The 71,821-nt window shown below is 47.8% G+C and overlaps 2 protein-coding genes and 1 long non-coding RNA gene across 5 annotated transcripts; 1 reads left to right on the top strand and 2 right to left on the bottom strand.

Annotated features, from left to right (window-relative positions):
- Window positions 1–2,706: 2,706 nt before the first annotated feature.
- Window positions 2,707–4,630, bottom strand: LOC136545754 (uncharacterized). 3 transcript variants are annotated; one of them, XR_010781144.1, is made up of 5 exons: window positions 4,572–4,630; window positions 4,144–4,240; window positions 3,515–4,057; window positions 3,129–3,245; window positions 2,707–2,989 (listed from the first exon to the last, which is right to left on the bottom strand). It is a non-coding gene; the product is annotated as an uncharacterized lncRNA (long non-coding RNA). The 3 variants fall into 3 exon arrangements; XR_010781145.1 differs by having other exon boundaries at window positions 3,482–4,057; XR_010781146.1 differs by lacking the exons at window positions 4,144–4,240; window positions 4,572–4,630 and having other exon boundaries at window positions 3,515–3,669; window positions 3,868–4,058.
- A 23,369-nt stretch (window positions 4,631–27,999) lies between these two features.
- Window positions 28,000–28,849, top strand: LOC136545755 (putative lipid-transfer protein DIR1). The gene has a single exon (XM_066537734.1). The coding sequence runs from the start codon at window positions 28,121–28,123 to the stop codon at window positions 28,457–28,459; it is 339 nt and encodes a 112-aa protein (XP_066393831.1). The 5' UTR covers window positions 28,000–28,120; the 3' UTR covers window positions 28,460–28,849.
- A 26,860-nt stretch (window positions 28,850–55,709) lies between these two features.
- LOC136543757 (uncharacterized) lies at window positions 55,710–56,018 on the bottom strand. Its single transcript, XM_066536123.1, has one exon. It carries the CDS (start codon window positions 56,016–56,018, stop codon window positions 55,710–55,712), a length of 309 nt encoding a protein of 102 aa, XP_066392220.1.
- Between the last annotated feature and the right edge of the window lie 15,803 nt (window positions 56,019–71,821).

The following is a 71,821-nucleotide window of genomic DNA, read 5'->3' on the forward strand; positions in this document are numbered from 1 at the left end:
TTGCTTTGCTTTTTTTTTTTTGGTAAACAAGTAGTTTACGAGTTCAACTGTGTGCAAGTTGAAGGGAGCGACGACAAGCAATTAATCATCATATATATCTAGCTACCCCACTATTCCACCAAATAGTCTGGAAAAAAGTTAAAAAGTAGTCTGAAAACAAATAGTACCAGTGCTTTGGCTTGCGTTTTGATTATTGTTATTATTTATTATTATGAGATTGGCAATCCAAGCAGGCGGGGCGCCATATTTCACGGTCGTTCAAGAGACGCCACTCCATATATTTGGAGTCATGGTCATGGCCCACCCTAAGTTAGGCACTTCTTAAAATTGGGGTAAAGGACACAGCCCTCGTCGTCTCCGTTTGCACGCTTAATTTCTTTGTTGAATTATTAATGCTAGGAATTCTCGGGTGCTTGTTAGGATAACATTTATATTATGGACTTTACTACAGCATGCACGTGCAGAATTTGGACTTCCAGCGCGCACACCTCCTCACAATAGTTTTTAGTCGCAAAAAAAAAAACACAGCAGCTATTCTGCACCGACTCCGGTGCCCTCGCCCCCGTCGCCGCCACTGCCCCACCACGGCGAGCTAGGGTTTTGCTGGCCGCGACCACGGAGCTCAGGCGAAACCGCCCCTGCTGCCGCCAGCTCCCCTAAACCGCCCAATGATCATCCCCACCGCTTGGCCTACCTGCCTCCCCATCGGAGTTGGAAGAGATGATAGGGAGAGCTCGCTGGAACCCTAGCTCAGTGATCCAGGAGGAGGAGGACGAGGGGGACGAGGAGAGAGGAGAGATGAGGAGGAGGAGGCCTACCTGGCGCGGATCCGCTGCCGCCGCCGCCGCCAGATCCGCCATGGCCGGCGTGGGCGCGGGAAGGAAGCCGCCGGTGAGGTGCTTGCCGGAGAGAGAGAGAGAGAGAGAGAGAGAGGTGCGGGCGCGGGGCGGGTGGGGTGTGCGGGCGTCTCCCTCCGATACTGCATGTTTTCTTTTAAGCATTTTCGTTATATTATAGGTATTAGAAAGTAGTTCCTCCGTTTTAAAATAGTTTTCACTTTAGCTATGAATCTGAACATTATCAAGATTTATAGCTCTCTAACTATTTTGGTATCATGGTATGAATGGAGTAGTAGAATGCAGGGCGTGCTGTGCTCAACTGACGTGACGTAGACCTTCTGTCAACCGCTGTTGGCAAGTAACCAGTGAAACAACGACTTAAGAAAGTCGAGTCCTCACTGACACAAGTGTGTTACTAATTAATTAACAAGTAGTCACACAGTTGGTAATGCCGCATGGTCCTCATCTGTGACTGTTCTATGTAGTCATTTCCAGGCTTCTGTTCTTCGAAATCAAATATTTTATTTAGAATCAGGACAATGCAAACGACTAGGCGCACTCTGTTCGATTGATCGTATCAGTCATGATATAGTATTTTTCTCTCACAACAAAACAGCATCAGCCAACTTATAAGCCACGGAAACGATCAAGCGAATAAGATGTTGTATGTTAAATCCGCAATCCACGGCTGGGGAAACTCCAATCATGTACTAACAATAATATTGAGATTGGCTTGGCCTCAGAACTCGATTGCATGCAGGTCCCATGCCTCATCGGCAGATCCTGAGAACTCTCTCGGCCACAAGCTCCCCGTGGGGCCACCGCACTCACAGGCTCTTCTTCCTCTCGTGAACCTGACCGGGAGTGGTGTGCTGACGTGCTGCCTATGCGGCCATTTAAGCTCCTGTGCTAACGTCACGGTTTTATTTCAATGATGTACATAAAAGCAACTAAATGACAATATTTTTTACATAGTTTAAGTTGTACGCAATTGTATATGACCATATAATTCGGAAAACACTCATGCATAACAAGCACTTGCGTTGCAATGGGAGACGATTTTCAAAACCGACACAAAGATCACTTATTCAGCACGGCAAGCAACATGCAAGCTTCACAGTGCATTCGAGACAAGATATCCATGACCTGAGAAATACAGGCTAGTCTTTTTTTAAGAGAACCCCTGAGAAACCAACTTTGGATCATTACACCTATCATATCTGATAGCTGAGCTGACAACTGAAATATTGGTGTTCACTTTTACAAGAATAAGTTAAACGGAAACAAAGCCATGACAATTTTTCCTTTTTGAAATAACAGTCTCGCTAGGAAGTAGTTAAACAAATATTACAATCTACAGAGTCTTAGCATCATCTGTTTCAAGCCATACTAACAACCATGACAATAATATGATTGATAACCATCGGTGATAAAGCAAGCACTGGGTAGTGTTCTCGTGAATGAAACATATGGCATGTGAAAAGTTACTTTGCATCTGGCAGTGTTCTCCTAGGATTTAGTTTTCTAGAACGCCATATCAATAAGTCAATTGCCCACCAAGAAATAGGAAGGCCACACCTTACAGAATCTCTGTACGATGGCTCCTTTCTGGCTTTGATTTCCGTGCAAGCAATCATGCATTGAGAACTCTGAATTGAAAATAGAATAGAACTAGACATAAATAGAATCCGACTACAAGCTATTTTGAAGCAAAACCAATCTCTCCAGCAAATAAATGGATCCTAACTTCCCAAAAATTACCAAAAAAAACTCAAAATTGGATTCTATGAAATATACACAGATACGAGAAAAGAAATTTTAGGAACATAAATAAAAATAATTGTTAAAACATTCTCAAGCACCACATCCTAACATATGAAATTCTAGGCACATAAATAGAAATATTAATGTTTGTTGTAGAGGGATATTGTGAGTGCACATCAATGGATAATGTGTGTGACTTATCAGGTGGCTCAGAGACAAGCAACAGAATAACTACACATGGCCAGTACATGCAGTATTTTCATGTTCCATCTCCAACTGCAGATTAAGCTTCCTACTACTGCCAGTATCTTGGAGAATAAAACAGAGACTGAAACGGCAAGCATAAACTTGAATACCAAGAGCTACCTTAGTTGGTGAGCTGCACCCTGAAACATGAGGTCAATAGTGTTTAACAATCAATATCCATCACGAACTGAATGTGGGAAAGGTATATGATAATGATTTCATGGAGTGTCCAGGCAAACAAATTATCCCATTATGGCTAAAACAATATATGTATCATACTTTTGTTGGAAGCAAAATAAGATCATTGTTGTTAGCAGTCCCAACATCAACCACGATGGCTGTAAACTCAGTTCCACCTTTAAGAGAAACCACTGTGATAACTTTATCATCAATTCCCTGTCAACCAGCAGAGGATTTCATGTCTCAAAATTACTACTATGTTTAGCCTGAATGATTCTAGAAATACACTAGAAAGAATTTTGCACCTCAAAAATAATTTGGATTTAAAATAAGGGCAGCAGAAGAAAAATAAATTGTGCACAAAGTTTATTATAGTTTCACTTAGTAATATCCATTGCCTCTATCATAAATATTAGTTCCCAAGTCCTAGTATCAAACAAGTCAATGCATACCAGGAATTAGGAGGGTTGAGCTCAAATGCAGACCTGCAGTAGAAGTTTGCAAGAAGGGAGATCTAGGAAGTTTCTTTCAGGTGAGATCCCATCATTTTGAAAGCCAGTAAATAATCAAAAAGACGGTGCAGGCCGCGATCACTGCTGAAAGAATTATAGTGTCTTTGATTTCTTCCGCTCAATGGCGCCTGCAAGGATGGATAGGCATAATTATATGGATGTTCTAACACAGTGGCTGCAGGGAGTCCATGGGAAAAGTTGTATTACATAGCAGCGAGTAATACAATTACATCATAGCATAATAAAAAATCAGTGCTGCAGCGTGCAAAGAAGGGATCAAAATATTAGCAAGAAGACGTCTGATTATCGGAAACTTTTCACCCAACTGCTTGACTTTTCCTTGAATATCTCCAAACAGGTGTGGCGCCACGTGGGAGACGAACACAGATGGGGACGGGACGGCGCTGCCCGAGACAGCAGCTGCTGCAGCGAGGCGAGGCGGCAACGGTAGCACCGTGTCCAAGACCATGAGGTTGAACTAATCGTAGTTAATTGCCTCAAACATTCCTTGACTATCTGAAAATTCAAGAAAACAACAATTAACTAAAGACATGTTATTTCATTTCATTCAAATCATTAAAGTTAGTGCAGCTTTGCTTTACCTCCAAAACTATAGCTCCACCTGTGAAGTACCCAAATAAGAAGCACATGGCAAACCACAGTTTCCCTCCAGCTAAAATTGATATCCATGCATATATACTGTATGTATGAAACAGTAACAAGTCACCAACAGTAACATATTCATCAACCCCATCACTTCCACAATGTCCTTAGGAGACAAAACCACATGCATCAATTACGAAGTGCAGCCAAGAATCTCACTGTAATGTTGCAGAATAAACTGCACTTAACATGTACAACATGATTTTAAGTGTCCTTGTTCAGAGAACATTCTAAGATGTTTTCACAAATAAGCTACTCAAACCAGTGATTAATCAAAACAAAGTATTAGAAATGAGTGACACAGGCTACCAACCATTACAAATTTCAGATCTACTCAAATTTCAGATCTACTCAAATCAGTACGTACCAAAACTGTACGCAACCATGATGTGTGCATGCACATACATTCAGAGCTTCTTCAGATCTAATCATGGAGCAAGTGGGGGACACAGTTAATACGGGAGAGAAGAGACAACAACAGTAGATGACAGAACACTGATGAGAGTAGTCTACATGCCTCGTGGTCGCAGGCGAGGATGTTGTGGAGGTGGTCCAGGTGGTCGCGCTCGCGCCGGCTGTTCTCGCCCTCGTGATGGTTGCGAGATGTGGCGAGCACACGGTGGTGAAACATGGCGGACACCTCCGCGTCGGGGGCTCGCGCCGTCGAAGCCGCCTCCGTGTCTGGGGCTCGTGCCGCCGCCGACGCCGCCTCGGCGTCCGGGGCTTGCGCCGCCGCCGCCTTCTCCGCGTCTGGGGCCCAAGCCGTCACTGCCGCCTTTGCGTCTAGGATTCGTCCGTAGGGGAGAGGAGAGGAGGAGTCGCGAGTCGCGCGTGGGGGAGAGGAGAGGAGTCGCGGAGTCCGCTCGTGTGGGAGATGGGGCATCGGGGGAGAGGAAGGGTCGCGCATGGGGTGATCGCGGGATGGGAGGTCTGCGGCAGGGCGATGGAGGGCAGACACGCTAAACATGAGCCGTCAGATTTGGATGAGTAATGAGAGAGAATGGCTAAGAGATAATCTGGTGCATCCATTTTGATGGTGTTATATTTTCTAGATGCATTCATGGGTGTGGATGTAGCATAGGTCATGACTGTGGAGCAGACATTTGTTGTGTGGCTGTAGATTTATTTTAACTGATGTATTATAGGGTAGGGTAGATATGAGTAAAGCTTATGACCACGTTGCGTGGATGTTTTTGGAGGATATGATGACTAAGACGGGGTACCATAGGAGGTGGGTTGATTTGATTATGAACTGTGTAACTACGGTCTCTTATAGGATCAAGATAAATGGTGCTCTCTCAGGAAATTTCAAACCAGAGAGGGGATTAAGGCAAAGGGGTCAACTGCCGCCGCCACCAGATCCGCCATGGCCAGCGCGGGCGCGGGAAGGAAGCCGCCGGTGAGGTGCTTGCCGGAGAGAGAGAGAGAGAGAGAGAGAGAGAGAGAGAGAGAGAGGGGGGGGGGGGGGGGGGGGGGGGGGGGGGGGGGGGGGGGGAGGGAGAGGTGTGCGGGCACCGGACGGGTGGGGTGTGCGGGCGTCTCCATGCATGTTTTCTTTTAAGCATTTTCGTTATATTCTAGGTATTAGAAAATACTTCCTCCGTTTTAAAATAATTTTCACTTTAGCTATGAATCTGAACATTATCAAGATTTATAGCTCTCTAACTATGTTCTATGTAGTCATTTCCAGGCTTCTGTTCTTCGAAAACAAATATTTTATTTAAAATCAGGACAACGCAAACGACTAGTATGTTAAATCCGCAATCCACGGCTGGGGAAACTCCAATCACGCACTAACAATATTGAGATTGGCTTGGCCTCAGAACTCGATTGCATGCAGGTCCCATGCCACATCGGCAGATCCTGGGAACTCTCTCGGCCACAAGCTCCCCGTGGGGCCACCGCACTCACAGGCTCTTCTTCCTCCCGTGAACCTGACCGGGAGTGGTGTGCTGACATGACCAGGTACTGCCTATGCGGCCATTTAAGCTTGATATGAGTAAAGCTTATGACCACGTTGCGTGGATGTTTTTGGAGGATATGATGACTAAGACGGGGTACCATAGGAGGTGGGTTGATTTGATTATGAACTGTGTAACTACGGTCTCTTATAGGATCAAGATAAATGGTGCTCTCTCAGAAAATTTCAAACCAGAGAGGGGATTAAGGCAAAGGGATCCCCTCTCAACCTACTTGTTCCTGATATGTGCCGAAGATTTTTCTGCTCTACTTAATCATGCTAAGGAAGAGGGCTGATTGCATGTGTTAAGATCTGCCGGGATGCTCCTAATGTCTCTCATTTACTCTTTGCCAATGATTCCCTAACTCTCATTCGTGCAAAGAAGGAGGATGCTGCACACTTACAAGAAATTCTGGATTTATATGAGCAATGTTCTAGACAGGTAATTAACAAGACAAATCGACTATATTGTTTAGTGCAAATGCAAGCTCAACCAACAGAGAAGAGGTGAAGCAGAAGTTACAGATTGAGAAGGAAACCCTGAATGAAAGATACCTTGGCCTGCCAGCTCATGTTAGTCGGTCAAAGGGAAGCACTTCTGCATATCTTAAGGATCATGCATGGCAACACATCCAGGGTTGGAAAGACAAGATGTTGTCGTGGGCAAGGAAGGGGGTTCTCATCAAAGCTGTGGCGCAAGCGATACACCCACGTTTGCAATGGGTTGCTCTGAAAATACAAAAGGCCTTTGCGATCAAATTAGTAGCATGATCTGCAGATACTGGTGAAACCAGCAAGAGGGTAAGCATAAAATTCATTGGCTCAGTTGGTAAAAGCAAGCCGAAGAGCGAAGGGGGGCTGGGTTTTAGAGACATATATGCTTTTAATCTGGCGATGCTAGCAAAACAGGATTGGCGCCTAGTGCAACAACCGGATAGCCTCTGCGCACGCATCCTAAGGGCTTAATATTTCCCGAACTCAACATGTATGACTGCAACACCAAGAGATAGAATATCCTACACTTGGAGAAGCATCCTAAAAGGCATTGCAGTTTTGAAGAAGGGAATGGTATGGAGAGTTGGCGATGGGAATGGGATTTATATATGGCGTGACCCCTGGCTACCGAAAGAGCACACTCGGAAGCCGATCACCCCAAAGGGGAACAATCTACTGCAGTATGTCTCTAATCTCATAAACCCCATCACTGGAGATTAGGACACCCAGCTGATCCAAGACATGTTTTGGGATGAGGATGCATGAGTGATTTTGTCTCTGCCGGTAAATACTGAGTGGGAGAGCGTCTTGGCCTGGCACTATCACAGCAAAGGGATATTTCCAGTCAAGAGTGCATACAAGGTCTGTAGGAGGAGCATTTTGTTCAAGCAACAGTGAAACGGAGGCGTGTCCAATGCTAGAGATGACCTGTGGAATTGAATATGGAAGATGGAGTGCCCGAAAAAGATCCAACATTTCTTATGGAGAGCCGCTCACAATAGCCACCCACTCAGGGCTAACCTGGAATTCAGAAGCATGGACATTGATAACCGATGTGTGGTTTGAAACCAGAAAGGGGAGGACAGCGGTCACCTCTTCGTCAAATGCAGTAGGATGAGAGATATTTGGGCGTCGTTGGGCATGTCTGCACATCGAGAACAACTAGATGGTTTTGAATCAGCACGGCAAGCAGTGCGCTACATCCTGGGGCTGCCTAGAATCCCACAACTAACTTTGGTTGTGGGGATGTGGATGTGGTGGTGGGAGCGAAATAAAATCCAAGAAAAAAATGGAGTGTTATGTGGGAGAGATAGTTCAAATGTCAGCAAAGGAACCTAGGACTGTGAATAGGACAATTTAGAAATGGCAAAAACCAGCGCCAAGCTTCCTGAAGATTAATAGCGACGCATCTTTTCTGTAGAGAAGGTGGAGATGGGGGATGGGGCTATATAATTCGCGATGCAAAAGGTGACATGATTTTGGTTGGGAGAGGTTGGCTATCCCATATTCTGGACCCTTTCCAAGTGGAAGCCGTCGCGTTCTTACAAGGGTTACAGGCGGCGATTCATTTTGGCATAACTAACACTACTGGAGGCGCATGCTTTGTAGCTCTCGGCAAAGGCCCAGAAACCCTCGGCAAAGGCTTTGCCGAGGGCTGCCCTCGGCAAAGACCCCTTGGGGAATTTTTAGACGGCGAAGGGGTCTTTGCCGAGGGCCCTTTATCGGGCACTCGGCAAAGAAAAGAAGCCGTCAGGCGCCGACGCCGTTGGCGGTTTCTTTGCCGAGGGCCGACCCTTGGCAAAGAAATGGTTTTTTTTTTTGAATTTGTTTGCCGAGGGCCGACCCTCGGCAAATAATTTTTTTTATTTTTTTAAAAAACCTTTGCCGAGGGCCGGCCCTCGGCAAAGTCGGCAAATTTTTTTTTATTTTTTTTAAAAACCTTTGCCGAGGGCCTCCTCCCTGGCCCTCGGCAAAGAAATTTTCAGGATTTTTTAAAAATTCTTTGCCGAGGGCCGGCCCTCGGCAAAGAAATGGTTTTTTTGAATTTTTTTAACCCTTTGCCGAGGGCCTCCTCCCTGGCCCTCAGTAAAGAAATTTTCAGGATTTTTTAAAAATTCTTTGCCGAGGGCTGGCCCTCGGCAAAGAAATGGTTTTTTTGAATTTTTTTAACCCTTTGCCGAGGGCCTGCTCCCTGGCCCTCGGCAAAGAAATTGTCAGGATTTTTTTCCAAATAATCTTTGCCGAGGGTGTCGACGAAATATGGTCGACAGTCTACCTAGGGGTATGCCCAAGGTAGTAGATTATCGGCAGACAGATGCGCAAGCCCCAAACAAGACGGTGACGCAATACAGACACGAGGTTTTATCCAGGTTCGGCCGCCAAGAAGGCGTAATACCTACGTCCTGCGTCTGATTTGTATTGCTGTATGTCAATAAGAGATGTTTTTTAGAGGGGTCCCCTGCCCGCCTTATATAGTCCGGGGGGCAGGGTTACAGATCTGGGAACTAATCCTAGTCAGTTACAATTGCCATATGTGGCCGAATAAGGATTCCTATTCTAACCGACCAGGATCCTGCTTGGTCGCCAAATTCGTCTTGATTCCTTATGCGGGACTCCGATCAGGTTAACTGGGCCGCACGTCGTCTTTCGGGTGGACTGAACCCATCGATCCGGGCCAGCCCAAGCTTAGCCGTAAGGGTATAGGGGTTAATACCCCCACAGCTAGTCCCCGAGCACCATGTATTATGCTGCGACACGCCATTTTAACCTTCTCCGACAAGCGAGGCTTGAATCCTTGACGCCTCCGACCACCGTCATCACCGGAGAAGTAGGTTGTCCGAAGAATGTATGGTGCTCTTAAGAAAAAAGAAAAAGATTTCTGTCCTGAGAAGTGTGCCCACTTGTATTTCTGATAAGAAATGTAAGTGGTCTTGAAGCATAACGTCCTTGAACATCAGAAGCGTAGGGGTCGAAAAACAAACACATTCACCGCAAGGTGAAGTGTGCCCACTCAGTCCCCGAGCCTGGTAGTAGGTGACGTAGGCACGTGGTGCCAGGGTCTAAAAAAGAATTCATAGTTTAGTTAAAAACCGAATTGTCGTACAGGCAAAACATGATGCACCGGCAGTTGCATCGTACCGAAGTAGTCCCCGAGCTTGCTGGAAGGCAAAGTATGAGCCTTGTAGCAAGGTCTAAAGAAATTTCTCTTAACTGTATGTGAGTATAAATCACATGTAGCCAAGGAGAACCATTATTCAAGCAGTGGTCGGGGCAGTCCCCGAGCATATTAATAATCCTTATAATAATTCAAAGCACAGGGGTCGATTTAAACAAACACATTCACCGCAAGGTGAAGTGTGCCCACTTAGTCCCCGAGCTTGCTGGAAGGCGAAGTATAAGCCTTGTAGCAAGGTCTAAATAAATGTCTCTCAACTGTATATGAGTACAAATCACATGTAGCCGAGGTGAGCTAAACTATAAGAAGTGGTCGGGAGAGTCCCCGAGCACGGCGGTGGTCATAGTAGTTCCTGAATATGGTAATGGTCGAAGCAGTCCCCGGGCACGGTCGTGGTCGGAGCAGTCCCCGAGCACAAAAGTGGTCTGGGAAGTATCCAAGCACAGTAGTGGTCTGGGCAAATCCACGATCACTTGCGCTGCTTGTATTATTATTTGGTGTACTTATTTTTCTCTATTCTTTGCCAAGTCCAGTCTGACATATCTGGTCAAAAAAGTAAATAGGTATAGTACGTCATTCTGTCTTCTTCTTCTCCCTTCTTTATTTTTTATTTTTATTTTTTATAAACAATCGGTTGACACCTGTATTGAGGTGTGTCAGTGTGGGCCCTCTTACACCATCAACGAAGAGGCGCGTACACTGTTAACGAAGGAGCACGTTTATTGGCGCAGATTTCGAGGTTGTGTGAACAACCGTCTGCGGCGCGTGCGCACGACTCCCAATATTCTCGGGCGAACGAAACGACGGTGCTCTTTGTTTTATATAATGTAGATCTGGTAAGTTACTCACACCGTTCCCCATTGCCATCCGCCGCCACAACCTTCTTCTTCTTCCTGCCGAAACCCTATTCCCCCCAAATATCATCGCCAATCCCCTCGGTCTCCCGCATCCACCCACTTAGTAAGGATGAACTAATGGCGAAGAGAGACGCCCAGAAGAAAGGCGGGGTCATGGCGAAGGAATGGTGGAAGTCGCGGAGCAACGAGCAGACCATCGAGGACCTCGTCGCCATGGGAGTGCTCCACAACAAGGCACTTGCGGGATGGCGTGCGCCGGAAGGAGAAAGCTTCCCCGATCCACAACCAGGTGAGATTGTGGTCTTTGAAGACTTCTTTAAACGGGGTTTTGGGATTCCAGTGCACCCTTTCCTTCAGGGTCTCTGCTTGTACTACGAGATTGGGATTTGCAATCTGCATCCCAACTTGATTCTTCTTGTCTCCACCTTCATCCATCTCTGCGAGGCTTATGGTGGCTTCCAGCCCCATTTCGACCTCTTTCGCCACCTATTCTGTCTTCGGAAGAAAGGGAGCGGTGGCTCGAAGATCGCCGGAGGCGTCTACCTGAACCTGCGTGACGGCATGAAGGCTCAATACCTGCACTGCCCCTGGAACACCTCATTGGACGAGTGGTACAAGAAGTGGTTCTACATCCGTGAAGAGCCGAACACCATCACTCTGTGCGATGTGGGACTGATTCCAGAGAAGAAGAGCAGCTGGTCGGAGAGGCCTGAGAACTTAGAGCAGATCACCGAACTGCTCGAGATGATCCTATGGGGAAGGCTTGATGGCCCGAGCGTTGTCGGCAACTTCATCAGCCGAAGAATTCAGCCCTGCCAGAAAAGGATTCACCCTGGCTTCGAGTACCAAGGAGGCGCTGATCCGACGAGGACCAGGAAGGAGCCGCTCGACAAGATGGAAATCAAGGCCAGGATTGGAGAGCTGTTCAACCTGGCCGATCCCAATTATGTTGCACTGAGCGCCATCGAACACGCCTTCAAGCTGGCTCGACCTCCGCCAAAGGTAAATGACGCCTCCTTTTAACTGTAGAGTCATGTTGTATTAAGAAAATAACTGTCTTTTCCTTCATTTTGTGTCTCAGTGTAATGGCCATGACCGGACAGGAGTGTTCGTGTCGCCTCCCCCCGGTGTAGAATGGCCGCAAGCTACCGGGCCAGCCGCCCAGACCAGCGCCATGACCGACGACGTTCACTGGGCGGTACTCGAGACCGTAGAGGACGCCTCGACCAGAGCCGCTGGCAAGCGTCCGGCTGCCAGCAAACGTCGTCAAGCCATCTTCCCCCTGTCGGACGACGAAGCAGAGGATGTGGACATCTTCCGGCTCATCCCCCGAAAGAGGAGAAGGCAGGTGGGACCGACGGAGCAGGGTGGCTCCTCTGGGCCAGCAGTGGTCACAGCACCGACCACTACAGCACAGAGGACAGACGAAGGGAACATGCCGCATCATACTCCGACGCCCGTACCGGAGGAAGAACAAGCCCCGGTGGAAACTACCGAGCAAGCGGAGCAGGGGCGGTCGAGGAGACGTTCCTTCGCCACATCCTTCCGCAAGTCAAAACTGTAAGTATCTATATTTTTGATGCAAGCTTTGCATTTTGCATTGGATGATATTATCTTCTGAATTTGTCTCTGAATGCATTAGATCGGCATCCACTAAAAGCCCCGACCAGCTAGCTGGGTGCAGAACGTCCTCACCAACAACGGCGGGACAAACTGCTCAGCAACCAGCCGTGGAGGAGCCCATGGCAGGGACTCCGCCTGGGCCTCAGCAGGCGGACGACCAGGCGCCAGTCCCTGAGCAGCTGGTCGAGAAGACAACCGAGCAGAATACAAGTGCTCCAAGTACGAACCCTGATGAGGCGGATACCACGGCGCCAAGGGAGCTGGATCCGCCCGAGGGGCAGCAGCCAGAAGTTGCCCGGAACATGGCTGGCGACGTGATGGCTCGTGGGAAAGCCCTGGTGGTCGTGGAGTCTGCAAACTCCAGACCAGTGCCGCCTCCCGAATAGGAGGCTGAAGAGGATGAAGTGGAAGAAATCCTGGGCCATCCCCAAGATAGGCGACAACATGTATATGTGTCGCGCTATCGAAACGACGAATGGGTCATGCATGAGGAAATCCCAGAGGTCGAAGAGACCTTAAGAGTCGAACGGGCGGCCAAGCGCCTGGTGACAGAAGTCCAGGTATATTTGGCTTTAGTCCTTGACCCTGTTGTGTAGTCGAACTATCTGACGTAGCTTGTCTGTATGCAGGACTTGATGAAAACTGCAAGATACCGAAAAAGGTGCTTCGACCAGATAGAAGGAATAACGACGACCAATAAGGAGCTGACGGCTAAAGTGGAACGCCTACGGCGCCAACTTGAAGCCACCGACCAGGAGAGGACAGACCAAGAAGCACAGAACCAAAACCTGGTCGGCCAGCTCATAAACAAAGAGTGGGAGAAAACAGGTAAGTTTTCACCGTAACATAGCAAGTGCGGGACTTTGTGTTATTTTGTTCTTGGCAGTAATAGTTGTAATGCAGGTTTAGAAGCTGAAGTGACCCGCCTCCAGGGGGAGAATAGCCGTACGCTTGCAGAATGTGGTCGCCTGAAGGAGGACAACGAGAAACTGGCATGCCGCCAGTCGAAACTCCAAGACCATACTAACAGAATGAAGGACGACCTGAAAAGTAAGCACTCCAGACCACCGTTCTCATTCGATTGCCCACATTGCCTTGTCGTGTCATCACGTTTTATGTCCTATACTGTTTGCAGTTTTGAAAGTCAATGCCAAGAGGCACCTGGAGGCCGTGATCAAGGAGCGTGACGACTGGAAAGCACAATGCCTTAAGGCCACCGAGGAACGGGACATGTGGAACAAGCGGTGCCAAGAAATGGCAACTGGCATTGTGCCCATCCTCGACCTTATCGATCCAGCGCTCACAGAGGAAGAGCTAAGGACGCCTCAGCTCGGACTGGTCGAGAGATGCAAGCAAGCATGGGGATGGTTCCAAGACTTCGTGAAGGAGGCGGGTGAGTACACGGGTGCCCATGTGCTAAGCATGGTGCGTGCTCACTACCCCCTGATCGATCTCAAATGCTTGGAAGCTGGGTACCCGAAGGAGATAGACCCAGACAAGGCCGAAGAGCTTCGGACGGCCCAGCTGGACTTGTCATCAAAGATAATTGGCGATATTAACCTGTGCGGAGGTGGGACAGCACCTGTGCAGGGTATGCCATCGACAAGCCAGCTGGAAATGCCATCAGCTGCAAGCCAACCAACGAAGCCTGCGGTCTCGACCAGCCAGGCACCGGCGGGGCCATCCCCTTCAGCTTGACTAGCTCAAAAGTCCCCGAGACTCGAGTAGGGTATCAGAGGCGGCGAGCAGTAAATGCCATGCGCCCCGACCAGCCAATGTAATAGGCTTAGAGCTGTAGAAGGAGAATGTAGTTGTGTTATTGTAAACTTGAGCCTTTTTAGGCAAGCTTGTAATAACGTAACTGTATATCATTATAAGCTTGTTTGTTTTATACAAAACGCACTTTAAGCTTGAATTTTTTTGTTGGTGTAACTAAGTGGGAACGTGTTAACGTTCTGTTTAGTTGTACCATTTTGCTCGACACGTCATCCTGAAAAGTTTGTGCGGCCCTAGTCTGGCATGTGGTCAGAGTATGAGGTACTATGACCTGTGCACATGTGGACGCAGACAAGTCAGACTAGGGGGGACCTGCCAATCACCCGCAACGTAGAGAGCGGATCCCGTGCACGTGTTGGGAGGAACCGGAGACAGGGCCTGCTCCGAAAATCGTAGAAGGAGTGGTGGTCGGCTTGTACTGGCTTAAGTTAGAATAACCATAAAATTCGGAGTGGCACATTAGAGTGGTCGGAAAAATCATAGTTGCTTTAGTAAAGTAAATCGAAAATACAAGTAGAGTACATATCTCAGTAGTTAAGCATAGAAGCGTCTAAGCTTGTCGATGTGCCATGAGTTCGGTACGTCCGTGCCGTCTAGATGAGCTAACCTGTAAGACGTTGGACGTGTGACTTCCTTGATCATGAAGGGTCCCTCCCATGGGGTTGCGAGTTTGTGGACACCAGCCTAGTTCGTCTTCCACTTCAGGACTAAGTCCCCGACCACGAAAAAACGCTCTTTAACATTCTTGTTGTAGTACCTGCGCAAAATAGCAAGGTATTTGGCCGTGCGTACGCAAGAATCAAGCCTTTTCTCTTCTGGGCTGTTGACTTCTGGCTCCCATACTTCGTTGACCTTGCCTTCGTCGAAGTTCTCTACCCGTGCTGATCTGAAAGCTATATCTGGTGGGAGGACTGCCTCAGCGCCGTAAACCATAAAGTATGGTGAGACGCCGGTATTACGACTGGGCTGAGTTCGGAGGCCCCAGACAACGGCTGGTAACTCCTTGAGCCATCTTCCAGGAGCTTTACCGTTTTCTCTATACATCCTCTTCTTCAATGCGTCCAAGATCATGCCATTTGCCCGCTCGACTTGTCCATTAGCTCTAGGATGCGCCACCGAGACGTATTTTACAACTATGCTCCTTTCATCGCAGAAGTCCCAAAAAGCATTCCCGGTGAACTGAGTTCCCAGATCAGTAATGATGCTGTTGGGCACGCCGAAACGGTGGATGACCTGGTCGAGGAATGTGACAGCTTTCTCTGAGGATGCCTGTACCAGAGGCATGTATTCTATCCACTTAGAAAACTTATCAATTAGCACGAAGACGCATGTAAATTTCCCAGGAGCTGGTTTGAAAGGCCCGATCATGTCCAGTCCCCAGCATGCGAAGGGCCAAGAGGCTGGAATCGTCTGGATCTCATGTGCTGGTACATGGATTCTCTTGGAGAAGAACTGACAACCCTCACAGCGGTGGACTAGCTTCTCTGCGTCGGCCACTGCTGACGGCCAATAGAAACCTGCTCGAAAAGCCTTACCGACCAGTGTTCTTGAGGCCGCGTGGTTGCCGCAGGAGCCAGAGTGGATTTGGTCTAGGAGATGCTCGCCTTCCTCCTGGGTTATACACTTCATCAAGATTTCCTCAGCGTTTTTGCGCCATAACTTGCCATCGACGAGCAGATACTGCTTACTACGACGCATCAGGTGCTCATTTTCTATTCGATCGACATAACCGCTACGACGCATCAGGTGCTCATTTTCTATTCGATCGACATAACCGCTACCATCTGTCAAGTACTTGATGAAAGGCATTCTCTAGTTCGGCTCATGAGTGGTCGGAAGCGGCTCGGTTGTGGTCGGTGCCGGAACCGTAGCCACTAATTGCTGGTCTGAAACTTTGTCGGTCGTTGAATCTTTGTCTTCAATGGAAGGCGTGAGCAGGTCTTGGACGAATACGCCATGTGGGATTTTGGCTCGGGATGATCCTAACTTTGACAATGCATCCGCTGCCTGGTTCTTGTCCTGGACCACGTGTATGTACTCGATGCCATAGAACCTGCCTTCCAGCTTTCTTATCGATTTTCAATATGCGTCCATCTTTTCACTGGTCGTGTCCCAGTCCTTGTTGAGTTGGTTGATGACCAGAGCCGAATCTCCGTAGACATAGAGACGTTTAACTCCAAGCTCAACCGCAATGCGTAGACCATGCAGGCATGCTTCATACTCGGCGGCATTATTAGATGCTGGGAAATAAATTCTGAGGACGTACCGGAGCTGCTCCTTGGATGGTGATACGAAAAGAACTCCTGCTCCCGCACCGTCAATGTCGAGAGAACCATCGAAGTACATCGTCCAATATTCGTCGGATCCCAGAGAGGCAGGCGTGCTTAAGTCTGTCCACTCGACGATGAAATCGACGAGTGCCTGAGACTTGATTGTAGTACGGCTTGCAAATTCCAAGGAAAGGGAGCATAGCTCTATTGCCCATTTGACGATGCGCCCGTTCGCATCCTTATTGCGAATGATGTCCCCCAAAGGATACTCGGTCATGACCACCATACGATATCTGTCGAAGTAATGTCTTAACTTTCGGGATGTTATCAGTATGGCGTAGAGCAGTTTCTGAATCTATGGGTACCTGGTCTTGGATTCGTTGAGTACCTCACTAATGAAATAAATTGGCCGCTGTACCTTGTAGGTGTGGCCCGGCTCATCGCGCTCGACCACCAGTGTAGTGGAAACCACCCGATCGGTTGCCGCAATGTAAAGTAGGAGAGTTTCGTCTTCTCTGGGAGCGGTAAGTACCGGAGGTGACGTGAGGTATTGTTTCAGGTACGTGAAGGTAGCGTCTACTTCCTTCGACCACTCAAACTTCTCGGACGCTTTGAGCAGTTTGAAGAACGGTAGTCCTTTTTCTCCTAATCTTGATATGAAACGGCTTAGAGCAGCCATGCAGCCAGTGAGCTTCTGGACATCCTTCACCTTTTTTGGGGGCTTCATGTCTAAGACAGCTTTGACTTTCTCCGGGTTAGGGCGTATGCCGTCGTAACTGACGATGTTGCCGAGCAATATGCCAGAAGGGACACCAAAGATACACTTCTCTGGGTTTAATTTCCATTGGAACGTATTAAGGGCTGCGAAGGTGCATTCCAGATTGTCAACAAGGGTATGTGCTTGCTTGGTTTTGACAACTACATCATCGACGTAAGCCTCGACGAGGCCGTCTTTTATCTCGTCGTTGAGGCAGGCCTGTATAGCGCGTTGGTAGGTAGCACCGGCGTTTTTGAGCCCGAACGACATAGTCGTGTAGCAGTAGGCGTCGAAAGGCGTGATGAAAGATGTCTTGATCTGGTCGTCCTTTTTGAGAGCGATCTGGTGATAACCAGAGTAGCAATCGAGAAAGGAAAGCAGCTCGCAACCGGCGGTTGAATCTACGACCTTGTCTATGCGAGGTAAACCAAAGGGGTCCTTAGGGCAGTGTTTGTTGAGATTAGTGTAATCAACGCACATTCTCCATTCATTATTCTTTTTGCGTACAAGAACCGGGTTGGCTAACCATTCCGGATGATACACTTCTTTGATAAATCCGGCTGCCAAAAGCCGTGTAACTTCTACCCTAATCGCCTCCTTTTTGTCGCGAGCGAACCATCGTAGCTTCTGCTTGATTGGTTTGGCTTTGCTGTTGACATTTAAGGAGTGCTCAATCAAGTCCCGAGGTACACTGGGCATGTCGGAAGGTTTCCATGCAAACACATCCACGTTGCCCCTCAAGAACCTGACGAGCGCGTCTTCCTATTTAGGATCCAGGTCGGCCCCGATGAGGGCCGTTTTGCTGGGATCGCCCTCGACCAGCTGGATCGTCTTGTGCTCCTTGGATCTAATGTTCTTGCGCGGAGCCTCGAGCTCTGGGATCTCCAGGTGGTCGGCCGGGGTCTTCTTAGCATCGAGCATGGTCTCGGCCATGCGAATAGAGAGGTCGTGGGCCTCTGCTATTTTGAAGCTGTCGTCCTCGCAGGTATAAGCTGCGTATACGTTGCCCCTGAGGGTTAAAACTCCTTTCTCAGTAGGCATCTTGAGCACCAGATACCTGTAATGAGGTATGGCCATGAACTTGGTGAGCGACGGTCGACCAAGAATAGCATGGTAGGTGCCGTCGAAATCAGCGACCACGAAGTTGACGTAGTCGGTGCGGAAGTGGTCCAGAGTCCCAAACTGCACAGGTAGCATGATCTGCCCGAGAGGTGTGGAGCTCTGTCCGGGGAGAACGCCCCAGAACTGTGCCTCGTACGGCTTCAGGTCCGCCTGGGCTATTTTCAGAGCGGGCAGGCTGTTCTTGAATAGTATATCGATGGAGCTGCCGCCATCGATCAGTACCCTATCGAATTGAACCTTGTTGATACAAGGATCGAGGACCAAGGGAAAACACCCTGGCTCGGGTATGGTGGCCCATTGGTCCTTCCTGCTAAAGCAGATTTCACGGTGAGACCACGGAGGAAGCCACGGATCGGTGAGAAGGTTGTCGGTCTTTGCCACATTCAAGCAAGCGCGGGCGAGCAGCTTGCGTTCTCGTTTGGTCTCAATGGACACCTTGCCGCCGATGATGGTGTGCACGCGATCAGTTGGCTTGACGTATTTATGACGAGGATCTGCATCGTCGTCGTCGTTGTCCTCGTTGCGCTGTTCCCCCGCGTCGTTAGGCTTGTCGGACGTATCCGGAGCCTGTTGACGCGTGTAGATAGTCTTGAGGACACGGCAATTCTCCATGGTGTGGTTCGACTTGGGATGGAGCTGGCAGGGTCCCTTCAATGCTTTGGCGTAGTCATCCTCGTAGTTTCGACGTCCGCTGCCCTTTTTCACAGTATTGACCTCGCCGTCGTCTTCCCGAGCGCGCTTGCTCCTGTAATCGTCACGGCGGTTGCGCCGCTGATTACGTTGATCACGGTGGTCGCGGGAGTCGTTGCGCTGGTTGCGGTGGTCAAAATTGTCGTTCCGACCATGATTGCCACGGTAATCGTCGCGGTGTGGGGGGTGGTCGGAGCGTGGAACCCTTGCTGCTTCTTCAACGATTATCTTTTTAGCATCGTCAGCGTCTGCATATTTCTTAGCGGTGGCCAAAAGCGCTGTGACTGATTCGGGTCTCTTCTGGACGAGCTTGTCTCTTAGGGCGTCGTGGAAGCGGAGGCCGGTGACGAAAGCCTCGATTGCTTCGTTGTCGGATATTGATGGGACCTTGATGCGCATCTCCGAGAAACGCCGAACGTACTCGCGCAGTGGTTCATCCTTTCGATCTCGGATCCGTTGCAGATCGTACTTGTTGCCGAGCTGTTCACAAGTAGCGATGAAGTTGTCGATGAAGGCCTGCCTGAGCTCCTGCCAAGAGTCAAAATAGTTCGCTGGCAAGCTAACCAGCCATTGGTGACCTGCATGACCAACAGCGACTGGGAAGTAGTTAGACATGACGTGCTCGTCAGCCATGGCTGAGCGGCATGCGGTTTCGTAGAGCATGACCCATAATTTGGGGTTTTCCTTGCCGTCGTACTTCTGAAGCTTCTCGAGCTTGAAATTCTTGGGCCATATGACTTGGCGCAGGTGTGGAGTGAACTGCTTCAGACCCGGCGGACCGTGGGCGGTGTCATACTCCATACGGCGATAGCTTTCATGGGATGCACGATCATCGGCTCTCTGGTTGATGCGAGCACGCAGATCGCGTCCACCGAGGTAATGGCGGAGATCGTTATTGCCATCGCGGCGATCTCGATTGCCATCTGGATTAGCCCTATGACCGTGGTTATCACGGCGATTGTCGTGGTTATCTCGGCGGTTGTCGCCTCGAACGTCATGGTGGTTATCCTCCCGGCGGCAGTTGTCGTCCCGACCACCATCATGACCACCGTTTCCGCCTTGACGGTTGTCTAATGGGTCGTTATTGCGCGAGCCACGTTGGTTGAGTGGCTGTGAGCGACTTGAGTATTGGCGGCTGTGGCTTGATTCGATAGAAACGGATGGAGCCCGGGCTTGGTTCATCTCTGCGGTCTGAGCCATAGCAGCCGTCAGATAAGCTTGTATGTCATCACGGATTACTTGAGTCTCTGGAGTGTTGGGCAGCCGCTGCATTGTCGCCATGGCTACAGCTACGTTGGCGCTTGGGGTCTTGAAGACTTGTTTGTCCCCCACCCTGTCGAAAGCATTGTTGAGGTCACGTGGTCGGAGCCTTATGCGTCGTGCCTCCTGGTCTGCTTCAGCTTCGATTTGCCGGCGATTAAACCGGTCAATATTGCGTGCTTCGCGTGCAGTCTTTTCTTGTTCTGTTTCACCAACTGCTGGCGGCTCGTCGTTGCTGACAACATGGATCAAATCCCCTCGTCTTGGCGGGAAAGACGGAAATTGGGGGAAACCCGGGGCGTGGTCTGGTAGATCCAGATCGTATTTGACGCCTTCATCTTCGTGACGCTGAAGCTCAGTGTGGACAGATGCGTTGGATGCGATGCCGGATGAGGAGCTGGAGTCACCCTCTCGGACTGTGTGGACGGATCCTTCTTGATAATCTTCAATCCGGACCATGTTGACGATGTTGCATGGCTTCGGCCGAGATCGGTGTATAGGACATAGATCCGAGCGGCATCGTAGGTTGTTCGCGTAGCTGGAGGCAGCGTTTTGCAGGCCATAGGGCTGGACCTGGTGGTTCTCCGTCAGGACTTCGTACTCGCAGAGTCGGAGACCCATCGCGAAGGCTGGCTGGCGACGAGCGGAGCGCCCCTCAGGAGTAGATACGACCACAAGATCTGTTCCAAGCCGTGCAGGACGACTGGCCCGAGCTGGTCGGATAGATCTATTGTGGGGAGCTGTTACCTACTCATTAGGTTGGCTTTGAATCGTACTTACCAGAGCTAGGGTTTTAGCGAGTTTGATGTCGACCCGATCGATGGAGTCGAGCAGGTCGGTGTCGTCGATCTGCTTTCCTCTGTAGCGGGGAAGCGGATGACGGGTTGTCGGTGTGGCTGTAGGCGTGGTCGGAGCTAGATGTACCGTGGTCGGAGCCAGATCCATCATGGTCGGAGCCGTGTTCGTCGTGGTTGGAGCCGTGTTCACCGTGGTCAGAGCCGTGTTCACCGTGGTCGGAGCCGTAGCCGATGTAGGTGAAGTAGTCGTCGGCGCGGGTTGAATCCACGCCTCCTCCGCGGTCATGGCGATGGAGACGTCAGGGCCGGTGGTCCAAGTGATCTGGCCGACGGTGAATGTGAGGCCGTTGGGCGTAGCCATGGAGCCAGAGATGATGACCGTCTTGTTTGCTTGGAGAGCAGTACGCACACCCCCTACCTGGCGCGCCACTATCGACGAAATATGGTCGGCAGTCTACCTAGGGGTATGCCCAAGGTAGTAGATTATCGGCAGACAGATGCGCAAGCCCCAAACAAGACGGTGACGCAATACAGACACGAGGTTTTATCCAGGTTCGGCCGCCAAGAAGGCGTAATACCTACGTCCTGCGTCTGATTTGTATTGCTGTATGTTAATGAGAGATGTTTTTTAGAGGGGTCCCCTGCCCGCCTTATATAGTCCGGGGGCAGGGTTACAGATCTGGGAACTAATCCTAGTCAGTTACAATTGCCATATGTGGCCGAATAAGGATTCCTATTCTAACCGACCAGGATCCTGCTTGGTCGCCAAATCCGTCTTGATTCCTTGTGCGGGACTCCGATCAGGTTAACTGGGCCGCACGTCGTCTTTCGGGTGGACTGAACCCATCGATCCGGGCCAGCCCAAGCTTAGCCGTAAGGGTATAGGGGTTAATACCCCCACAGAGGGCTATTGCTTGGGCCCTCGGCAAAGGACCCTTCTTTGCCGAGGGCCTTGGTCATTGCCCTCGGCAAAGAGGCAGAAATTTAATTTTTTGTTTGTTTTTTGCATTCCATCGACACAAGCATTTCATATATATACATATATATATCACATAGAACCCATTTTCTCACAATATATCACAACCATAATTGTGAACCACAAATCACAATATATTACAACGACAAGTTACATGTTCATCATCATTCACATGTTTATTACGACAAGTTAATGAAATCCAAGCACAAGTCACAACCATAAATCACAAATCACGCTAAAGTCCAACCACATCACCTAGCACAAGTCCTCATCAAGCTAGCCTATGAGATGATGGTGAAGGAAAAGCAGGATCACCCGGTGACGCACTAGCGGGTTGATTGGAACCCGCGGACGGAAGCTGCACAAAGGAGCAGAGATTGCATGTGTGAGTAATTCGGGAAAACAGTTTTGGAGCTTAGAGATTGCATCTAGTATTGTAGGAATACAAAAAGATTAGACTCAATTGAAAATTTCGGCAGCACCTCCCCTGCACGGGGAGGTTTCCAAAACCTACAAGAAACGACGGCACGAACGCCGACATCCACAACGGCACGAAGGCCGACATACATGCAAAGCACAAGCGAAAAATGAACTTTCATACTTACAGGAGTAGCTGTAGGAGTAGGAGGTGGAGAAGCTGAAAACTGCACAGGTACACCCGATGCTTGCCCAAGACTTTGCATGATCACCATCATCTCCGCCATCTGCTTCTGCGCGGCCTCGAACGCGACCTTCTGGGCCTGCAGCTGTGCGGTCAGCTCCGCGTTCTGCTCTTGAGTTTGCCTTTTTGTTTCTTGCAGCTCGGCCTGCAATATTTCACTCCAATGTATCAGTAATGCAAATCTAATTTAGGTGTGTAAATATCTACGTACGATGAGTAAAATAGGAATTACCTGGAGTGCTTGGACCTGCTGCAGTGCTGGAGAAGGCCATGGACGTATGGACTGGATGGAGCTCGTGCTCCGTGCTCGGATAGCGTCGAGGGAGGGAATAGTGGTGGAGTCGATGGCGCCATCTGCAATCCATAGCCGCCCATGCTTCTTGCCTCCTCCGAGCCTCATGATCGCCTCTACATCAATGGGCTCAGTGCGTACATTGTAATCTTCCCCATAGATCTGCCTTACCGTTGACGTGTACTCTTGGACTTTAGTATACACGTTCGGGTCGAAGTACACCTGGGGCAGGGCAGCTAGGTCGAAGGAGATAGAGGACGATGCCCTGCCCATGTGGGACATAGCCCACGCAGAGAACTCCGAGACCTCCTCGCCCGGGTGTGCAGCCTCCTGCAAGAAAGACGGAAAGATGGTGAGAAATCAAGCAGAATTGAGCGTCAAAATAAATGAAAGAAATCACTTACGTATGCTTGTTTGTATCCGGGGAGACTATGGCTGCCTTGATGGTGAGTTGGACCTTGCCTCATCAGACGCTGTTCCCGCTGCCTCTCGTGCGTGTCAACAAAGTCCTGTGATAACCACTTGTCCACGATCATGGCCCAGCACTCGGGATACGATCGGCACCACCAGGGAATCACCTACAAGTCATCGAGTATTTGACATATAAGAAGATGAAATTGAACCTACTTAATATCAAAACGAATCATTATGAATGTTATTCGCCTACCTCAAGGTACTGGTCCCGGGTCAGCGTAATCCGTCTTGCTTGAAGCTTGGGGAGGGACTGCCTAAGTACTGACCTGTAGTAGTCTATGTGGGCCTGGACGCGCCCATGGTGGTGCATCTCGGTGACGTACTTCCTACAAGCTGCGACAGCCGCCCGATTCACCTGGGCCTCAAGTCCTTCTTCGGCCTTGAAATATTTCTACATACAAAACCGATGTATCCATTCATTATTTCGATAAAAGATTTAACCAATGAATGCGATGTATTAAGCAATGTTGTGCGAGAGAGACTTACCCAAAACTCCGCCAATACTCGCTCCTGCTTGTTGTGGTAAGTGTCATCCGTGACCAGCGCGTACCTGTCCCAGTTGGAGGCCGGCTCCCGCACCACCGGCTCTTCGGACAGTTGAACAATGCTGGGGTATCATTTCCTGCACAAAACACCAAGGATGCTCGCAGGGGTGCGTGCTGGAGTACCCGACAAAACCAACCAGGCCCTGCACAAGTGATTAAGAAAATTTATCAGTTTCTCTTAAGATTTCCAACATATCTTATGAAGTAGTTGCGATAACATCCATAGTTACTTACCTCTTTGCCATAGGCCGAATCACTGAGCGGTTGTGAGGAAGCGAAACCGGAGGGAGGCTTGCGGGACCTCGCTCGTAGAGAGTCCGGGTAGCGGTACCCTCTCCCTCGCCCTCGAGCGCCTCGCCTCCCTCGCCCTCAAGCGCCTCGCCTCCCTCGCCCGTCTGCTGACCCCTCTCGTCCTCCGACGAGGACGAGGCCATGGCCGTCACGTGCTCCTCCTCCAGCACCTCGTCACGTCTCAAGGGAGGAGACCGCTGCCTCCTGCGGTGGTTGCCCCTAGTCCTCCTCTCGTCACCTCCTGCGGACGCTACCCCGGACGACCCCTCACCTCGAAGGAGAGGGCGGTCTCTCCCGTAAACCAAGGGCGTGTCACGGCGTGGACGTCTGCTCGCCATCTTTGTCCAATCACCTGCAATCACAAAGAATGAACAAGACTAATTAGTACATATATTAGAAATAGATTCAAAATATATAAGCAAAACACAAATTAAAAAACCATAGTATTACATGTATTAGGAATAATCTTCATGATTGGGATCATAGGTCTCATCATCACTGTCAAAATTGTCCAAATGGGCAACACTATCCGAAGGTTCTATGTTGTCATCGTCGTCATTGCCTAGAAGTAATCGCTCAAGCATTGCTATGTCCTTGGCATTTACCACCACATCTCCATCGACCTCGTCATCAACCGTTTCGTTGTCTACTTCCATTTCGATTGCTTCGGGTAAGACTATCTCAAACGTGCCTGGTAACCCATCTTCTTGATAGAACTAACCATCATATGTGTTTGCGTTGAAGTTGTAATCATCATCGTTTGGGGCAGGTAGTTTACCATGTGGAGATACCTGGTGCACAATAGCCCAACCCTTAAGATCCTCTTTGTCTTGGTTGGCGTATCGAGTATAATACACCTGCACGGTCTGTTGAGCCATAATGTAGACATCTTTTCCAGGATAGATGGAATCTTCTCGAATCTCCACTAGCCCAAGATGAGCGGTTCGTCTCGTTGATCGAGGATTAAACCAGTGGCATTTGAACATGACAGGTTTAAGAGGTTCGTCTCCATGAAATGAGAGTTCATAGATTTCCTCAACTCTACCATGATAGTCGAGGCCATCAGTGCCGGGCGTACAAACTCCGCTATTTGTGGTTTTTCGTTTGGGCTGAATCTGCTCGTAACTTGTTGTGTGGAAGCGATATCCATTCACGTCATAGCCGGTAAATGACTTCACCCTAACATCACAGCCGTTTGCAACCTGTTTCAACTCGTCGCTCATGGACGAATCGGTCTGGGCCTGCAAGGTGAATCATGATAGATCGTTATATTAATCAAACGTACGATCACCTTGGACGATCGAACGTACGAGCTAAATTAGATATTACCTTTTGTTTGAACCAAGAAATGAAATCAGGCCTCCCCGCTCCCGCACCCCGCGAAACAAGGGTGTCTTGTTCATGCGAGGTAGGATCCCTTGATTGATGCCAGAATTCATGAACAAATTCCCTGTCCGAACGAGAATCAATGGGGTTGGATGTAGAATAGTGACGGCATATTGAAATAAGTTCGTTGAGAACTTACTTGATGAACGGCTGCACCTCGGTAAGGTTATTCAACACATATAGCATGATACTGCGCCACTCTTCATTTCCCAATAGCTTTGGGGTTGATCCACTTGCGCTGCCGAGTTGGCCTTGGAAAAGGCTCAGGGTCGATTCATTTTCGCCAGTATTGTAACGAGAGGGTGGATTATGATTGCTAGGAAGGTTCGGCTTGTAGTATAGCATTGTGAAGTTTGCCACCTCCTCCTGAAGGCATGCCTCTGCAATGGAAGCCTCAATTCTGGCTTTATTTGTACATTTTTTGCGAAGAGTCTTTAGACATCTCTCGATTGGATAGCACCAATGGGCCTGCACGGGCCCCCCCAAACGTGCCTCGGACGGGAGGTGCATAATCAGATGTTGCATCGGCAAGAAGAAGTCGGGTGGAAAGATCTTCTCCAGCTTACAGAGCAACACAGGTGCCGCTTTTTCCAAGTCCTGAGCGACGGTCCGAGATATCTCCTTAGCACAAAGCTGGCGGAAGAAAAAGCTCAACTCTGCCAGCACTTGCCAGACATACTCAGGGACATAGCCTCGGACCATCGCCGGAAGAAGCCGCTCAATCCATATGTGGTAGTCATGACTCTTCATCCCGTTGACTCGCAGAGTGCCTAAGTTCACTCCCCTGCTAAGATTCGCTGCATATCCATCTGGAAACATTAACATCTGCATCCATTTTAGTACCTCCCTCCTTTGATCACATGTGGAGATGTCTGGGTTTCAGGCATCCGACGTCGCAACTCGCTCGAAGCCTTCTCAATTTTTTACCACAGCCTACACATGCGATAACATGACATCTCGCCAAGTTTCGTGATTTTCGGACTTCGTATGGATTTTATATAATTTTAAAACACTTTTTTGGCAAGTCGGTCGTCATGTTACGCGAACAAGATGCGTGAAAATTTGATGCGAGTTCGTGGATAGGGACTCAACATGCACCAATTAACATGAATAACATTTTTCGAAACACTACATTGCAATATTCCATGCACCTGCAGTTCAAATTTGACATATTCGAAAAAAATCAAAGAATCGAAATAAATTAAGGAAATATACAAAACAAAATCAAAATTGGTCTAAATTTTAAAATTGAGTTCAAAACAATGTATTGTAGCACCACAAAAAAACTGGGCTAAAAAAACCAAAAAAAAAAAAATTGCCGAGGGCTCTTTGCCGAGGGCCTGGCCCGTGGCCCTCGGCAAAGAATTAAAAAAAAATCTTTGCCGATGGCCTATCCTGGGCCCTCGGCAAAGAGCTTCTTTGCCGAGGGCCTAGCCTCGGGCCCTCGGCAAAGGCGATTTATAAAAAAAAAAATTTGGCCAAAAAACTGGTTTTAAAAAAATCTTTGCCGAGGGCCTGGTCTAGGGCCCTCGGCAAAGACTTAAAAAAAAATTTGCCGAATAACCTGGTTGCATAGAAAAAAAAAACATTTGCCGAGGGCCTAACGGGTGGCCCTCGGCAAAGATTGACGGGAAATGGCCGCCGTGACCCAACGGGCCTAATTTGCCGAGGGCCGCGGCCCTCGACAAAGATTTGATTTGCCGTGGGCCTGTCTTTGCCGAGGGCCGTACCCTCGGCAAAGGCCTCTTTGCCGAGGGCTGTTCTTTGCCGAGGGCTCCTGTGGCTGGCCCTCGGCAAAGAGTGTCTTTGCCGAGTGCCCGAGATTTGGCCCTCGGCAAATCCTTAGGCCCTCGGCAAAGCACGCGTTTCCGGTAGTGTAAAGTGCAATTGGAAATTCCATTTTCGTTTTTTTTTAAAATCAAATATTTTATTTAAAATGAGGACAATATGCAAACGACTAGTATCTGAAATCCGCAATCCAGGTCTGGGGAAACTCCAATCAAATCAGAGCTAGTAGAATGCATGCATGTCCGATGCCACATCAGCAGATCCTGGGAACTCTCTCGGCCACAAGCTCCCCGTGGGTCCACCGCACTCACAGGCCGGCTCTTCTTCCTCCCGTGAACCTGAGGAATCGCGAGTGGCGTGCTGAGTGCTGACATTATACCAGGTACAAACCGACACTGGACCTTCACGGGCTGCACCGCTAGCTGCCTACTCATGACGTTGTCATGCCTGACTCCATGCATGCGCTTTGCTAGCAGACTCCTGCCTTCTCTTGATATTGCAGATCGATGGCCACACTCACTCCTCTTCTCTCAGACTCTCACCGTGTTAGCCCCAACGGCAACCGTAGTACCCCTCCCCCTCTATAAATACCCCCGACAGGGAAGGCAGCTAGCAACAATCGCAAACAAACATCTAGCCACACAATATCACCCACACCCGATCAGTACAGTCACGTAGAGACTAGCTAGCTAGCTCATCTGTCGCGAAGACCGGCGACGACATGGCGAGCAGCAGCAAGTCGTCGTCCTCGAGCTCGCCGCAGCTGGTTGCTGCCGCGCTGCTTGTGGCCGCCGTGTTGGCGGCGTCCGCCCTGGTGTCGGTGGAGGCGGTGTGCGACATGAGCAACGAGCAGTTCATGTCGTGCCAGCCCGCGGCGGCCAAGACGACGGACCCGCCGGCGGCGCCGTCGCAGGCGTGCTGCGACGCGCTGGCTGGCGCGGACCTCACGTGCCTGTGCGGCTACAAGAACTCGCCGTGGATGAGCGTCTACAACATCGACCCCAAGCGCGCCATGGAGCTCCCCGCCAAGTGCGGCCTCGCCACGCCACCCAACTGTTAGTGCTAGCCAAGCTAAAGGAAAGGCAGGCATTGATGTCCTTGTACGTGTGTTATTGCATTGTTGTGTGTACATCTGCAGCAGGCTAGCTGCAGGGCCCGTAGGTGTCATCTTTTCACGTACTAACATGTTCTTGTCGTGTGTGTGCTCATTGCTGGCGTGCGTGTCTATTTTGTGTGCGTCGGGTCGTACGTTGGTACATATAGATGCCCGTGGCTGGCATGGTTTGGACTGTTTGCGCGTACGCGCACATGTGTGATGTGTCACTAGCTAGCTTGTCATTGTACTCGGTCGTGTGTGTGCCATATGCCGGGCAAGTTGCATCTTGTGCCCTCGCTCGCTCGCTCTCTCTATCTATCTATAATATAAAGAGTGTTCTTCATCCTAAGTAAACATTACTACTTCGTTGTCTTCGATCTCAGGTCAATTTGTGTGTGCAACAACTACTTCATCTCTAGCATGTACGAGGCATTATTATATTGTTTAACTTCATTGGATTAACATGTGATTTCTAGATGAAGTGATTAGGGATGATTATTATTCTAGTTAACTTTTTATCTAGGGTAAGCTTAGGGTGTGTTTTGACAGGACAAGGTTAGATGGTCATATCCATGCATGTTTACAAAAGATATAGTTATCCAAGTTGAGTGTTTGGTGGGATGATGGATGGGATGAGCAAGTTTTATTGATTGGATGGATGGGAGTAGATGTCATAAGAATACTTAGCTAATCATATTTTTAATTAAAATAATAACAACTAACAATATATTAATAAATATGTGCTAGCACCATTTTTGTTATTATAGTTACTACTCCCTTCGTTTTAAATTGTAAGTCGTTCCGACTTTTCTTAGTACATAGTTTTTGCTATGCATCTAGCTATACATTATGTCTACATATACAGTAAAAATTATGTACCAAAAAAGCAAGAACGACTTATTGTTTGGAACGAATGGAGTGATGGAAAATAAAATAAGTTCATTAGCACTATTACTACCTTAATTGGCACACAAATCATGTACTAATCAGCGTAGTAGCACACTTATAAACCAATCTTGTCATCATAATTACCCAGTAATAATATAATATACTAATAGTCCTTAATTTATTTAGTAACAACCAAGATTACAAAATGTGAATGAGTTCATCCAGCCATTTTTTTGGTAGCTATAGCTCATACAATGGGAATATTCTTTCTAGGTGGCCGCTCCATCCAACTTGCACGTGAACAAATGCTTTAGTGTTGCTTCTCTCACTCATCCACCACACACATTATCTTTTTGCTCAAGAACTTCAAAAGCTTTCTCTTCAATTTTCATGAACAGCTCTAGGCCGTCTGAACATAATAAACGACGATCTCACAAGCAAACACAAGCAAACAAACATTGAACAAATAAAATACAAGTTTTAGAGGAATTTCTGCAGAGAAAACGGTTTTTGAGTGATTTGGACGTGACAGTTTATTTTGCATGTAAAAATGATAAAACCTAAGGCCTTTCTGCAAGAGTGCGCCGGCCCTTGTGGACAGGCCAATTTTTTTTTACTATTTGACCCTTTTTTTGAAAGTTTCTCACAAATAGACCCCTGGCGGAAAGAATTCCGGAAATGGACCCTTGGCTCGGCGCCACGGTCACTGGCGCCGAGCTCCTGGGCACGGGGAAATGGCCTGCCAGGGGGCTCGGCGCCAGAGTGATATTATCTTGATTACTTAGTTTGTAGTTAGAAAGTACTTGTTAGGTAATATCTATCGTCTAATTTGGACTAAAGGACATGTGTTTCGTTACGTTTTTAAAATAGATGGACAACCTAGTGACCATATATCATGGAGGCATGGTTGAAAGCGATCGCTATAGATATGTTGAGTTTCTTGACATGCAAAGCATGCCTGTGCTATTCAATGATAAGCCTTCATTTAGTGAGATGGTTGCAAGGGCTCGGGAGGAGCTGCATTGCTTTGGAGATAATGACATTGCAGTTGATGGTGTACTGCACCTAGGTTGTCCTCCGAACATCTTCAGACGAATGATCTCAATTGGTTGTGCGGATTAGTGGGAGAACTATGTGAGATCGGCTATGAAGAGCCAGCTGCAATGTTTGGACGTGGTTGTGCGTCGGGTGTTAGTTGATCCAATCCCTCATGGGTTTACCCCAGCAATGGATCATCCGGCACACATCGACCCTCCCATTCCGGAACCTTACCTGCATGTGCAGATTGCGCCTACGGTTCCTGATGCTCAATCTGCCCCCAATGCATTATTTGGAGATGGTTGTCATACTCATGTTTTCGTGGCAGATCCTCCTTATGAGATCCCTTTGACACAGAATCATCCGAGTAAGTGTCTTAACCGCATGGTTTTTGGGAGCTTATCCCGTTCCTTACATCTATTTCTTTCATTCTTTCCTCATTTCTATAATGACGTTGCAGGAGACATTCCTGAGAATATGGATGTGCCCCATGTTGCTGCGCAAGTGCACTTTGGAGATGGATTTCGTGGCTCCAATAGTGTTGAAATTATGAATGATTCGGAGCCATATGAGATGGCTAGGGCTCTTGATTCTGATGATGATCGTCCTGTTGGAGAGCTGACGGAGAGTGATGTTGAGATGATGAGGCGTATCTTTCCCGACTGTAACACCCTAATTTTGCATTTTCTAAAAAAATAGTCAAATTGATTTATTTAAGCAATTTATGTGAGCATTCAAACATAGAAAAGTAATAATTTTTATAAAACTAAAATCAAATATAAGATTAGCTACAAGTGATGCATACATGCTGCTGCATATTATTTTGTGAATGTTTAGTATTGATCAAAAATTTCAAAGAGAATTGAAATTTGAATTTAAAATGCTTTTGGAAAATTTGTTTGGAAAAAGGAAAAGGAAAATTCTTTCTTTTCTCCCTTCCTTGATTTTCGGCCCGCAGGCCTTTCCTTCTGCGGCCCGCTCGCCTCTCCCTACCTCGCTTCCTTCTTGGGCTGGCCCAGCCGAGCTGGGCTGCTAGCAACCGCGCCAGCCCAGCCTTCCACGAACAACCGCCACGCCTCCCTTTCCCCAGCCGCTGACGCCCGGCCCCCGCCTGTCAGCTCCCCCACCTTCCTCCCGCAACCGCAGCCCGGGTCAAGCCGTTGCAGCAACCGACGCCCCGCTCCACGCGCGTCGTGGGAGCGCCCTTCCCCCGTGCCCTGACCTCTACAAAATAGAGCCCACGCCCGAGCCGCCCCCCTGCTGCCGCTCCCCGCTCCATTTTTCGCTCTCGCTCACGCCTCGGAGCCCGCAACCAGCGCACGAAAAAGTTCTGAAGACCGCGGTCCGCCATCCGCATCGCTGTCTTCCCCGAGCCGTCTCCGACCCTGATTTCCCCCGCTGTGAGCCTCCCCATGCTCCCCTCTCTCTCCCCGACCTTTTACTTTGGTGTTTGGTGACTTGTATGGCCGTTTCGCGTGCGGCCGGGAAGCTCTTGGCCGCCGGCCATGGCGACCGCCGCCTCGGTCTTCCCCTCTGGCCACCTCTTTGGCCTGGCCGAGATTCCCTGCTCCCCCGCTAACCCCCGGTGCCCTCGGTTCTTCGAACCGTGGCCCCTAGCCCTCGTACCATGCTCGCCGGAGTGCTCCACGCCGCCGGCCATGGAGAGCCGCCGTGGCTGCACTATTCCCCACCGGCCTCTCCTTCTCTTCCCCCCCCCACATCTAATCCGAGCCCTCCATCGTCTGATCAACAGCCCTGGATGGCCGATACCCCTTCGTGGGTAAATTTGCTAAAGAGACCCTGAGCCTTTCTAAGTCCAAACCCGCAGTCCAAAGCGCATTTCCCCGAGTATGCATTCTCGTTTTGAAAGCGTAAAGTTCACTGCTTTAGTTTAAAATACATTTTCAGTATTTACAGAAATGCCATTTGAATTGTTTTGCTTATAAAATCATCGTTTTCGCTCTGAATTGATCCGTTCAAATCGCGTTAGCTTCATAATTTCATAATCTACATGTTAGAACCACTGTTAGTCAAGTTTGGAACTTTTAAATTTTATGGTTAGATTTAATTAAATATAGTGCTATAGGAAATCCCGTTAAAATCATAACTTTCGCATTTTAGCTCTGTTTTTTGTGAACTTTGCGTTGACGTGATCGTAGCGAGACGTATATTATTTTCACAAACATTTTATCTTGTTTTCTATACTGTTGGTGTACTGTTCTAATTATAGGAATGTTTGCTTTGCATGAATGCTTTTGGAATGTTGTATGTTGCCGTGTTGGTCGTGTTCAGACGGTGAGGAGAACGTTGGAGACCAAGAATTCTTCGACAACCAGCAGGACCAGCAAGAGTTTGTGAACCAAGGCAAGTATAGCATGGGCCTACCTTGATGTCCCATTTCACTTTAATCAATTACTCATGTGCATGTGTCTAATTTTGATAACCCTAAGGACATTCTAGACATTTGATGACTTGTTCCCTTGACTCCTATGGGGTAATTGCATATGGGTAGATTGCTAGTGCTCTAACTGAACATGATCTACATGAAGATGAATGATTCTATGGAACTAAAAGTATAACATGATTTATAACAACTGTTCCATAGGGCGAAGGTGCAAATGACTATTGATCATGTTGCTCTCGGCCCTCCATAAGGACTTATCTGTCGGCAAAAGCTGGGACTGACAGTGCAACCGGGAGAGTCATATGGCTCTAACTTTAGCTCAGTAATAGGACCTTTTCTAGCTAGTTAGAGGTTACCTTTTTGGCGCAAATGAGGCTTGCCACGTTGGGTATAGGGCTGCCTCTGTCCCTATGTGTATAGCCGCGATGGATATGTGCCATAGGAAAGGGGGGTTCCTACATCTGCCTACCAAGGAAACCTAGCGATCCTAACTTGTTAGAGAAACCTATGAAATGGCTTCATAGTGTACCCTGCCCGCTCACCTTGGCAGTGACATAGGAGTAATTAACCCAGGCATATGGGAATCACGACTCGCGGTGAAAGTGCACCACCTCTGCAGAGGGTAACAAACTGTTATAACAGCCATGCTCACGGTCACGAGCAGCCCGGAAAACTCACAAAATAACTGGATACTTGTTGTTGATCATTTAAGTTGTTTTATGATGATATATGGTACACTTGACCCTGATATATGTTCTTATGGGATTAAATGGGAGCTTAAGCATAATTTGATAATATCTGATAATAAAAGCTTGTCGTACTAAAAATGCTAACTGCAGTAAACCAGAGTCAATCTTTTGAGCTTCATAACCCCATGTTAACTTGTTAAGTATGGGATGTACTTACGCTTGTTTATTTTCTTTATTTGGATAAAAATCCCGGATGGGTAACAGATGACAACGGGTATGAGGAATTCCCTAAGGATTTTTAGGCTTGTGGTCAACCAGTTGACCTTTCCTGTGATGAAGCCCCACGGGAGAGTTATCTTTTTATATTCCGCTGTGTGATGTAAGACTATGTTATATTATGAATTTGATGTAAGAGACACCATGATGATACTTTATGTAATTTGTCAGCTTAAATGTGTGATTGATCCCTGGGCACACACGAGTTTTGTGCACTCAATTTTATCCTTAAAATTGGGTGTGACAAATTGGTATCAGAGCCGTGTTGACTATAGGACGTAAGCCTAGTTAGAAAACGGTTGTTTTAGCATCTTTGCTCCTCTGGTTTCTTGCTTACTATCTTATTCTTATTATTTTATTAAAACATTTATGCTTTTCATACCTTAATCTATTATATAAAATTGTTGATTCTAATTCTATCTCACTTTAAATCTATAGATGTCTCATAACCCGAAGACTGCTCGCCTCAGCACTGCTGGCTATCGTGCCCTGTTCACCCCACGTGTTCCACAGGCGGAGAAGGAGATTGTGATCATCTCCGACAACGAGGAGATGGCTACCTCGATGTCTGCACCTGCTCCTACTCCAACTATCACACCGGTCTATCCTATCGTAGCTTCACCTGAGGAGTCGACGGCTACTTCCCCTACACCTGCACCATCCCCAGCTGTCCCTGTGGTGGATGAGGAGATAGGCTAGAAGTGCAAGTACTACTTCAAGCCAGCCCCAGAGACGGCCTACTACCACACCCTCCTCACTCATGTGCTAGACGACTACTACCCCGACCTGCACGCCTCCATCAGCTACCACTGTGCAGAGTACCAGCATCCATTGGAGGCCACCTTCTGGAAGGTAGAGCTGGTGGTCACCGCTTGGAACGACGTCAAGAATGGACATGAGGTGGAGACTGTCCACCGTGCCCCTGCCAGGAGGGCCCATGCCAGCATGGAGGATGCAGCACAGGACGCCTACATCCACTACCATGGTCGTCGCTTTGAGGCCATGAGGGAGGATCGCTTCAGGTTCCTTGTAATGATCATGAGGGTGTTTGGTAGGTCTTGGCTCCACCAGAGAGTGACCCAACTCTGGAAGCGATGGTGCAGCATGTCCACGCTATGCAGGGGGTAGATGAGGAAGTCAAAGGAGAACTGCGTGCATCCCAGAGGGCTGAGAGACGCCTCCAGAAGCAAGTGGATGAACTTTGAGCTCAACTTGGGCAGCCATCAATCTACAAGAAGAAGCGCCGGTCCTTCACCATGATTGACACCGCTCCATAGGTGTTAGGTGCCTTGATCTAGATTATCACGTCGTTAGTTCGTGTTTCATATTTAGTCTTGTTTGGTCTTGTGAACTAGGATGATTAGATGTTTAATTTGTGAACTTGGTTGATTTGGTATTTGTTTGATTGCTGGAAGTTTGTGGGCATGTCCACAACTTCCTTAGATTAGAACCTTAAGTTTAGAATGAAATCTTAATGCAAATGTTTCGCTTTATCTTATCTCTGCTGTGCTGATTTCTGGAGCAGCCTGTGTTCTTTATCTGGTATCTCGAAATCTGGGCTGTCAAAAATTCTGAAATTTTTGTGGAGATAACTAGACTTATGTATCTTTCAAATGTCTCTAGAATCACGTTAATAGTTGTTCAGGTTTGTGAGATCTAGCTGACACAAGTTGATGTTCCTATGCTGTCTGGAACCCAGAACAGATTCGGTTTAGCTCTACTTTTGACCATGTGTGTGTCAGAATCTGTAAAAGTGATCTACATGAAAGTTGTAGCTGATCTCCTAAGATTTCTAACAATTCTTAGCACACCTCTGTTGGATCTCTGAAACTCGAGTTATAATAGTTTTACTAAACTACTGAATTTGAATCTTGTCCAGAAAATTCTCAGCATTGTTTCTTATCTTTTGTAAGCTCTCTATAATTGGAAAGTCTCTAAATTTTGCGCATTTGTTGGAAAACAGATGGCCGCAAGAGGAGGAAGAGGCAGAGGCCGTGGTCATGGGCGTGATGCTCTCATAAATCTACCACCACCGCCACCTGTGACCATGGAACAAATATTGGGAATACAAGCGCAGCTGATGCAAGCTATGATGCAGCGCTTGGACAATGACCCTGCAAGAGGACCACCGCCTGTTTAGGTCAGAGATAAGCATGGAGAGTTTATGAAGGGTCGTCCACCGGTGTTCACTCATGCCTCAGACCCTATGGAGGCAGATGATTGGCTGCGTGCTGTAGAGAAACAACTTAACATAGCACAATGCAACGATCTGGAGAAGGTGTTGTATGCTTCTGGTCAACTCTAGGGAGTAGCTCAGGATTGGTGGGATTCTTTCCAGTACGGACGTCCCAATAATGCTCCTACTATCACCTAGCAGGAATTCAAGGACAATTTCTGGTCTTATCATATCCCTGATGGACTCATGGAATTGAAGCAGGAGGAATTCAGGTCCTGTAACACCCAGGTGTTTGCCACCAGTTAAGCAATGGGTTTGAACTCAAACATGACATGTTAAGTGGTGATGAAAGTTTCAAGATCAAATCTACAAAATGAGCGACCACTTAAACATTGGACCATGCACCATTGCTTACATGTTGCCCTTTCCAAAAAAGTATGCTTGAGTAATGTTGGATCTACTTCTTTCATGTGCCCCACATCAATTTCCACCCACATGGATGATTGGAAAAGTTTCGTAAAGTTTGGAATCAAAAAGTTACATGAAATGATAAGTTATAATCTTTCTTGGATTGCTTTATTAAGTGAATGGAATTATAGATCGTCAATCAAACCTTGCTACCTTGCCAAACGACTCAAATTGAAATCTACAACAAAAGTCATGAAGGGTTCGTGTTGAGTGGAGGACAAGAAAATACCTCCATCGGTCTAAAACTTGGATTTAAGCTTTACCGCGATGCTACTTTGACCGACGTTGACCAATTGCTTATAGTGCTTGCATGGAGTTACACCTTAAATAAAAGTTGAAGTTTAAGTCGAATAGAACCAAATTTGTTTGATGCTCAAGAACTAGTTTGGTCCATAACCTAGTCAAACAGAGCTCACAAGATTCAATGAACCGTTGTTTTTGGAACCCTGAAATTTGGCTAAGTGTAAATGACGAACCTCCCGTTTTCAGTTTCAATGTACCCATATTTGGCGAATTTTAGTTTGCAAACCATTTCGAATTTGGGAAAACTCCTTTAAGGAAAGTTAGAGTACTCTTGTAGCCCTACACAACGGTATAATCGGTGGAGCAAATAATCGATCGGTTTAGGAGATATGATGGGAGGAAAATGGGATTTCAGCTTGTATTTTCGCAGTGGAATTGAAATTTTGAATTTGATGAACAGTAATGTTCATGGCCGACCGCCTGCAGTGCTTCGTTGCCGCGTGGCCTCCAGTGCCCGTGCCGTTCGCCGGCTCGCCTTCTTGCCGTGCTTAAGTGCAGAACCGAGTTTCCCCTGTCCTCTCCACTCACTCCCTCTCCATTCTCCCTCTCCCTCTCTTCTCTGCCTCTCCCTGCCAACGCCATGGCCGAGTGGGCAAGACGCCGCTGCTGCTGATGTTTCTCTCCCTCTCCTCCTCCTTCCTCCAGCTGCAGCCACCATCTCCGCCTCATCCCCTCTGCCTCACGGCCGTAGCGCCGTCTCCCAGGGCTGCCGGTGCAGCCGGCAACTCTGCCACCAGCAAGGTCGCCGTGGCCGCCGCTGGCGCTCATGGCCAGGAGGCTGTGGTCCGCTGCTGGCCGGGCCGAGACCTGGCACGAGTGAGGCCCGACGTCGCCATGCGCCAGCACGGGTTTCCCGGTGCTCCGCCGCCGCTCCACCATCGCCGAAGAGCCCCCTACGACCGTCACCGACGAGCCACAGTGCCTCCTCTGCTTCCTAATCCCGTCAGGGACTGTTTACTAGAATTCGACGTAAGTCAGGGGCCTAGCTGCAATGTCATTGACTCAAGTGAATAGTGCTTCCGAGGACTTATTTGTTGTAAATCGGGTAAAACTTTGAAACTTCATAGTAAATCATAGGAAATTCGTAAATTAGCAAATGAGGACTTTTTGGAATCCTTGTGAAATTCTCTATGCACTAGATCTATAATATGTCAGGTTTTAGTTTAAAGTTGTAGCTGTAAAAATGGATTTGTGCAGTTAGGGTTTGAATGCTAGTCTTATTTGTTTTTTTTTATAACTGCAGTTGTTGTTCTCAAATAATTGTGAAATGTTTGTGGAGTGCTACTAAGATGATTGTTGTTGTCTGGTAAAAATTTCATGAGTTTAGGATTTATATTTTAAGAGTTATAAAAATAACAAATGCCCTATAATGCTTTGCTTCTATTCTGGACAGTTCTGCATGTATGCATTGTTTGGCTCAGTTAAGTTATGAATCATGCCTTGTTGATAATAAATGAGTTGTAGTAATTTTCATAAGCTTTTCAAAAAGCTAAAGAGCACAATTTTTGGTTAAGTATGTGTTTAGCTATAGTTGTTTAAAGTACTGTGGCAGTTTCTGCCCAAACCCAGACAGGGTTGCTTTGTGTGCCATGTGTGACCTTGTTAGTAGCAGAATTAGTTCTAGATGTTTATAGCAAAGTTGTTCACAATTTATTAAGCTTTCCAAAAATTCCAGAACCATATTTATTGGACATGTGGAACTCAACTTATAGCTGTTTAAAGTAGCATATCAGTTTCTGTTCATGTTTTGGATAGAGACGTCTTCCTTGGTTTAATTGACCTTGTTAGCTATGAAATCATCTTAAGATGATAATAAGAAAGTTGTAGGTAACTTTATAAGCTTTCCATAAAGTTAAGAATCATGTTTGTCAGAGGTCTAGAACTCCATTTATGCTTCTCTAAAGTTCCTATAAGTTTTCTGTCCATAGCTGTGCCTCTGCTGTTTAGGCTGCTGGTGCAAGTGTTACTTGTGCAACTAGTTTCATGGTGTAAATGATGTTTACTGTAGTTTTGGTAAATACAAAAGTTGTAGATGATTATCTTATCTTGCTTGTGTTAAATTTTCATGATCCTAGGTCTGATAGTTTAGGAGTTGCTTGCTTAATAAGTCTACTGTCAGATTTTGATTACATTCTGCGCAGACTTAAAAGATTAGCATGTTTGGTCATGATAACGTGGGAATCATGCTGAGATGATTGAAGATGAAATGTAGATAATTTCCTAAGCTTTTCAGAATGTCTTGTTTCATATCATTGGATTTATAAAACTCCAGATATGATTGATTTATGAAGCTGCTGCTTGCAAGTCCAGAAATTGGCATATTCCGGTTATAGTTGTTGCTTCACCTTGACTTGCTTTGCATGTTGCTAGGTGTGGTTCACGTCCTTGGTAATTAAGTTAGATACACCTGAGATCTTGTGAGACTTATGTGCCATGTATAATATTCTTTGTTAGCTTAGCATGATAGATTGTGTGATGTTAAGTTAAGCATCGCAAAGTACTTAAGTGTGTTTAGTGTAAACGATGCTTGTCTTGCTTGCTATTTGTGATGCGTCTCCTGGTACTATTCTTCATATTCATGCACTTGCATCTTGCATCTCATCTAGGTACGCTAGATGCACCACGTGAAGGATGAGATGTTGGAGCCAAACCCGAAGATGGTGTTGGTGGATCCATCCCGAGGATGGAAGGACCCTGGAGTGCATGCCTAGAGTGGAGACGTCGTCAAGACGGAGCAAGCTAACTTGACTGATTTGTGTCGGATCCCAGGCAAGCCCCGGAGCATTTTAAGTCTCCTAGTATTTTACAAATGATTACTTAAGTACTTATGATTGATGCATTAGGTTATAAGAGTTGAATGGAACCACTTGATGCATATAAATTCCTTGTCCAGATATTACACCTTTAACCGGTATAGGTCCAGGATCGAATATATGCTTAGCCATGCTTAGACCGGTAGAAGTCGGGTGATATCCTGTCACCTGCGAGATATAGGTGGATACCGAAGCACGGTTGGCTATATTTGCTATCGTGGAAAAGAACCATGGGGTAAACGTAAATCGAGGCCGGGCGGAGTCTATGTGTAGGTTGACTCATGTGATCCCGTCTGTGCCGATCAAGGACCGTACCGTTGTTGGAACTTCTGACAAGATTGAACGCATGCCTATCACTTAGCTGGCTGGATAACTCGTTCCGACCGCGAAGCCGAGTAATTCAACTCAGGCCGGGAACCGTTTTGTTGTGCGCTCCTTCCGGGGAACGATCAGACTGAGCCCAAGGGCAGGCTTGGCCTGAGCATCCTGGCATCTGGTGTTCCAGATTGTGCGGCGCAGTACGGACCCGCGAAATGTGTACCTGAGTTGTACCAAAGGTGACCTAAGGTGACCGTTGATCTGGTCTGCCTGGGTTTGTGTTAGGAATAAATTCCCAGCTGGTTGAAATCGATTCGAATCGCCGTCTCTCCCGGATAGTGAGAAACTTGGCTAGCTCCAACATCGTAGTAACTATGTATGGAACATGATGGTTCGGATAAATATGGAATTACTACACCTGCTATGGTTACTATTGTATGCTCTAAAAAGATATACCACATGTTTGGCACAGGATAGTTGCTAATCTAGAGATGGATAGTTCTAATTAACTTGATGACAGAATCATAATTGTATAATTGAGTTAATCGCTGTTTATGCAAAATGTTGTCAAGCTACCTCCACTTATAAAGCCTTGCATACTCCTTGGAGTCAATTTTATTTCTGGTTATGACGGGTAAGTCTAGCTGAGTACATTCGAGTACTCAGGGTTTATCCCACCATGTTGCAGGTGAGGTTTCGGCCTGTTGAAGATGGTGGCTAACCGCCGGTGGGCTCGGTGACTCTATATTTATTCTCATCTATATGCTTTTATCTGAGGATGTCACTTATGCTAGCAATGTATTTGGAACTCATATTAATGAAATCCATCGAAAGCAATGTTGTTTTCACTAATCGATTTTGAAATCCAAACTTGTTTTATTATTTATGAACCTATTTGTAATATTCTTTCCGCTGCAACTCTGCGTATGTGATGTGTATTTGCTTAATCACGCGATCTTGGTTGTGATGTTGATTTACCGAGGTCCTGCGTGACACTCGGCGGACTACCGGGTTTATATAAGTGAGAGTATGCGCGTGTCAACGTGTTAAGCGGGGACAACCGTACTTGATCTTGTATAAATTGGGCGGTTCTGTCACAGCTGGTATCAGAGCGAGATTAAGCATAATACTATCATGTACTTAGTTTTCAAAACAAAGTTTTGTTTTAAAAAGCCTATTTTGACTAAAATTTTAGCTACAGGCAAATTTGTCAAAACTAATTTGCAACATTATGCTAGCGACATCCTCCTTTATGCCCAGTTAAGGACTATTAGGTGGCTATCTAAGTACTAACTTTGGGGGATGTACTTTATTGCAATTTTTACTTTCGTCGTCCATACGGCGTGCTATTGTATGGATGCCGTTCACTTGAATGGTAATGTCTGGATCAATTGCCTCTACGCCCAGGTAAGTGTGAGTTGTGAGAGCCTGACCGTCCAACTGTCGGTCTAGGGAAGAGTTAGCTGTGGTTACTGGAATATTTACATGTTACACCCATGTATATAGGAAGATACTTAATTGTGGGTATATCTATCGGGTAGCTATGGATACCGAAGTATATATATATCTGGGGATATATATATGGGGAGTATCTTAGTTACTGCTTTCATTATGTGCTTATTTATCTCTTGTGGGGATGGGCTGCAATGAATTTGCCTACAGGTATGCTAACCACGAATGCGTAGATTGAATGTAGCTGACGACTAGCTATATATATCGAGAGAGTACGTGTTATGCCACCGACATAGAACGTGATTGCCGCCTTAGGCTGGCAATTTTATGAGGACGAATAGGACGAGCATGCATCATGATTGTGCTTGTGCCTAAATATGCTTCCCTCACCTTGTTCTAATACTAAGTAACTTGTGATCAATATGATGCTACTATCTTCCTTGTGTGAAGCTAGACAAAATGTCTTGTTCCATGCTGCTTGAATAGTTGTGCTTGAAGATAGTGTGTGATTAGCTTTGCCTTGTATGTTTGCTTCCTAAGGAAATAGATGACAAATTAATAGTTAGCAAAAAGTTCACCTTTTTGAAAACTAAATTGCTTAATGTAGGTAAAACTTGTTTTGAAGAGATGTCCACCTACTCTGTAAAAAGGAAATAAAGGATAATAGTACTTTACCACCATGTTTTGCGTGATATGTGTAGCAGTGTTGTTGTAGGTGACTACTGGTTAGGTGTGAGCTTTATGCTTAGTAATAGTCGCTTAAGCTAATTAGATCGAGTATTTCGAAATGCTTGCTTAAGACCAGGATGTAGGTGCGGATGCTCGTAATCTAGGTAGTGCCATAGCTGTCACTCCTTTTGTCCTCGGTAAGCATATGAGTGTTGAAGAGCGCTATCCTGGAACAACGTCCAAGTTTTGGTAATCTCATGGTTATCATTTTTAATTAAGTTCTCTCTTAGCAGCCTGAGCCTGTACACGGGGTTGCTAGCCGTGAACGTTGCGCTACGAAGACCCTTATCCATGCCTTTGCTTGACCTTAGGCCCAAGTTTAGTTCCCTTGAATGCTTGCATGTGTCGTGGTTGTCCCACTCTTGTGTGAAGGACCTTGCTCCAAAATCCTTGTCGGACTTCATTGCTCCTTCTTCTACAGATGATCTGGTGCAACACTAATCGCTATCTACCCTGGCTTGGAACCTTTTTCCTCGTAGATCCTATCATTACCTTATCAACTGAATCCCTAGTCAGTGCAATGACTCTGTCCCTTGAATCTCATTTGTTTGTCCCCAACTCTTTCAAGTCTCTGAATATTTATCAGTCTTGATCTCATGTTGCTCCTCGACAAGACCAAATCTTAGGTTAATCATTATCTGGTAATCACTTGGTGGACACAAGGCATATATGGAAATTCAGCAAGAGTCTCCTGCTTAGTTGCCTTCGGCAATTAGGCTATGCTCTCTTGTGCTGTGTTTTAATCTTTGGATCCCCTGCTTGTTGACTCCTAACCTTGTGACTACCTTTGTTTGCTATCCCTCCTTCGCATAGTGCTTGCTCCTATGCAACCCAATTTGTGCCATGTGAGATTTCTTGTGGGTTGTATGTTCAGTAATGGTGCCACGATTAGCGATCTACGGTGCCGTGACGAAACCGAGAGCCTCCTGTGGGTGCACACATAAGGCTGTGCTGCTCGGCACGCGCTGGTATTGAGGTTTCTAGTCATGATCCATTGCAGAACTGCACCGATATGTTATTCTCACTTGAGCTCTTCCTTGGTTATCTCTCCTTATCATGTCAAGAGATATATATGTCGAACTAGATGCAATAGGACTTCCTTCTGGAGTAGTCCAACGGTTAACCTTTGAAGAACGGGTCACTAATAGGAACATAAACAGACTACAAGAGGTGGTAGACAAGCGACTCTACTCGATGTGACTATCCCAGTAATGACGTCGGTCATCTAGTGAGCAACTTATGTCCTTTTCATTGGATCAGAAAGGTGCACCACACTTAAGGTTGAACAAGTTATTAGTCGGGTGATAAAGGGACCAAGATATTATGTGCTGTAATAGGTCACCTGGTATATATGAGTTCCTATCCAAGTTCTCAATCTTTAGGTGCATAAGGATCACGTAGACGAACCGACCTTCCTTGGTGTGACCCCTTTCTGCTGACTTCAATGGCGACCATCTGTATGCTTCGACCACAATTTTTATTATTAGGAGTGAAGATTTGGAACCTTTTTAGTGTTGAGGGACAACTGATTAGTTACCAGTGGGAAAGTTAGTCTTCAGTTAGGTAACGACTAGTTGGTAACTATGAAGACCAGATCTCACAGAACGATGTTGATCAAGGAAACAGCAAACCTAGCCCTGCAATACAAGTGCTACTTCTTCTCCAAATGTGCTATCAAGTCAATTCCATCTTGGACAATCACGTATATAGTGCAAGATGTTGTATCAGCTAAGTAAAGAACTAGAGAAAGCATATCCCTAGTTTCGATCAGCATCATTGTGCCCCTAGGTACCACAAACGGATTTGTTCAAGGCTCTATTGGACGAGGTGCCAGAGAATATTCAGAAACGGTTCCTTATCTATATAGGGATGCCCTCCATGTGGAGTAATGCCTTCCGTCCTGTGAAAATAGCCCACAAGTCCAATGCTGGTGCATAATTAAGTTGGTGTCATGAACGATGGTTGAAGTGTTACCAGAGAAGCATGTGAGGAAAACTCTAGCCTCCATCTTCAGCTAGAGAAAGGTTGTTGCTGCTATGAGAAAGATTTTAGAGTGCAAAACACACACCTCAATGTGTAAAGCAAAGAAAAGAAAGAACACGAAATCTGTCTAGATTTTGTGGCACTAAACCGGTTATCTTCAAGCCGGCGATTAGTGACTCAAACGAAGTTGGATTTACTCCAAACTTGGTGATCTCATTCCTTGCTTAGGACCCTTCAATGTCTTAAGTTAGTTTGAGTATTGGTTGAGTAAAACATCGGATAGAGAGATATCTTGTCGGCTTGGTTTGTTGTCATTTCCGAACACAGCAGTTTTGGTAGATGAATTGTTTGGATGGTCAAACGGTGTCCGGTTGAGTTGAATTTTGGTGAGTAGTTAGAAGACCCATGGATCTACATGCCCACCAAAATTTGTGCATATTGGAGCAGTAGTTTGTGAGATATGAATAGAAAACAAAAGGGTACAGAATCTGCAATTTCGCTGTGACTACGATCATCCTTTGCATTAGAAGGTTGTGTTTGTAATTCATGCCAAGAAATTACAACTTATAGGTGTATTGATGTTAGACAACCCTCCATACCCTTGAGAACACTAATTGCACCCCTATGTGCCTTGCTTTTGCCCTCTTAGATCAACAATGCGTGAGCAGTCAAGGTGTTCTAGAAGTCAAATGGTGCCCTTGCAATTCGAAAGTAATTGAAAAGGTGTCAAACCATAGATTTTTGGATTATGGTTTTTGAGATATTGATTGGCCTAAGAATGGAAGCCTCGACGTCAAATATAGTTTAAGAAGGCTAGTTTTGCTACGATACAAGTCAACCCAACTTGATGTGCAACTGCACCACGAAGGCAAATTGTACTCAACCTGCTTGGTAGGGAACTAGTCCCTAGTTTTGTGATTACTTGCAACTTGTGTTGTCCTCCAAGCCTCTCTAACATCCTTCTACGTCAATGGTTCTCCAATGCTGACATGCCTTTGGTACCTTATATGTGTTTCACCCAAGAGGTTGCATCAGATTCAACCCAGATCACTGTTGCAACTTGGATCCAAAGGCTCCCTAAAGAATGATCATTGAGAACGTTGAGCCGACAGAGTCAGCTATTACGTTTACCACTCACACGGCAGACTCAGACCATACAATATTGTTATCAGAGAAAGAGAACTGCACACATGGAACCATTGCAACGAGTATCCTTCAGGAGATTATGATCTAGTGCAAAGTCCATATGGTCTGTGCTATATCCACTAGGGAAGTAGATGTTACAAGTATTTAGTCTACGCTTGTATCACTCTTCGTACATCGAGGATGAAGTACGCAGGACCGTGCTATCTTGGATTCCTCCCAATGTAAAAATGCTTTATGGACGCCAATGAAGAAAATTCTTCAGACAGCAGCTTACGACGAAGAGCAAGTATCAAAAAGTGTCTTGACCCAACTAGCCTCTCTGATACTCCAAAGTTAAGTAGCCTAAGGCGATCACTGATATTGGAAAATGAAGGACATGTTTCTCTTCCCTTAAAAGTTTTTTTTTCGCATCGAATCTCGGGACGCGATTCCTTTAAGGGGGGAGGGCTGTAACGCCCAGGTGTTTGCCACCAGTTAAGCAATGGGTTTGAACTCAAACATGACATGTTAAGTGGTGATGAAAGTTTCAAGATCAAATCTACAAAATGAGCGACCACTTAAACATTGGACCATGCACCATTGCTTACATGTTGCCCTTTCCAAAAAAGTATGCTTGAGTAATGTTGGATCTACTTCTTTCATGTGCCCCACATCAATTTCCACCCACATGGATGATTGGAAAAGTTTCGTAAAGTTTGGAATCAAAAAGTTACATGAAATGATAAGTTATAATCTTTCTTGGATTGCTTTATTAAGTGAATGGAATTATAGATCGTCAATCAAACCTTGCTACCTTGCCAAACGACTCAAATTGAAATCTACAACAAAAGTCATGAAGGGTTCGTGTTGAGCGGAGGACAAGAAAATACCTCCATCGGTCTAAAACTTGGATTTAAGCTTTACCGCGATGCTACTTTGACCGACGTTGACCAATTGCTTATAGTGCTTGCATGGAGTTACACCTTAAATAAAAGTTGAAGTTTAAGTCGAATAGAACCAAATTTGTTTGATGCTCAAGAACTAGTTTGGTCCATAACCTAGTCAAACAGAGCTCACAAGATTCAATGAACCGTTGTTTTTGGAACCCTGAAATTTGGCTAAGTGTAAATGACGAACCTCCCGTTTTCAGTTTCAATGTACCCATATTTGGCGAATTTTAGTTTGCAAACCATTTCGAATTTGGGAAAACTCCTTTAAGGAAAGTTAGAGTACTCTTGTAGCCCTACACAACGGTATAATCGGTGGAGCAAATAATCGATCGGTTTAGGAGATATGATGGGAGGAAAATGGGATTTCAGCTTGTATTTTCGCAGTGGAATTGAAATTTTGAATTTGATGAACAGTAATGTTCATGGTCGACCGCCTGCAGTGCTTCGTTGCCGCGTGGCCTCCAGTGCCCGTGCCGTTCGCCGGCTCGCCTTCTTGCCGTGCTTAAGTGCAGAACCGAGTTTCCCCTGTCCTCTCCACTCACTCCCTCTCCATTCTCCCTCTCCCTCTCTTCTCTGCCTCTCCCTGCCAACGCCATGGCCGAGTGGGCAAGACGCCGCTGCTGCTGATGTTTCTCTCCCTCTCCTCCTCCTTCCTCCAGCTGCAGCCACCATCTCCGCCTCATCCCCTCTGCCTCACGGCCGTAGCGCCGTCTCCCAGGGCTGCCGGTGCAGCCGGCAACTCTGCCACCAGCAAGGTCGCCGTGGCCGCCGCTGGCGCTCATGGCCAGGAGGCTGTGGTCCGCTGCTGGCCGGGCCGAGACCTGGCACGAGTGAGGCCCGACGTCGCCATGCGCTAGCACGGGTTTCCCGGTGCTCCGCCGCCGCTCCACCATCGCCGAAGAGCCCCCTACGACCGTCACCGACGAGCCACAGTGCCTCCTCTGCTTCCTAATCCCGTCAGGGACTGTTTACTAGAATTCGACGTAAGTCAGGGGCCTAGCTGCAATGTCATTGACTCAAGTGAATAGTGCTTCCGAGGACTTATTTGTTGTAAATCGGGTAAAACTTTGAAATTTCATAGTAAATCATAGGAAATTCGTAAATTAGCAAATGAGGACTTTTTGGAATCCTTGTGAAATTCTCTATGCACTAGATCTATAATATGTCAGGTTTTAGTTTAAAGTTGTAGCTGTAAAAATGGATTTGTGCAGTTAGGGTTTGAATGCTAGTCTTATTTGTTTTTTTTTATAACTGCAGTTGTTGTTCTCAAATAATTGTGAAATGTTTGTGGAGTGCTACTAAGATGATTGTTGTTGTCTGGTAAAAATTTCATGAGTTTAGGATTTATATTTTAAGAGTTATAAAAATAACAAATGCCCTATAATGCTTTGCTTCTATTCTGGACAGTTCTGCATGTATGCATTGTTTGGCTCAGTTAAGTTATGAATCATGCCTTGTTGATAATAAATGAGTTGTAGTAATTTTCATAAGCTTTTCAAAAAGCTAAAGAGCACAATTTTTGGTTAAGTATGTGTTTAGCTATAGTTGTTTAAAGTACTGTGGCAGTTTCTGCCCAAACCCAGACAGGGTTGCTTTGTGTGCCATGTGTGACCTTGTTAGTAGCAGAATTAGTTCTAGATGTTTATAGCAAAGTTGTTCACAATTTATTAAGCTTTCCAAAAATTCCAGAACCATATTTATTGGACATGTGGAACTCAACTTATAGCTGTTTAAAGTAGCATATCAGTTTCTGTTCATGTTTTGGATAGAGACGTCTTCCTTGGTTTAATTGACCTTGTTAGCTATGAAATCATCTTAAGATGATAATAAGAAAGTTGTAGGTAACTTTATAAGCTTTCCATAAAGTTAAGAATCATGTTTGTCAGAGGTCTAGAACTCCATTTATGCTTCTCTAAAGTTCCTATAAGTTTTCTGTCCATAGCTGTGCCTCTGCTGTTTAGGCTGCTGGTGCAAGTGTTACTTGTGCAACTAGTTTCATGGTGTAAATGATGTTTACTGTAGTTTTGGTAAATACAAAAGTTGTAGATGATTATCTTATCTTGCTTGTGTTAAATTTTCATGATCCTAGGTCTGATAGTTTAGGAGTTGCTTGCTTAATAAGTCTACTGTCAGATTTTGATTACATTCTGCGCAGACTTAAAAGATTAGCATGTTTGGTCATGATAACGTGGGAATCATGCTGAGATGATTGAAGATGAAATGTAGATAATTTCCTAAGATTTTCAGAATGTCTTGTTTCATATCATTGGATTTATAAAACTCCAGATATGATTGATTTATGAAGCTGCTGCTTGCAAGTCCAGAAATTGGCATATTCCGGTTATAGTTGTTGCTTCACCTTGACTTGCTTTGCATGTTGCTAGGTGTGGTTCACGTCCTTGGTAATTAAGTTAGATACACCTGAGATCTTGTGAGACTTATGTGCCATGTATAATATTCTTTGTTAGCTTAGCATGATAGATTGTGTGATGTTAAGTTAAGCATCGCAAAGTACTTAAGTGTGTTTAGTGTAAACGATGCTTGTCTTGCTTGCTATTTGTGATGCGTCTCCTGGTACTATTCTTCATATTCATGCACTTGCATCTTGCATCTCATCTAGGTACGCTAGATGCACCACGTGAAGGATGAGATGTTGGAGCCAAACCCGAAGATGGTGTTGGTGGATCCATCCCGAGGATGGAAGGACCCTGGAGTGCATGCCTAGAGTGGAGACGTCGTCAAGACGGAGCAAGCTAACTTGACTGATTTGTGTCGGATCCCAGGCAAGCCCCGGAGCATTTTAAGTCTCCTAGTATTTTACAAATGATTACTTAAGTACTTATGATTGATGCATTAGGTTATAAGAGTTGAATGGAACCACTTGATGCATATAAATTCCTTGTCCAGATATTACACCTTTAACCGGTATAGGTCCAGGATCGAATATATGCTTAGCCATGCTTAGACCGGTAGAAGTCGGGTGATATCCTGTCACCTGTGAGATATAGGTGGATACCGAAGCACGGTTGGCTATATTTGCTATCGTGGAAAAGAACCATGGGGTAAAAGTAAATCGAGGCCGGGCGGAGTCTATGTGTAGGTTGACTCATGTGATCCCGTCTGTGCCGATCAAGGACCGTACCGTTGTTGGAACTTCTGACAAGATTGAACGCATGCCTATCACTTAGCTGGCTGGATAACTCGTTCCGACCGCGAAGCCGAGTAATTCAACTCAGGCCGGGAACCGTTTTGTTGTGCGCTCCTTCCGGGGAACGATCAGACTGAGCCCAAGGGCAGGCTTGGCCTGAGCATCCTAGCATCTGGTGTTCCAGATTGTGCGGCGCAGTACGGACCCGCGAAATGTGTACCTGAGTTGTACCAAAGGTGACCTAAGGTGACCGTTGATCTGGTCTGCCTGGGTTTGTGTTAGGAATAAATTCCCAGCTGGTTGAAATCGATTCGAATCGCCGTCTCTCCCGGATAGTGAGAAACTTGGCTAGCTCCAACATCGTAGTAACTATGTATGGAACATGATGGTTCGGATAAATATGGAATTACTACACCTGCTATGGTTACTATTGTATGCTCTAAAAAGATATACCACATGTTTGGCACAGGATAGTTGCTAATCTAGAGATGGATAGTTCTAATTAACTTGATGACAGAATCATAATTGTATAATTGAGTTAATCGCTATTTATGCAAAATGTTGTCAAGCTACCTCCACTTATAAAGCCTTGCATACTCCTTGGAGTCAATTTTATTTCTGGTTATGACGGGTAAGTCTAGCTGAGTACATTCGAGTACTCAGGGTTTATCCCACCATGTTGCAGGTGAGGTTTCGGCCTGTTGAAGATGGTGGCTAACCGCCGGTGGGCTCGGTGACTCTATATTTATTCTCATCTATATGCTTTTATCTGAGGATGTCACTTATGCTAGCAATGTATTTGGAACTCATATTAATGAAATCCATCGAAAGCAATGTTGTTTTCACTAATCGATTTTGAAATCCAAACTTGTTTTATTATTTATGAACCTATTTGTAATATTCTTTCCGCTGCAACTCTGCGTATGTGATGTGTATTTGCTTAATCACGCGATCTTGGTTGTGATGTTGATTTACCGAGGTCCTGCGTGACACTCGGCGGACTACCGGGTTTATATAAGTGAGAGTATGCGCGTGTCAACGTGTTAAGCGGGGACAACCGTACTTGATCTTGTATAAATTGGGCGGTTCTGTCACAGGTCCCTCAAACAAGGATCCATGACTGTGGTGGAGTATCGTGACAAGTTTGCTCAACTGTCATGCTATGCTCCAAATGATGTGGCTGAGGACAAGGATAAGCAACACCGTTTCCTCAAGGAACTCTATGATGGACTGTAGCTTCAACTGATGTCCAACACCTACCCCAACTTTTAGTCATTAGTGAACCGCGCTATTGTGATTGATGATAAGCGCAAAGAGATGGAAGCCAAGAAGAGGAGGCTTCAAGGGCAAGCTTCTAGAAGTAACACCCGCCTGCGTGCCTATCCCCAGTAGGGTTTCTAGCAAAGGAATCAAGGACCATCTAACCACGGAAACCGTGGTCAGTATCCTCAATGGAATTAGTTCCAGCAACGCCCTCAGTACCAGCAATAGTATGGTAATCAGCGTCCCCCGCAATAGACTGGCAATCCAGCAACACGCCAGGGACCATCCAACAATGCTCCTATGAAGAGTGGTGCACCTAATAACCCCAATGCCTGCTACCGCTACGGAGAAGTAGGTCACTATGCTCATTAGTGCCCTAAGAAGCAGAACCAACAAGCATCTCAGAACCAGACTGGCAATCAGAAGTTCAACGCCCGACCACCTCACACTGCGAAGGTGAACTATGTGTCATCTGATGCAGCTCAAGAGATGCTAGAGGTTATGTTGGGTACGTTCAGCATCAACTCTATCTCTGCTACAGTACTTTTTGATTCTGGTGCTTCGCATTCTTTTATTTCCCAAGCTTTTGTTAGAATGCATAGCATACCTTTGTGTGCCATGAAAAACCCCATACTAGTAAATTCACCGGGAGGTAGTATGCCCGCTTCATATTGGAGTCCCTCAACTAGCATTTCCTTAAGGGGGGTAGACTTCAAAGTGAAACCAATTGTGTTGAGAACAGCGGGAATTGATCTTATTCTGGGAATGGATTGGATGAAACAACAGCGGGCGGTGATTCAGTGTAAGGAGAAATCTGTGGTTGTGACATCACTCAATGGAGATAGAATCTATGTAGAAGTGGTAGTGCAAGCTCAGCCTACAGCCACAGTGAACCAGCTAGATGGTGAAGCCAATAAACAAGATCATGTTGTGGAGGAGTGCCCGGATGTCTTCCCCGATGACTTGCTAGGTATGCCACCTGACCGAGACATTGAATTCATTATTGAATTATTACCTGGAACTGCACCAATAGCTAAACATCCATATAGAATGGGAGTTAATTAATTAGAAGAGCTTAAGAAACAACTAAAAGAGTTGCAAGAAAAAGGTTTCATACGCCCCAGTTCTTCCCCATGGGGGGCACCTATGATCTTTGTGGATAAGAAGGATGGTAGTCAATGGATGTGTGTGGATTACCATTCACTTAATGAGGTTACAATCAAGAATAAATACCCTTTGCCTAGGATTGATGATTTGTTTGATTAGTTGAGAGGAGCCCATGTGTTCTCCAAGATTGATCTTCGCTCGGGTTACCATCAGCTTAAGATACGAAACTCGGACATACCCAAGACAGCATTCACTACACAGTATGGATTATATGAGTACACCGTTATGTCTTTTGGATTGACTAATGCACCTACATACTTCATGTATCTGATGAATAAGGTGTTCATGGAGTTTCTGGATAAATTTGTGGTGGTATTCATAGATGACATACTAATATTCTCCAAGACTAAAGAAGAACATGCTGAACATATAAGGTTGGTCTTGCAAAAGCTTAGAGAGCATAAGTTGTACGCTAAGTGGAGCAAGTGTGAGTTTTGGTTGAAGGAAGTCTCTTTTCTAGGTCATGTTGTCTCCAATGGTGGAATAGCAGTGGATCTAGGTAAAGTGCAAGATGTGTTGAATTAGAAACCACCAACCACTATAAGTGAGATTCGTAGCTTTTTGGGATTGGCTGGATACTACAGAAGGTTCATTGAAGGTTTTTCCAAGCTAGCCAAGCCTATGACAGCTCTGTTGGAAAAGAATGCTAAGTATGTATGGTCAGATAAATGCCAGGCAAACTTTGATGAGCTAAAGAAGAGATTGACTATAGCTCCAGTATTAATTTTGCTCGATTTAAGCAAGAACTTCTCTATATATTGTGATGCATCCCGTTTGGGCCTTGGATGTGTGCTTATGCAAGAAGGAAGGGTGGTGGCATATGCATCTAGACAACTAAGGAAGCATGAGTTGAATTACCCTACTCATAACTTGGAATTGGCAGCTATGGTTCATGCTTTGAAGATCTGGAGACATTATCTAATTGGACATAGGAGTGATATCTATACTGATCATAAGAGTTTGAAGTATATCTTTACCCAATCAGATCTGAATCTGAGACAACGTCGTTGGCTGGAATTGATCAAAGACTATGATCTAGAAGTGCATTATCACCCGGGAAAGGCAAATGTCGCAGACCTTCGAGGTACTTGGCTATGCGGACGCAAGTAATCAGACATTCTTCCTCAGCCCGATCAATGTCTTCTGTCCGAACAGCTGCGGCTTGCTCTTCATCATAATTTTCTACTCTAGGTGCTCAGAATACAACATCCGCTGGGAGTATGGCCTCTGAGCCGTAGACCATAAAATATGGAGATATGCCAGTACTACGACTAGCTTGAGTGCGCAGTCCCCAGACCACAGCTGGTAGTTCTTTGAGCCATCTGCCCGGATGCTTTTCTTCTTTCTGATAGAGCCTTTTTTTGAGGGCGTCGAGGATCATACCATTAGCCCGCTCGACCTGGCCGTTAGCTCTAGGATGAGCAACGGAAACGTATTTAACAGAGATGCACCGATCTTCGTAGAAGTCCCAAAAATGATGGCCGGTAAAAGTTGTCCCGAGGTCGGTAATGATGCTGTTCGGGAGACCGAATCTGTGTATGATGTCTTCAAAGAGCTCGACTACTTTCTTAGCAGTAGCTGCGACTAGTGGTTTGTACTCAATCCACTTGGAGAACTTATCGATGGTGACGTACACATACCGGAAACCTCCTGGCGCTGGTTTGAAAAGCCCGATCATATCCAGTCCCCAGCATGCGAATGGCCAGGAAGCTGGAATAGTCTGTAGTTCTTGTGTCGATACATGTATTTGCTTGGCAAAAAACTGACACCCCTCACATTGTTAAACGAGATCTTCTGCATCGGAGATGGTCGTGGGCCAGTAAAAACCTGCCCGAAAAGCTTTGCCGACCAGTGTTCTCGAAGCCGCATGATTGCCACCGGAACCAGAGTGAATTTCGAAAAGTAGCTTCACACCGTCGTTTTGGATGATGCACTTTTGCAGTATCCCTTCCTTGGCACTTTTCCTCATTAGGCTACAATCTACCAGCACGTAATGCTTACTTCGACGAATTAGTCATTCGGATTCGATTTTGTCGGCGGGTATTTCATCGTTGGAGAGGTATTTGATGAACTGTTCCCTCCAATCGGCGACCGGCGAAGGTACCGCGAGTACCAACTGCTCGGTGGTGGGTACTTCTACAACTTCCTTATCTTCTTTAATAGATGGTGCCAGGAGGTCTTGAACGAAAACCCCTAGTGGAGCTGTGGCGCGAGAAGATCCTATTTTTGATAGCTGGTCAGCTGGTTGGTTTTGATCCCGTACCATGTGGTGGTACTCGATACCGTAGAATTTCCCTTCAAGCTTCCTGATTTCGACACAGTATGCGTCCATTTTCTCACTGGAACAGGACCAATCCTTATTGTGCTGGTTGATAACCAGCGCGGAATCCCCATATACCATGAGGCATTTGAAGCCGAGCTCGACGGCTATACGGAGACCATGGAGACATGCTTCGTACTCTGCGGCATTGTTGGAGGCCAGAAAATGTATGCGAAGAACATATCGGAGTTTATCCTTTGTCGACGTGATGAACAGAATACCCGCACTAGCACCATTGATGTTAAGGGCGCCGTCGAAGTACATCACCCAGTGCTCGGGGCAAGTGGCGGCAATGGGTTCTTGGATCTCAGTCCACTCGGCGATGAAATCAGCAAGCGCCTGTGACTTAACGGTCGATCTGCTTCTGAAGTCAATGGAGTAAGTGCCAAGCTCAACAGCCCACTTGATGATACGACCATTGGCCACTTTATTGCGGAGAATATCCCCCAGAGGGAGCTCTGTGACCACGGCGATCTTGTAGTATTCGAAGTAATGTCAGAGCTTGCGTGAGGTAATCAAAATTGCATATAACAGCTTTTGCACCTAAGGATAATGAGTTTTGGGCTCATTAAGTACCTCGCTGATGAAATAGACCGGACGTTGCACCTTGTAGGCGTGTCCAGTTTCCTCGCGTTCGACGACGATAGCCGTACTGACAACGCGAGAGGTTGCGGCGATGTAAACCAGCAGAGTTTCATCTGGTTGTGGCGCTGTCATGATTGGAGGTTTTGTTAAAAACAACTTGAGCTACTCAAAAGCTTTGTCTGCCTCCTCTGACCAAGAAAAAAGCTCGGAGGCCTTGAGGAGCTTGAAGAAAGGTAGCCCTTTTCATCAAGATGAGAGATAAAATGGCTTTAACGCAACCATGCAACTTGTAAGCTTCTGTATGTCCTTGACACACATCAGTTGTTTCATGTTGGTGATGGCAGAGACCTTGTCAGGGTTTGGTTCGATGCCTTGAGCGCTGACGATGTAGCCCAGCAGGATACCGGATGAAACTCCAAAGATGCACTTTGAAGGGTTAAGCTTCCATCGGTATTTGCTCAGGTTGGAGAAAGTTTCTTCAAGGTCGGTGATAAGATTGTCGGCGGTTCTAGTCTTGACGACCACATCGTCGATGTAGGCTTCGACATTGCGACCGATCTATTGGTCGAGGCACATCTGGATAGCCCTTTGGTAGGTCGCTCCAGCGTTCTTTAGTCCGAAGGACATAGTGGTGTAGCAGTATGCACCGAAAGGCGTGATGAATGACGTTTTGACCAGGTCTTCTTTCTTGAGGGAGATCTGATGGTAGCTGGAGTAACAGTCAAGAAAGGAGAGCAACTCACAGCCAGCAGTGGAGTCTACAACCTCATCTATCCGAGGCTGGCCGAAGGGGTCTTTAGGGTAGTGTTTGTTAAGATCAGTATAATCAACACACATTCTCCATTCTTTATTCTTTTTCTTAACAAGAATAGGATTAGCTAACTAATCTGGATGATACACTTCTTTTATAAATCTAGCAGCTAAGAGCCGTTTTATTTCTACCCTAATGGCCTCCTTTTTGTCCGGCGCGAATCGGCGAAGTTTTTGCTTGATCGGTTTAGCAGTCGGCGAGACATTCAAGGAGTGCTCGATCTTCTCCCGTGGTACCCCTGGCATGTCTACAGATTTCCAAGCAAACACATTGGCGTTGGCACGTAGGAAGGAGATGAGCACGCTTTCCTATTTGGGATCAAGGTGAGCTCCAATTTTCAATGTCTTGGAAGGGTCGTCGAGGCTGAGGCCGATCTCCTTGACTTCCTTGGACTTGGCGAAGGCACAGGGAGGCTCTGGGACCTCCATGTCATCAGCAGACACCATCTTTGCTTCGGTGACCATGCTAGCCATCTGGATGGAGAGGTCGGTGGCTTCAGCAAGGGCGAGACTTTCTGTCTCGTAGGCGTAGGCAATGGAGAGGTTGGCCCGTAGAGACAGGACTCCTGTGGGTGAAGGCATCTTCAACACCAAATACACGTAGTGTGGAATGGCCATGAACTTGGCCAAAGCTAGATGCCCTAGTATGGCGTGGTAGGCGGTGTCGAAGTCAGCGACATAGAAGTTGATATGTTCCACTCGGTAGTTGGTTGCCGTGCCGAACTGTACTGGTAGGGTAATTTCCCCAAGTGGTCTAGATGCCCTACCAGGTACCACACCCCAGAAGGAGGAGTCTGAGGGCATGAGATCTATTGTCCTGAGGCCGAGCTCCCTTAGGGCCCCGGCGAAGAGTAGATTCAAAGCGCTCTCACCGTCGACAAGGACTCTTCTGAAGAGCACCTTCTGGACAGTCGCGTCAAGGATGAGGGGAAAACGCCCTGTGTAGGGTATGTTCGCCCACTGGTCGGCCCTGCTAAAGGTGATGGGCACTTCGAACCACGAGCGATAGCTGGGGTTGGTGGTAGTTTCCTCTGAAGCGACGGCGAGCACTCGTCGGGCGGCGAGCTTCCGTTCCCTTCTACTCTTGTTAGAGGCAAAAACCCCAAAGATGGTGGCGACCACCTTGTCATGGTCCTAGAAGGCACTATTATTATCCCCAGGTGGTCGACGTCCTCTGTTCCCTCCATTGTCGTCATTGTACTTTTTCTCCTGGAACTCCTTAGCCAAACAAGGCAATCTTTCATCTTGTGTTTAGCGTTCTTGTGCAGGGGGCATGGTCCATCAAGGATCTTCTTGTACTGCTCATCATAGTTATGCTTTACGCATGGCTCATTGACATTGGCAACAAAGTGGTCTGGTCAGCGGCGGCGATTCTGACCAGGTTTGAATCCATTTGGCCGATCTCGTCCGCTATCCCGATGGAAACTACGATCGTCGTAGCGGCGATCGTTGTACTGTTGGTCGTCATTGCGGTCGTCATGGTGGTGAACATTGTGCTGTCGGTGATCGTTGCGGTCATCATGGCGGCGAACATTGTGCTGTCGGTGATCGTGTCGGTGAATGTTGTGCTGTTGGTGGCGAGGTGGGCGATTAGTGCCCGTATATTCATTAAAACGCACCTCTGCTTCCTCGGCATCGGCGTACTGGTTGGCGGTTGTGATCATCTCGCCGATGCCAGTAGGTGGCTTTCTATTGAACTTAGAATAGAGTTCACGGTGATGAAGTCCTCAGACGAAGGTGGTGATGACTTCGGCTTCCGTGATGTTAGGAATAGAATTCCTCATCTTGGAGAAGCATCTGATGTAGCTGCGGAGTAGTTCAGACGGCTTTTTGTTGATGCAGTTGAGATCGTTCTTGGTGCCTTGCTGCCTGCATGTGGCCATGTAGTTGTCAGTGAAGACTCTCTTCAGATCTCCCCAAGATCTGATGGAGTCTGGGGCAAGGCTTGTGAACCAGCTCATGGCGGCTGGCATGAGCATGACGGGGAGATAATTCGCCATGGTGTTGGTGTCTCCTCTGGCGGCACGGACGGCGGTGGTGTAAGCCTGTAGCCACTGAGTTGGGTTCATCCTTCCTTCGTAGGGCTCAACTCTGGTGATTTTGAAACCACTAGGCCACTGGAGCATTCGGAGCACCCTGGTGAACGCTGGGGGCCCTTCTGGGTTGCCGAGGCCAATATCAGCAGTATTGCTGGCGATGATTGGCTCTAGAGCTGAGTCCAAGTTACCGTACTCTTGCTCATACTCCTGGCGGCATCATACTTCATCTTCATGGCGCCCGAAGCGACGTTGATTGATACGCCGTCGTGCATCCTGAAGGTTACTGAGCTGCACTCGAGCGTCCTATTCAACCTCTTGGTCGTGCTGGCAATGACGCTCAGCGTGGTGGCCTCCAACTCCCCCCTGGGGAGGTAGTGACTAGTCTATGAAATGGCTTTGACTGGGGCGGCGATTCGATCTAGGATCGGCTGATCGGCGAATCGCGCTTGTGGAGCATGAAGGTCTCTGAAACTCTCAGATCTCATTAACTTGACAGTGTGCCGCTTTCATCATAGCGGCGACCTTGGCAAGCTCGGGCATCTACGGGAGGTGTGCAAGTTCATTGGCAGCCACCGCCAGATTGGCGCTCAGAGTTTTGAAGACATCGTGGCCGTCAACATGGAGGAATTCTTCGTTGAGGTTGTGATGGAGGGGCCTTCCTTGCGAGTCAAACTAGTTATCGCGAGCGGCCTCGGCCATCACAATGGTGTGTTCGTTATCATGGCATTGCGCGTGATTGGTGTTCCTGTTTTCATGGGCGATGCATTCCTCATCTGTTTCGCTGTTCCGAGGGGGGCTTTCGATGCTGACGTTGAAGATTGCGCCACCCCAGAAAGGCAGGAGAGGGGGTTGCTCGGTGAAGGCCTCAGTGAGGGGCTCCATGGAGCCTTGAGACTTGGAGTCTAGATTTTCCTCTAGGATAGTTTGGAGGGATGTTCCGGGACCTTGGCTGGCGTGCAACATGTTGACGGTTGGTGGGAGCTGGTCGGCGAGCTGGTCGGTGAATTTGCCCCTCAGGGCGTCCTGATACGTAGCGGCAGCATTGGCGAGCCTGAAGGGCAGGGCGGTAGGCCTTAAGGTTTGCCGAGCACTGAACACTGACAGATCAGGATTGGAAGGTGGTTGGTGCTGAACAAGAGTGTCTAGAGCCAACTCAGCAATGGAGAGGCAATCGGTGAGTTTCAGGCCAACCCGATCGATAGACTTGATCAGATCGTCATTGTTGACATGCCTCCTCTAGTAGCAAGGAAGTGAGCAGTGAGTGGCTGATGAAGTAGACCCCGAAAGTGGTTCTAAGATTGGATCTGCAGTTGCAGGTGCGAGGGTGGTCGGCGCAGAATGGATCTGCACCGGCTCGAGAAGCTCTCCAACTCCATCGGTGTTGATGACCCATGTGATGGATCCGATCGTGAAGATCTGGCTGGGTTGTGGGAGGGACAAAGAGCCTGCAGAAAAAGCCATCTTGTTCGATAGGGAAACAGCACGCACACCCCTACCTGGCACGCCAACTATCGACAGAATATCGTTGGCAGTCCACCGAGGGGTATCCCATGATGGTAGATTGATCGGCAGAGGGGCATGTAATCAAAAACAAGAAGGCAATAGAGACACACAAGTTATACAGGTTCAGGCCATCAGTATGACGTAATACCTTACTCCTGTGGTCTGTTGGTTTGTATTAGCTATCGTATGACTTGTGGTGATTTTGTAGGGGGTCCCTGCCCGCCTTATATAGTCCGGGGGCAAGGTTATAAGCCGGTTAGATCTGAGAGATAACCGGAAAGTAATAACAGATTACAAGAAACATGGGATCGTACATATCCTATCAGATCTCGTAACATCTTTAGGATATCCTCCCGTGCCTTGCGGGAGGTGATGAGCAGAATCGTGCCCTGCAAGGCTTCTTCTCATGGGCTGGGTCGCCCCTGGAGGCATAGCCCATGTGGCCTGCCATGGGTATCCAGGGTCGTACCCCCCACACTCTTCCTGGACCGTAGTGGTTGTCGTATGTCTATGTCGAATCCCGGGTCTGAGGGCTGAAGGCGGCACCTACAATACTATTCAAACTCTACAATGCCAGGATTGTCAAAAGCGCCCATCCTGTCGTACCCTAGCGGTACTTGTCCTACCGTGGCACAGGGCATGGTTCTTGGCACTGCGTTTGACTTGAGTGTCATGTCGTACCTCACACTTATCCTAATGATGGAGCAGGGTGTACTTGTAGGGCAAGGCGGGGTCTGCCTTTGGCCCTTCGGGTGAGGCGGAGCCTAGCCCTCGGGGGTCAGACAAGGCAGAGTCTGACCCTCGAGGGTCAGGCGAGGCGGAGTCTGCATGTCGGGGGTCAGGCGAGGCGGAACCAGTCTCCTATCGGTTCGGACAAGAGACGCAGCAACGCTCTTGTCTGATCGGGAGTGTCAATGTTTGATGGTTTATCAGTTCCACCTCACTAGGGTACCCCAGTATTAGGTCCCCGACAGTAGCCCCTGAGCCCCCGAGTGTTTTGAGTAGAATCGCCGGGGGGTATTTTGATTTGCCAGAGGGTGCGCGCGAGCGCATCCGATGGGTGTAGCCCCCGAGCCTCTAGGTGATTTGGGCAGAATCATCTGGGGGTGCTTCGGACCCTTTGAGGGTAAGGCTATGAGGTTTGGTTTCATCAACTAGAAAGCTTTAAGGGAACCCTAGTGTCCTGTTTGTAGGGATTTTGTCTAGGGTTAACCTGGCTGGGGCTTGACTTTGGATCTAGGCCCAGTTGATTCTCGTGTACCTGGGTTTCGGTTGCTTATAGGCCCATCTTCTGTTGGGTTGGTCGTCGAGACCGTTGGGCCGATCCCTGGTCATTCCAGGCCCAAGTGGGCCAGAGAAGAAGCATTCTGATCCATGTCCCATCTGTGGGAAAGGAGTCCAGTCTGCTTGGGAAGGCGAACCGTCCAGTGTGATTTTAGTGGGAAAGGATAGGGATCGCGGGATCATATACCATGAGGTGACGCAGCAGTGCGCATGGTAGGCTCGGAGATCGAGACAGACGGTTGTGCTTCTCGCATCCGTCGCCCCTATAAAACCATGGGGTCTGCCCCCAGGGTTCTGTACTCCGCCTTTTCACCTTCGCATCGCCAGCCTCCATTGTCAATCGCCAGAGCCTCCGACACGCACACTGCTCCCACTGCTACCTTCTTCCCCGTGCTGCTACTGCCATCGTAATGGACCCAGGGTACAAATCCAACATCTACCCTTAGCGCTAAGAGGGTCTCGTCCGCCGAGGCCTCCTTCGCCTATTGACCGCCACCGAGGAGTGGTGGCTGCCCGGTGAAGAGGAGGAACCGGAGTCGCCCAAAGGGTACGTTGTTTCTTTCGCCCACTTCCATGAGCTGGGATTTGCCACACCCGCCCATCAGTTCCTTCAGGGACTGATGGACTACTACTAGGTGGAGCTTCAACACCTTACCCCCAACAGGATCTAGCATATCGTGGCATTCGTTGCCCTGTGCGAGGTGTTCTTGGGGATTAGTCCCCACTTTGACCTATGGCAGTATCTCTTCGCCGTCAATCTTCTGAAGAGGCAGTCCAGGAAGCAAGAGCTGCACGTGCCAATGGGGTGCGCCGGCATTCACCTCCACAGCAACCAGGCAGGAGCATACCCACTAATGTGTCTGTCCACCTCCAACAAGGGGTGGCATTCACAATGGTTCTATGTCAAGAATGATGCCGCCGCCCCCTTGCCAGCCTTCACCGGGCGCTACATCTTGGAGGCCCTAGAGTCATGGGGGTGGGGTGTTTACCCCAAGGACAAGAAGCATCTCAATGGCCTTCTCACCGCCCTCCGAACTCTGAAGGAGAGGGGCATGAAGGGGTCAGGGAATATTTGTGCCTACCACACGAGGAGGGTTGCACCGCTGATGGCGCGCGTGCTTCCCCTATATCAGATGGTGCCTGAAGCATCGTTCGAAGGGACAGCGCTCGCTGACGAAGTGCTCCCTCCTTCTAAAGTGGCGCAATGCATTAAGGAGGCGGTGGAGCCTACGAAGGACTCCGTTGGCGCCATCCTAAACTTTGTGTACCCGGTGCCGGGGCATCCCCCAATGTGGCCGGAACCGGGGTTTGTTGAATTCGTATGTTTTCTTTCCCCTTGCTCCTCTTTTTGCTTGAATTTTTGATCCCCTGATGCTAACCTTGGGATATTAGGACCAGCCAGGAGGACTATTCTTAAAGGATAGCCTGGCTCCACTGCCGAAGGATCCAACTCGGGCGGCAGCAAACCATGTCATGGCCGGTTGGGACAAAAGGATGAGGGAGCTCATGAAGAAGAAGGCGATACGGAAACAGCAAGCTCATGATCGAGGAGAGGAGACTAGCAGTGAAGATGATGATGATGATGATGAGTCTGACAAAGAGGGAGGCAATACGGAAGCAGCCAGTGTGAATTGGGGTGACCTGGAGGATGAGGACTCGTTGCCCACACAAGGACCCTTCCTGTTCCACGTGGGAGGAAGCGAGTCTGCAGGGATGGTGGAGCTGGGCCTGCCTCTGGGTTCGGCGGGAGCCAGAGGATCCGCCATCATCCTCGGGGTGTCAGCGAAGGATCGGTGGATGGGAGGGGACGGATCTGAGGCCGTCCCTAAGGTATTGGTGGAGGGGGGTGGCTCCGACGCCGTGCCCTATGAGCTGATGGAGGGGGGCAACTCTGGCGCCACGCCCCATGAGCTAATGGAAGGGGGCGGCTCTGGCACCATGCCCCATGAGTTGATGGAGGGGAGCAGCTCTGGTGCCGTGCCCCATGAGTTGATGGAGGGGAGTGGCTTTGGCGCCGCGCCCCTGGAGACAAGGGAGATGAGCCCCCTACCTCAGAGCAGGGGGTAGGCTCAAAACGGTCCCGTCCGCATGAGTTGGAGTAGGGGTCTAGGGGTTCGTCCCCAAAATGTACCCGCTGCCCAAAGACGCCAAAGTATGTCACCGATTCCCCTCGTTTTTCCCTTTATTTTTCTGTTCCGACCTTATGCCCTTTTTCCCCCTTTGCAGATTCTTGCGACGAGGCCACCCTTTGGGGCCGGCGCCCAAGAAGAGCCTAGCCCTTCAGGAGGGATGGATGGCGCTGCCCAATGTTGCCCTAGTTCTGGGCAGGAGTGGCGCTGATGTTGTGGCCTCGTTGGCCGGTCCGATGGCGCCCACGGTGGTGCTCGTGCCCTCGGTGGTTGCCGAGCAGTCGGCCACGACTGCGCCCAGCCGGGAGCAGTCGGACGCAGCCGTGGTGGTATCCAAGGGGATGGCGCAATCCATGCCACCAGTGGTCTAGGCCATGGCACCCGGGGCAGGCCGGATGGAGGAGGACACGGCCGGAAGGTCTCCGAGCGTCATGGCAGTGGTGGAGAGGACCCATAGGAGGCCACCCATGGTCTTGTTGTTGGGGGGCGGCCGCTCCCCTATGAGGGGGAGCCGTCGCTCTAGTGGATGGCCGCTGAGGACCCAACATCGGCTCTTTTCTCGCTTGACGATGCTGCCGAGAGCCTGGAGCGGGAAAATCTTGACATCGGGTTCTTGACTATGTTGAATGCATTGAATGAGGCCAGTGGTGCCTTGCACGAAATCCTTGTTCCTTCTAGCTAGGTATCCACTTGATCTTCTCCTTTGTTTTCTTCTTTCTTCATGCAATTTCGTGTTTTTGTATTTTTGATATCGGTCTTCTTCTTAGTGTATCGTTGCTCATAGCCAGAACAAATCCCGGTTCCTCCGTGAGCAAAAGGCGGAGTGCGACTGCCTTACCGAGGAGGCTAGGCTGCGAGGAGATGTGGGCACGTAGCTTGCTGCCGCCCAGCAACGGGAGGCCGAGGCACATCGGGACACAGAGGAGGCTCATGGGATGTTTGAGGACCTATCGGTGAGGGTGAAGCTAGACAAGGAGGAGGCCATCGTGCTTCGAAAGGAGTGGGACGAGCTGCTACAAAAGGACACCATGGCTAGTGAGCGGGCCGATGAGCTCCTGGCGGAGCTAGAGACGAAGCGAGACCTCAAGCTGAAGGCTGAGGAGAGGTCCATGCCGTTGCAGCAGAGGGCGGACCGAGACACCGAGACAATCACTCGGTTGCGTGAGGAGCGAGATGAGCTATGCCAGACCGAGGGAAGACTTCGCTCAGAGCGTAGTATAGCCCATGATGATGTCGAGGAGGAACAGTATAGCTTGCTCGGATTTGATCATGGAGATTGGTCGAGCTTCGATCCATTTTGTAAACTTGTCTGTGGTGACAAGCAGGTGGGTGAAGCCCCCGGGTGCCTTTTTGAGTAGTCCAACTAGGTCAAGCCCCTAGACCATGAAGGGCCACATGATGGGGATCATCTAGAGTGCTTGGGCCGGGAGGTGAGTTTGCCGAGCGTAGTACTGACACCCTTCGCAGGTGCGTACGATTTGCTCGGTGTTGGTCACTACAGTGGGCCAATAGAAGCCTTGTCGGTATGCGTTTCCAACCAAGGTCCTTGGCATGGCATGGTGACCACAGACCCCACCATAGATGTCACTTAGTAAAAGTCTTCCTTGTTCACTAGGGATGCAGAGCTGCAGGATCCCAGTGTGGCTCTGTCGGTAGAGTTTGCCCTCTACAAGGACGAATGACTTGGAGCGACGTGCAAGTCGTCGAGCTTCCATCCTATCCATTGGCAGTGTGTCATGGAGGAGGTAGTCAAGGTAGGGTGTTCTCTAGTCATCCTAGGGATCAGGCTCTACGGCTGGATCCTCTTCAAGTTCCATGACCTCAGGGTCGGTTAGAACAGTCGGCGGGTCAGCCTTCAGGGCCGGATCAGGTGGGCCGTCCTTGGCCCAATCCGACTCTTCATAGCGCATCAAGGGTTTATGCTGGTCGCTGGCGAAGACACCTGTTGGCACTGGCTCTCGATCGGACACTGCCTTTACGAGTGCATCGGCCACCTCGTTGAGGCGCCTCGGGACGTGGTTAAGTTTGAGGCCATTGAACTTGTCCTCCAGCCATCGGACTTCTTGGTAGTATGCAGCCATCTTGGCATCATGGTAGCTGGACTCCTTCATGACTTGGTTAACAACTAGCTGAGAGTCACCTCGAATGTCGAGGCATTGGATGCCCAGCTCGATGGTGATGCATAGGCCATTAACGAGTGCCTCGTATTCGGCCACATTATTTGATGAGGGGAAATAGAGCCGAACCATATACCTCATGTGGACCCCAAGGGGTGGTACAAAGACTAGCCCTGCGCCGACGCCCTTCTTCATTAGCAACCCATTGAAGTACATCGTCCAGCACTCCTAGTCGATGACCGCCGGTGGCATCTGGACCTCGGTCCACTCTGCGATGAAGTTAGCCAGCACTTGGGACTTGATCACCGTTCGGGGGGGGTATACCCAATGCCTTGATCCATCAGCTTGAGTGCCATTTTGTGGTTCTTCCTATTGCATCTTGGCTATGAATGACCTCGCCAAGTGGGAACGACGTTACTACTATCACAGGGTGTGACTCGAAGTAATGGCGTAGCTTTCTTTTGGTGATGAGGATGGCATATAGGAGTTTCTAGATTTGGGAGTAGCGGGTTTTGGTGTCAGATAATACCTCGCTGATGAAGTATATCGGGCGTTGGACCTTGAGGGCGTGCCCCTCCTCTTCCTGTTCTACTACTAGGGCAACGCTAACCACTTGCGTGGTGGCCGCTATGTATAGCAAGAGGGATTCTCCGTCGCTTGGAGGGACTAGGACCGGGGGTTTTGTTAGAAGTAGCTTGACCGTGTCTAGCACTTCTTAGGCCTCGGCTATCCATTCAAAGCGGTTGGCTTTCTTCAGGAGCCAATAAAGGGGGAGTCCTCATTCACCAAGGCATTAGATGAATCAGTTGAGGACAGCGAGGCACCCTGTGACCCATTGAACCCCCTTTATGTTCTGGATCGGACCCATCCTTGTGATGGCTAAGATTTTCTCTGGGTTGGCTTCGATGACACATTCAGAGATGATGAAACCAAGTAGCATGCCCCTTGGGACCTCGAAAACACATTTCTTGGGATTGAGTTTGATGCCATTTGCCCAGAGTCTCGCAAAGGTTTGCTCAAGATTGGCAACAAGGTGGTCAGCTCGCATGGACATAACTACGATGTCGTTGACGTAGACCTCAACGGTTCGCCCAATGAGGTCCCCGAAGCAATTGAGCATACAGTGCTGGTAAGTGGCCCCAGTGTTCTTCAGACCGAATGGCATTGAGAAGTAGCAGTATGGTCCGAAGGGAGTGATAAAAGACATCGTGAGTTGGTCGGACTCTTTCATCGTGATTTGGTGATAGCCGGAGTACATGTCAAGGAAGCAGAGGGTTTCGCACCCTGAGGTGGAATTGACTATTTGGTCGATGCGTGGTAAAGGAAATAGGTCTTTTGGGCATGCCTTGTTGAGGCCAGTGTAGTTGACACACATCCTCCATTTCCTACTCTTTTTTGTACCAGAACAAGATTTGCTAACCACTCTGGGTGGTGAACTTCCCTGATGAGTCCAGCAGTGAGTAGTTTTGCTATCTCTTCATCGATGGCCCTGCGCTTTTCCTCGTCAAAGCAGCATAGGCATTGCTTCACTGGCTTGGAGCCTGGGTGGATTTTCAGGGTATGCTCGGCGACCTCCCTTGGGATACCTGGCATATCCAAGGGTTTCCATGCAAAGATGTCTTTGTTGTCGCGAAGGAAGTCGACGAGCATGCTTTCCTATTTGGAGGAGAGCACGGTACCTATGCATACTATTTTACCCTCAGAGCTGCTAGGGTCTATGAGGACCTCTTTGGATCCCTCTGCTGACTTGAATGATCCAAACATCCTCTTTGCGTTGGGTGCTTCTTCGACGACCTCCTCCCTGAGGGCAGCGAGTTCTCCAGAGGCGACAATTGCTATGGTGTGGCCGCAGCACTCGACTTCGCACTCATAAGCCCGCTGGAAGGAGGTGCCAATGGTGATGACCCTGTGTGGGCCTAGCATCTTTAGCTTGAGGTATGTATAGTTGGGGACGGCCATGAACTTCACGTAGCATGGTCGTCCTAAGATGGTGTGGAAAGTTCCGGGGAACCCTACCACATCAAAGGTGAGGATCTCAGTCCTGTAGTTGGACTGATCCCAAAAGGTAATGGGCAGATCGATCTATCCAAGTGGTGTGGCCTGCTTTCTAGGGATGACGCCGTGGAAAGGCGCTCGGACTGGGTGGAGGTGCGTTTGGTCGACGCCCATTACGTCGAGTGTCTTCGCGTACATGATGTTGAGGCCACTGCCTCTGTCCATCAGAACTTTGGTGAGGTGCTTTGGGCCGATGATCGGGTCGACGACAAGCGGATACCTTCCCAGATGTGGGATGGTGTTCGAATGGTCGGTCCAGTCGAAGGTTATGGTGGCCTCTGACCATCAGAGGAAGAGAGGTGTGGCTAGCTGGGCCATTTAGATTAGCGGCGTGCGACCTTCTGACAACGTTTGGAGTCGTAGGCCGTTGAGCCTCTGAAGATCATGAGGCAGCCATCCGGTGTTAGAAAGCTGTCATCCTTCTCCTCAGCATCATCGACAGTGGGGGCTGGTTCCTTCCCCTGCTCCCCTTATTGGCGTTCCTAGCCAAGAACTTGCGCATGAGGCCATAGTCCTTGAGCAGATGCTTTATGGGGAAGGCGTGGTTTGGGCATGGCCCCTCGAGCATTTTCTCGAAGTGGTTTGGAGCGCCCTCCGCAGGCTTCCGACCACCCTTACGCCATTGCTTCTTGTTTTTCCTTTTGGCAGAATGGTTGGAGGTGCCTTTGTTGGCACCCTCGTCCCACCTTGCCTTGCTGTTGGAACGGTCGAAGATTGCTCCAACCACCTCTTCTCCTAAGGCATGGCTAGTGGTGATGTTCAGAAGCTCCTTGGTGGTCCACGGGCCCTTGCATCCCAGCTTGTGAACCAGAGATTCATAGGTTGTTTCGGACAGGAAGGCTCCTATCACGTCAGCATTGGCGACATTTGGGAGCTCATTGCACTATCGGGAGAAGCGCCGGATGTACCCGCGGAGGGTTTCGCTGGCCTTCTGGTGATAGTTCTTGGGGTCCTAGGGGTTTCCAAGATGTTTGTACATGCCCTGGAAGTTCCCCACAAAGATCTCCCTTAAGTCTGCCCAACCTTGGATGGCGTCGGATGGAAGGTGTTCCAACCATGCTCGTGCCGAATCGGCAAGGAACAGTGGAAGGTTGCGGATTATGAAATCATCATTATCCACACCACCGGCTTGATAGGCGAGCCAATAGTCTTCAAGCCAAAGTCCAGGGTTTGTCTCCCCAGAGTACTTAGGGATGTTGGTAGGTGGTCGATACCTCGGTGGAAACACGGCGTTGAGGATATGACGGCCAAAGGCCTGAGGGCCCGGTAGGCCGGGGCTCGGGCTCGGGCTCTGGTCCTCACCGCTATCATAGCGTCCGCCGCGTCGAGGATGATAGCCACGATGGGCCCCTTCCCTTGGGTCATCGTGGGTGCATCTGTGGGTGTCTAGGGTGCTACGTGCATCACGGTTGTGGCCGAGACGTTGATGTACTGGGATCGCGATGCGCTGCCCGTCGCCTTGCGGTGCCAGGTGGACTGATGATGTGACCACGCTAGCGTCGGGGACCTCTCTAACCACCTCAGCGATCTCTCTGACCACCTCGCGCGACCTCTCCGACAACCTCGGTGACCTCTCCAACCACCTCAGCGAGCTCTCCGACCACCTCGGTGACATCTCCGACCACTTCACCGACCTCGGCGACCTCTCTGACCACCTCACTAGCTAATACACCACTCCAAGTCCCTACTGGACCAATCACCCGTAGCCGCGCCCAAAAGATACAGCAAGAGGTGCACACGCTACTTTGTGAATTTCAATTAAACATTGATAGTAATTTCGAGCTACCTAAGTCATGCATGTTGTTATTACTCAGGTTCTCCGAGAAGGAAGACAAGGATACATCAAGGATGGATCAGAGAGAAGAGCTAAGTTCGAGTCAACCCAGCATGATAGAACCATCCAGAAGAAACAGTCATATCTTTTGTCTCCCAAAGGCTATGAAGGTGAATGAGTAGTTGTTGGAGAGATCTTGAAGCCTAGTTTCCAATGCTGTCATGCTAACCAGTTTGGAGTGTCCATCGTGGCGTCCGACCAGTTTTAGTGAAGACTACTCTGAAGCTCAATAGTCTACATGAAGCTATAGATCCCATGCAAAACTGTACCATTCTACAATAATTCATGGTGCATAGCATACATGGTTGGAAAGATGATGAAGTTAGCTTTCCAATGCACCCAATGGTTTGTCATTTGGACTTCCCAGGAAGGAGTTATGACCAAAACATTAAAGACTGCACAGAAGCCCAGAAGACGCATGAAAACTGAAGACCACTTCGTGAATGCTCTAGGCTATTGACCTTCCACCTCCCAACCTGGCTTCTTCAGTTCACATCTATCTTAGAGACTTCTCATAGTATAAATATTACCTCTAGGCTACTAGAAAAGTACTTTTGATGATTTGATAATTCAAGTGATATTGCAGCCGAGCTGCCAAGTGCTTATTCAAACCCTTGTTCTTCCAAGACTTGTGAAGAGATTCCTCTGGGATCCACTAGTTCGTGCTTTGTGGGTTCCAGTACGGCTGCCCTGCCTTATGTGGATTAGCTCCGGTTGTGGTTCTGTGGTCGTTCGGAGATCGAGTCGAAGTCTTTGTGGTTTTGGTGTTTCTCTCCTCGTCGCTTGGTCGCCTCCAACCTTGGCTAGGTATAAAGCTAGTTATTCCGCTGTTCTTCAGCAAGTTACCCTTTTATCCTCACTGCCTTGTTGCAAGTTATCTTGATCGTGACCTACTATTGTGAAGATCGGGCCAACTCCCGTACTAAAATAGTTCAGTACCTATCATCTGGTATTAGAGCTTCGGATTGACACGGTAGGTCTTGCCGTCATCCACATCGTTATCCATGATTAATCTACTTCATATATTTGTGTTTATTCATATCCTATAGTCCAAAGCCACACAAAAAAAATACCTATAACCATTTCGCGGTACTGTTATGTTGTGTATTGTGTTCATCAAGTTGCTAGTCACCACCATTTATATATAAATTGAGTTGTTTCATTCGTTACCGCTGTCAGTGTTACAAAAAAATAGATCAAAAAAAGCAAAGATTAGTTTAAAAAAAGAGAAGTGAAAAGAAGTTGAAGGATCTGTGTTGCGATGTACTGCTAAAAATTTTAGTTTACATATCTTGAGTTGGTGGTAATCTTGTTAGCAGCAATGTCGTATCTTTGAGCACATCAAACCACTCGGTTGGCAGTACCATAGCCTTCCTTGTTAGCCACCTATAGCTCCACCAAAAACCTGAACCGGGACATTCGATTCTTAATCCTTACGACCTCTCTACCACCTCCATTGAAGCTGCCACACCAGCACCGTCATAGTCTTTGAGATCAGGAAAGAACTTGGGTAAGTAAGAGGTGAGATTGTGTGTTTCCACAAATTTACCTATTCCACTTTTTTTTCTTGCAACTGGTCTAACATGGTAGGATCCAATTCGAGTGTTCATGGTGGGAACCATGGAGATGAAGAACCCCCTGTTGCATGGGCAGAGCTACGCCAAATGGCCAACTCACTCTTGGAAGTGATGGAGAGGATGTTCAACAAACGTCTCCCTGCAGCGGGTGGTCGAGGTCCACAACATCAACATGAAGACAATCACCATGAAGAATTTGGTGATGAAAATTCTGGTTTGGGTGTTGGATTTCATAGCCGCGATGGCAATGGTCAAGGTGGTCAGGGTGGAAGGTGTCGTGCTGATTTTGATTAGCGTGGTGGTGGACGGCGTGCTGAATTTGATCATCAACGTGGAGGAGGACGTGGACGTGATCGTTGTGTACATTTTGATGATAAAGATGAGGTTCATGATGAGTATGAGGAGGGATTTGATGATAATGAAAATCCTTTTGGTCACCATGGGCATTTTGGACAGCCACATGAACATCATCATGGTGCTGGTCATGATGGGGAAAATTATCGTGGTCGTCGCAATAGAGATGATCCGAATAGCATTGCTCGTGTAAAGTTAAGTGTCCCAAAATTTTCAGGGAAAGAAAATGCTGATGCTTATCTTGAATGGGAGGAGCAATGTGATCAGATTTTTAGAGTGCATAATCTTTCTGATCAGAGGCGTGTCAACCTTGCTTCTGTTGAGTTTTTGGGTTACGCTCTCACATGGTGGAACCAAGTTCAAGAAAATCAGCGTGTGTTGGGACGTGATCATATCAACACATGGGCTGAAATGAAGAGAGTGATGAGAAGACGCTTTGTGCCATCAAGCTATCAGCGTGACCTCCGCAATAGGTTACAAACATTGAGACAAGGATCAAAATCTGTTGATGGCTACTTCAAGGAGATGGAGTTACTCTTGGTGAGATCTGGAATTAGAGAAGATAAAGAGTCAAAAATGGCAAGATTTTTTAATGGTCTCAATGAAGAAATTTTAGGTTTTGTTGAAATGTTTCCATATCATAATTTGCAAGACCTTGTTGATCAATCTATGTGCACCGAGAGGAAAATTTAGCAAGAGGGACGAAGAAGGTCTTATGGGAGCCAATCAATTTTAGCTCCATGACATCGGCAGCAGCCCGGTACCTCTGTTGGTGGGGAAAGATCACAAGGAGTTGCTACAAGGTCTTCTCCATCCATTGGTGCTGCAAAGACAATTGTTTCTACTGCTTCTTAACATGCAATTCAGCAAGAACAGCGACGTCCTGCTGCAAGCATAGCAACCCCTTCTGTTGCATCAGCTGTTGCTTCTTCTTCCCATACCCAAGGCATTGTTTGTCACAAGTGCCAAGGTCGAGGACATATTGCTGCTCAATGTCCTAGTCGAAGGACCATGATTATAAATGAGCAAGGTGAATGGGAATCTAAAAGTGAACCTAAGGAAGAAGCTCCAATATATGATGAAGAAATTATGCAAGATGAAGGTGATGAAATTCAACCTGATGATGGAGACAATAATTGCTTCATTTCTCGCCAAGTGCTTAGTGTTACTGCTGTCCAAGAAGAGAATAATCAGCGGCACAATCTTTTTCACACCCGGGGCATGATCAAGGACAAGTTGTGCTGAATCATTATTAACAATGGCAGCTGCAATAATATTGCAAGTCGAGAATTAGTTGAAAGATTGGGACTGAAACAGCGGTGCCACCCTTCTCCATACAAGATGCAATGGTTAAATGATTGTGGTGCGCTGCGTATAACAAACATTGTGACCATTCCCTTCTCCATTGGGCGGTACAATGATCATGTGGAATGTGATGTGGTGCCTATGTAAGCATGCCAGCTGCTGCTAGGGAGGCCATGGTTATTTGATCGTGATGTTCAGATCTTTGGAAGAACCAACAAGTTGTC

Source organism: Miscanthus floridulus, chromosome 3, assembly GCF_019320115.1.
Source record: "Miscanthus floridulus cultivar M001 chromosome 3, ASM1932011v1, whole genome shotgun sequence".
NCBI classification, from domain to species: domain Eukaryota; kingdom Viridiplantae; phylum Streptophyta; class Magnoliopsida; order Poales; family Poaceae; genus Miscanthus; species Miscanthus floridulus.

Coding starts and splice junctions, on each gene's coding strand:
- LOC136545755 (XM_066537734.1), top strand. CDS start 28,121: ATGGCGAGCAGCAGCAAGTCGTCGTCCTCGAGCTCGCCGCAGCTGGTT.
- LOC136543757 (XM_066536123.1), bottom strand. CDS start 56,018: ATGGCCATTCCACACTACGTGTATTTGGTGTTGAAGATGCCTTCACCC.